The sequence below is a fragment of the Strongylocentrotus purpuratus genome, unplaced genomic scaffold (assembly GCF_000002235.5).
Source record: "Strongylocentrotus purpuratus isolate Spur 01 unplaced genomic scaffold, Spur_5.0 spur5_contig_861, whole genome shotgun sequence".
In the NCBI taxonomy this organism is placed as follows: Eukaryota; Metazoa; Echinodermata; class Echinoidea; order Camarodonta; family Strongylocentrotidae; genus Strongylocentrotus; species Strongylocentrotus purpuratus.
The window spans coordinates 2645929-2718017 of record NW_022145570.1 but is presented as its reverse complement, the minus strand read 5'-3'; the positions used below and the strand labels follow the sequence as shown (position 1 = coordinate 2718017).

At 36.6% G+C, this 72089-nt stretch overlaps 3 protein-coding genes across 3 annotated transcripts in view; all 3 read left to right on the top strand.

The window, feature by feature from the left end:
- LOC115929851 (adhesion G-protein coupled receptor G2-like) overlaps positions 1 to 1599 on the top strand; it is a 14384-nt gene extending 12785 nt beyond the window's left edge. The window contains exons 7-8 of the mRNA XM_030999927.1: positions 406 to 472; positions 1052 to 1599. Coding sequence (XP_030855787.1) covers positions 406 to 472; positions 1052 to 1568 — 584 coding nt within the window. The 3' untranslated portion in view covers positions 1569 to 1599. The remainder of the gene's footprint in view (positions 1 to 405; positions 473 to 1051) is intronic.
- Positions 1600 to 18810: 17211 nt separating this feature from the next.
- On the top strand, positions 18811 to 38512 carry LOC105439245 (deleted in malignant brain tumors 1 protein-like). The gene is made up of 6 exons (XM_030999917.1): positions 18811 to 18916; positions 21907 to 22215; positions 25868 to 26230; positions 36467 to 36580; positions 38133 to 38249; positions 38505 to 38512. Exons 1-6 carry the CDS (start codon positions 18811 to 18813, stop codon positions 38510 to 38512), a joined length of 1017 nt encoding a protein of 338 aa, XP_030855777.1.
- Positions 38513 to 40802: 2290 nt separating this feature from the next.
- Positions 40803 to 55258, top strand: LOC105439247 (adhesion G-protein coupled receptor G2-like). The gene is made up of 9 exons (XM_030999911.1): positions 40803 to 40856; positions 42017 to 42151; positions 42685 to 42867; positions 43250 to 43750; positions 45701 to 45859; positions 46283 to 46398; positions 48451 to 48734; positions 53129 to 53195; positions 53465 to 55258. Exons 1-9 carry the CDS (start codon positions 40803 to 40805, stop codon positions 53985 to 53987), a joined length of 2022 nt encoding a protein of 673 aa, XP_030855771.1. The 3' UTR covers positions 53988 to 55258.
- Positions 55259 to 72089: the final 16831 nt, after the last annotated feature.

The window sequence follows — 72089 nt, the reverse complement described above, 5'->3', positions numbered from 1 at the left end:
ATTTTCTAGGACGGTTCCAAATCGTATTGAGAACTAGTTTGGTGTGATGGGGGCTTAATTAATAGACGTAGAGGACTCTTAACCTTACACAGCTGTAAGCCATACCCGCACCCCCTCCCACCCAACTGCCACACCCATGAATAATCAGGACCACCTTGTGTGGATCGGAGAACGTTTTGGGTAACTTTAAGCCTTTGTTCATTATTTGTTTATTTAATTACTTTATTTGTTAAATCATTAATTCATTTTATATTTCTTTGTTTGATTATTCTTGTATTTGTTATTGTTGTTTTTTAATTACTCATTAATTTATTTATTATTTACAAAGTGAAAAGAGTAATAGAGTATAGCGGGGACATAATAGTTTTTCCCTAATATTTGTTTCCTTTTTCTTTAAAAACTCAGGCATCCCAGCTGTGATTGTTGTTGCAACTGGGGGGATCACTATGAAGTATTATGCCGTCGAAGATTAGTAAGTTGATCCACACTTGTACATGAGGAATCTTGCAAAAAATATTATAATTGTGTTTATCTACATGTATGTATCGAAGTTGTTGTTTTTGTTGATTTTTTATTTTGTGTTTTGGTATATGATGATACAGTATTGTTGGTACTTGTTATTTTTTTGCAATATATATTCATACATTATTTAAATTGTAGGGTCGTACACTCTTACAAGCCTACCCTTGGCTTTTTACGTACGCCTCCTTTTCCATTCATTTTTACAATATTATTATGAAACTTATGTATTTATTTTTTGTACCATTTTTACTAAATGTTGTATATAATGCTATTGTGTTTTATATTTGATGTTGTTGTATTTTTATGAATTGGAATAAAGATTGAAATGATTTAAGTTCAAACAGACCTACTGTTCGAGGATATCAGTGGAATGGCTCTTATACAGCTCTGGTATAAAGAAAACAACGAAAGCGCTTCAGCTTTACAATCGTGAATTGGGTACTGAATAAATGTATTAACGCGTGGTCAACCTTGTTTTCCGAAGTCTTCCCCTATAGCAGTGCTCTTTTTACTCTTTCTCCATCCACAGTTGTTACATCCGAAAGTGGCCCCTCATTGGTGGTCTCTTGGTCCCAATGGCTATCATCCTCATCATCAATATCGCTGTGTTCATCTTGGCAATGCGTCGTCTGCAAAATTCTGCACGATTGGTAGGACGTGTGAAGAAGGACTGCAAGACCGAACGACAAGAGACCCTAGAACGGATCCAGAATGGCATCGCCCTGTTGCTCCTGCTTGGCTTCACCTGGACTACTGGATACCTGACCCTGATCAATGTGGACTTCACTGAACTCCTCTTCATCATCTTCAACTCACTGCAAGGCTTCTTCATCTTCGTCCTCTATTGTCTTCGAAAGGAGACCATCAGGAAGCAGTGGCGCCGTTGTATTTGCTGTGCACTGTTGCGGGAAGGTGGCAGCGCTGAGTCCCAAGGAAGTTCCGGACAAACACCAAGATCTACGAGTGGGACTGGAGGCTCTCAGCCTATGTTTGAATCTTCGTCTCCCTTACCTCATACCAATTCATCTTTTGAATTCTCAAATTAGATATAAAACCTTCAGGCTGTGAAGATCCATGTGCGAGCGATGTATCTCTTGTCACTTAAGTTCATGAAAATGTATGATGAAAAAAAAAAAAGATGCAGAAACCAATAAATCAAATCAAATCAAATCAAACTAATAGCCAGAAAATGACAGTAGACATGAGAGACTTCGATTGAATTAAGGTAATTTCTAAACCCTTATGCATTTCCTATCGAAATCATATTCGGATTACGTAACATGGCTTATTCGTGTTCCTACATTTCAATGTGTAACGCCCAAGTTTATTGAAATTGCCTGAAGTTAATTTGTTCAAAGTCCTAGCGATCGTGCTGTACATAAATGAAACCCTCTGGAAATTTATAAAAACGCTTTGTAATTTTGTATTTGCTCTTGATGGTAGGGACTATCTGACTTGTTTGAATTATTATGTATTAATGATCATTATAGGTTGATACACAATCATGCATGATGTGAGGGTGGGGTATTTGTTTGAATAATAAATTGGGGCTTGGTGACACATTTTGTATAAACATAAATACATTAGCGCGAAAGGGTTGTAGAGGGGTAGTATGTTTGTGTGTTTGTTTGCTTTATTGTTACACATTTCACGTAACAAGGTTGTCTCATGCATAATATTTAACAAGAGAATGCATGCAACGTTGATAGACATGTATCATAGATAAATGATGACGTGAAATTATTAAGCAGCACAGCTCTTAAACTATAAGTTCCCGAATTAATTAAATACAAAATACTGATTTCTGATTTCGATAGCAAAAAATAAAGACGTAATTATCCCCTTGCCGACGAAGTCGGAGGGGATATAGTAACGCTTCCGTCCGTCCTTCCTTCCTTCCGTGCGTAACAGATTTGGTTTCCGATCGATAACTTCAGTAATGTTTGACGGAAATTAATGAAATTTGATATGAAGGTAAATGGTATAAAAATACAGGCTAAGTTCGATTTCGGAGTATGTAGGTCAAAGGTGAAAGGTCATATCTCATTAAATATGCGAAAAATACAATTCTGGTTTCCGATCGATAACTTTAGTAATGTTTGATGGATTTTAATGAAATTTGATATTGAGGTGCATGGTATCAAAACACAGCCTAAGTTTGATTTCGGAGTATGTAGGTCAAAGGCTCATTTAATATGCGAAAAATACACATCTGGTTACCGATCGATAACTTTAGTAATGTTTGACGGATTTTAATGAAATTAGATATGAAGGTACATGGAATCAAAACACAGCCTAAGTTCGATTTTGGAGTATGTAGGTCAAAGGTCATAGCTCATCTAATATGCAAATCTGGTTTCTGATCGATATTTGTAGTAATGTTTGACGGATTTTAATGAAATTTGATATGGAGGTGCATGGTATCAAAACACAGCCTAAGTTTGATTTCGGAGTATGTAGGTCAAAGGCTCATTTAATATGCGAAAAATACACATCTGGTTTCCGATCAATAACTTTAGTAATGTTTGACGGATTTTAATGAGTATGAAGGTCAAAGGTGAAAGGTCATAGCTGATTAAATATGCAAACACATCTAATTATATATGTGAAAATGTGGTTAACTTCCCTGCCTAGTAATATAATAGTATAGTCTAATGGAGGTAACTTGTTTTGACGTATATAGGCCATTTGTACCCTGCGAGGGGATGCTACGCTTTGCGTTGACTTGTTATAGTTCGAGTCACTGACATATTTGCATTATGAATAACATGTACACAAGTTTTGCCATCACAAATTGAATTACTTGACGCTGCAATAGGAATTTAGTTTAGATGAGAAGAAATGTCAAATATGACTTTTGTGCCTAACAAATTTATGTTGTTATTATGAATAAGAGATTTAAAAGTCGAACGGATATTTTTTTGTTGGTACATTCTTTCATTTTGAAGCAATTCAAAACTGCGCTGAAAACATGAAGAGATGGAAAAGGTTTATTTCGTCAAATTTTTGTTTCACATATCATTTTCCTCAGAAAACTTGTCATAGAGGCAATAGTCATGTTAATTTTCCTTTTCAATATGCATGAGCTAGTTTCCGCTGATGCACATCCCAACTCCCCTTGTACGCCCCAAATACTGTTTGTTTCGATTTTTTGTTGCTATCATTTTTGATAAATGTTTTCAGTTATCGTAAATTCTAAATTGTAAAGCACATTGAGAGAGCTTTCTGTCCTGAAATACGCCTTTTTTAAAAGTAGAAAACCGACATAATCATTTATTATAATTATTATTTTTACCCTTATTGTTATTGTTAAATTTGTTATTTATTATGTATTCATAATTTTTATCATTAATACTAATAATGGTATTTTCATTATCATCTTTATCACTATTATATGTTTTCTTCAAATATTACTTTTTTACTTAATGCTATTATTCTATTGGATATTTCGGCTTTCTAGACTAAGAATAGATTAAATACCCCCTAGCTATGTCGAGTAATTTGTTGAGTATAGAAGTTCCTGTACCAGCCTACAGGCACATTGCTGTAAATAAAATAAATATAATTATTTTGTCTTTTTACCATTAAATTTCGTATGATATACAGAGTCTATAATTTTTCCGTTTTTATAGCAGTTCAGTAAATCTATATACCTTGTAGTGCTTAATCATTATACCATAGATGATTAGACGTAGAGTACTAGTACAATAAGATAAAGATAGAGGTAATTTGTATAAAACTGTAAAACCCATCGAGACGATGGTGGATACGTGTTCATGAAAGTTATGTAATCATTTTTTATGTATGCACTGGCGTCAAATTTTATGATAAACAGGCGGCTAGTATTATTTTCAAAGGGGCACAACAAAAGTAAATATAATGTACATTTACGCTCTGGAACTTTCATGGGCCATCCTGTCAAATATTTAATGTGTTTTTTATGCTTTTTCACTTGTCTTTTGTACTAATGTATTTTGATATGTTTAGCTTGGCAAATAAAATAAAATCAACTCTTATCAACCTCAATCACCCCCCAGTTGGCAGGGATTATTCTAACATGCGCACAGTGTGACGTAAGCCTCCATGTATCAAAGATCTGATATTTGGGGGTAAATTTGTTCCAGTACTATATCCGAAATGGCTTAGCATAATTAAACCGTTTTCGTAACATAACTCAATCTAATGCATACATCTTTGTAATGTGTGTCGATACGAATTATTTCTTTAATCTGATACGAAAAAAATTATTTCAATAATCAGGATATAAACTTCATGTACATACATTAGTTGTTGCCATATAGAAACAAACATTTTGGCTTGCCCTATCCAACAACACGTAACATGCATTTTGCATTATGATTATTGAAGTACAATTATTCTTTACAGGTGAATGAAACATTTTTTTGTTTCACATATCATTTTCCTCAGAAAACTTGTCATAGAGGCAATAGTCATATTAATTTTCCTTTTCAATATGCATGAGCTAGTTTCCGCTGATGCACATCCCAACTCCCCTTGTACGCCCCAAATACTGTTTGTTTCAAGTTTTTGTTGCTATCATTTTTGATAAATGTTTTCAGTTATCGTAAATTCTAAATTGTAAAGCGCATTGAGAGAGCTTTCTGTCCTGAAATACGCCTTTTTTAAAAGTAGAAAACCGACATAATCATTTATTATAATTATTATTTTTACCCTTATTGTTATTGTTAAATTTGTTATTTATTATGTATTCATAATTTTTATCATTAATACTAATAATGGTATTTTCATTATCATCTTTATCACTATTATATGTTTTCTTCAAATATTACTTTTTTACTTAATGCTATTATTCTATTGGATATTTCGGCTTTCTAGACTAAGAATAGATTAAATACCCCCTAGCTATGTCGAGTAATTTGTTGAGTATAGAAGTTCCTGTACCAGCCTACAGGCACATTGCTGTAAATAAAATAAATATAATTATTTTGTCTTTTTACCATTAAATTTCGTATGATATACAGAGTCTATAATTTTTCCGTTTTTATAGCAGTTCAGTAAATCTATATACCTTGTAGTGCTTAATCATTATACCATGGATGATTAGACGTAGAGTACTAGTACAATAAGATAAAGATAGAGGTAATTTGTATAAAACTGTAAAACCCATCGAGACGATGGTGGATACGTGTTCATGAAAGTTATGTAATCATTTTTTATGTATGCACTGGCGTCAAATTTTATGATAAACAGGCGGCTAGTATTATTTTCAAAGGGGCACAACAAAAGTAAATATAATGTACATTTACGCTCTGGAACTTTCATGGGCCATCCTGTCAAATATTTAATGTGTTTTTTATGCTTTTTCACTTGTCTTTTGTACTAATGTATTTTGATATGTTTAGCTTGGCAAATAAAATAAAATCAACTCATATCAACCTCAATCACCCCCCAGTTGGCAGGGATTATTCTAACATGCGCACAGTGTGACGTAAGCCTCCATGTATCAAAGATCTGATATTTGGGGGTAAATTTGTTCCAGTACTATATCCGAAATGGCTTAGCATAATTAAACCGTTTTCGTAACATAACTCAATCTAATGCATACATCTTTGTAATGTGTGTCGATACGAATTATTTCTTTAATCTGATACGAAAAAAATTATTTCAATAATCAGGATATAAACTTCATGTACATACATTAGTTGTTGCCATATAGAAACAAACATTTTGGCTTGACCTATCCAACAACACGTAATATGCATTTTGCATTATGATTATTGAAGTACAATTATTCATTACAGGTGAATGAAATATTTGAGGCACTTCACAAAGACGTAAGCATTACATTTAATTATATTATGAACATGGTCTATTAGGGTAAGCTTATTCATTATATAAAGGTTGTTTATAATTAGTCGTCTGTATTAACTATCTTTCAGTTTCGCCTTGATCTTATCTCTTGCCTCTCCCATTGTCGCGGAATGTACCAATTAATAGTTTAAACATGGGTATGTTTAAACAAATTGTATTTAATGCAATTTATTCTCAATACAGAGTAATTATACCTATTTGACACTATTACGCGCTGAAATGTGAGAGCAAAAAACGTCTAGAATAACCCTTGTCTTTGGCTTTTAGTTTTATATTTCCCTTTTTTCCCCTAATGAAAATCCTTTTGCATACTATTATACAATTTCTTTTTCAAGCATGATTCCGGATTTACTCTCCTTTGGGGGGTGCAATGACCCATAAAGCGCACATGCCACATGAAGAAATCTCATTGTTGATGCCCAAAACTAACACTTTGATGAATGCTAACGCCTCAACACAAACTCACCCTCCCCTTACTAAATTAAGCACAACGTTCATTTCACGTTTCTTCCTTCTTCCTTTCGTTCCTTCGTGCTCTCCCTCTCCTTCTCTCCCCTCTATATCCCCCCTCTTTCTCACTGTATATATATATATATATATATATATCTTCCCTTCTATTATCCCTTCTTTCCCTCTCTGTTTCGACCTGCTTAGGTTCGAAGTTGAAATCAAATTAAAACGTTTAGATACACGGATGGGATTGGAAAGAAATAAAGACAATGAGAGAGAACGAGAGAGAAATAGGGGACGAGAGAGAGAGAGAGAGAGTGTGAAAAAGAGAGAGAGAAAGAGAGAAAAGAGGATCGAGGCCAAGGACAAAGCGTTTTATTCAAGATGATGAACGTGCACCTATGTCATGTATATTATGGTACCTCATTTTATACACTGTAATTTCTAAATGTACATTATATCTCCGTTTATTTCATAAAATTCAGCTTTGAACCGTTGCCTATTTATTTGTATAAGTTATCTTTTTTGCTAATTGTGAAATTACTAGCAAAATAGTCTATATCGGGAAGAGAGAAAGAAAGAGGGGGGGGGGGGTTGAGTGGGGGTAAGACTATGTTGATAATAGTTTCACAGTCAGTGTACTACAGTAGATCTGATTCTTAATTTCCACGATGCACTTGATTTGCTTAAGTCCATGCAAACTGTACTATAGTAACCGCAAAATCGCACTGCATGACTTCACCTTTTCAATGACAATCACTCTATTCATGCTGAACATCTTATATGCAACTTGTAATTGTAAAGCAGGGCTCTCACTTAGCCGAAGTGTTTTAGCGAATGGAGGTGGTGTATATTAATATCAGTAATGTGTATATTGTATTGATTTTCTTCTTTCCTCCTGATTTCATTTAAAAAAAAGTTTGTATTTGGGTAGGTCATCAAATGAGAAATATTTTTGCGCGCTTGAAATTTGACACCAGGTGTGGCTAATGAGCATATAAAGAAATACATTAACAATATTATTATCACTTCTTATTCATTAACTACTTGCTGGATCATGTTCAAACTTTTTGGAGTTGTTTAGTGTTGCTGTGTTTCTTTTAATGATAGTTTTCTGACCAATCATTTTAAAGATTACCTAATTATATATTCATAAGTTAATTATGAGGAAAGAATTGCTAATTTTTTTAAATTAAATAATTCATTGACAAGAACAGTCATTCAACAAGCAAAAGACCAAGTTTGGACTCAATCTACCATTGCATATTATCTCACAATCCATATTTCAATCACTAAATGCAACTAAAAATCTTACTTTTGATAAAACAAAGAAAATAAAAGATCTCAATTTTACATACATACACATGTTGCCGACAATCTGAAGAAAATCTTCAAAATGGCGTAATTTCTTAATTTTTTAATCATTTTTTTAGAGTAAGATATCAATCTAAAGATCTCTTTCTGCTCCACAAGAATCACTCAATGTAAAGGTGTTTGCTGCCATCTGTGGGTGAGGGCCTGTACAACATTCATTTCTCCACTGAGCTGAGTCAACATTTTCAGTATTTCTACACACAATTTTGTATTCGCTAAAATGGGTCGAAAAAGTCAAAAATACGTCCAAAAGAGAAATGGTAAGAGCCAGATACGGTGACTTGAAAAAAGCCAGGATTAATGAAGAACCAAGCCCTCCAGAGCAGACAGCCTCTGAAAGAAAGCTGAAAACTAAATAACTCTCCCAATTTCCACGACTGGTCCCACACGTCTAGATCCATGTCAGCCGCTTGAAGGTCATTCTTTTAGACAAATTTAATGTCTTTGAACAACTATTTAAGGTATTTCGAGTCCATTTTTTGTCCCAAACTCAGGATTCAGCTTGACTTAATATCTCTGAATCAAATGGAATACAAATGTAATAAATGATTTTGGACCAATTTTTTTGCATTATACAAGGGTATTTCCCTGTTGTGGTGAGTTGCCTCAAAGAGGCACTCGTAATAACTCGCGAAAGCTCTTCTTGTAACTTAGAATAACTCGCGACAACTCGATATGGCTTAGCGTAACTGTTTACAACATTCCACACTCTCCTCGAAGTTCCAAAATGTTAAAAATGTTCAAATTTTTCGTCGATTCGTTGTAATCATGGGTGTTGATCTGTAATTGATACCTACTGTTCAGGGGGGATGATCTATTCATTCACCCCCCCCCCCCCGATCAATAGGTATTACGTAAGGACAGGCGCGTACGCAGGATTTTTTCAAGGGGGGGGGGGGGGGTTTAACATTTATAAATCGAGGACACATTTTTTTTTTTTTTTTCGAAAGTTGAAAATTTGACATTTTGCTCCGTTGGGGGGGGGGGGGTAAGGTCAGCTTTTTTAGGTCAACCATGGGAATTTTTTTTATTTTTTTTAAATTTTTTTTTTTAATAAAAAAGAAAAAAAAAGAAAAAAAAAAATCCAAAACGGGGGGGGGGGGGGGGGGGGGGGTTTAGAGAAATTTAGGGGGGGTTTACACACAAATAAATACCAAAGGGGGGGGGGGGTTAACCCCCCCAAACACCCATCCCCCCCTGTGTACGCGCCTGCGTAAGGATTGACACCCATGGTTGTAATTCGAGGTGAACTCGCCTACACCCGTAATATACTCGCATTACTCGTAACAAGCTCGCGCTGCACTCTTCATAAGGTGGCGAGTTGCTACGAGTTATGAAAAGTGCAGCGCAAGCCTGTTACGAGTAATGCGAGTATATTGCGAGTGTTAAGCAAGTTCACCTCGAATAACAACGAATCGGCAAAATTTTTGAACATGTTCAAAATTTTCACTGATTCGTTGTTACTCGAGTTTAATTCATTGTTACTCGAGGTGAACTCGCTTACAGTCGTCATATACTCGCATTACTCGTAACACGCTCGCGACGCACTCTTTATAAAGTGGCGAGTTGCTTCAAATTATGAAGAGTAAAGCAGGAGCTTGTTACGAGTAATGCGAATATATTACGAGTGTAGGCGAGTTCACCTCGAATTACAACGAATCGGCACAAATTTTTAACATGTTCAAAATTTTGGAACTTCGAGGAGAGTCGTGGAATGTTGTAAAGAGTTACGCTAAGCCATACAAAATTGTTGCGAGTTATTCCAAGTTACAAGAAGAGCTTTCGCCAGTTATCGCGAGTGCCTCTTTCAGGCGACTCACCACAACTCGCCATTACTCGCTAATACAACTCGGCTAAGTGGGAGCCCAGCTTAAGGAAATGATTCCAACGAACAAAATTCAATTCGGGCTAGTATTGGCGTTAACAGGAAGCGATGTCATGGAATCAATAGCAGAATTATACAGGTATGTTAAAGATATAGTTGAGTTCCGGTCATGCGATTGCATTGCGAAAGAAACGGTGTGGAATCGATCAGAAAAGGTTGATCATCTAGCATATAATAATTGGTGTGTAGGGGCCTACTGCAAGGTTCTTGAATCATCAAAATGATAAGAAATTCGGCCCAGTCTTGGTAAAGTTACAAGCACTGTACACAGAAAGATGTATATGGGACTACACGAACATGTGGCATAACAATCCGTCCTGATTTGTATGCTGTTACATGCCATATTTTGAATATTAAGGCATTTGAAGAGAATTGCTTTTCAGGGAACATCTTTTATCTGATGTTCTTCCACACTTGCTTACTAACAATGACAACGCTCACAACTTACTTTTCACCTCTTCCCGGAACTCAACCTTCTTTTTAAAGGGGGGTGTTAAGATGACCTTTTGAGAATTTCTCCATTCCTGCAGGAGAGCGGTTATTAGTCGTTATAGCACGAAATGAACTTAAAGGTCAACCGAACAACGAGACGGACAAAACAAATTAATACATGTGGGCAGATCGAAAAAAATGGCGGTCTGGTTGGCTGTCAAGCTCGCGGGCCGTTAATAATGAACCCTTAAAACGTTATTTGAACTGTTTCATTAGAAACTTTCAAATGGTAGGTATACCTATGCAGGCCTACTAACCAGCACTGTAAGGGTCATGCCATTAGACTGACAGGTCACGAGACTTGCAACCCTTAGATCGACATTCACAAATTTTCACTAGACCGACTTGCCACGAGATCGTGGCAAGTCTGACAGCTCAAGAGAACGACTAAATAGAAAAGAGGAAATTCGCAATAAGGTCCAGTACGGCACTAGACCAACGATCCACAAGACCAGCAGCACTTGAGACCGATGCCTCCTGACAATGTTTCAAGGGATTGATTATCCATGGTACACGAGCCCGACAACGAACCAGACCGGTTTTAAACAAAATAATCTTCCCTTATATGTTTCTTTGTTTTGTCGGTTTCATTTGCTGTTGTTAATTAATTTTAAGAGATTTCTGATTCTGGTGAATGCAAGTTTTGCACGTTTGGGGGAAAGGTATCGATCCTAGTGATGTCAAACTGTTTGATAACCATCTCTCTGCTGCCCTTAAAGGTGCATTGTATTAGGAAACGTTGTCTCTGATTCTAAACAAAATCCTGGATTTAGCTAATTCTGCAATCATAACTAGAAACATTTTGGTCAGAAATGAATCACATGCCTTTCTACTCGCATGTTGGATTATTAAGATATTTAGGATTGGAATTCGGAATTTCAAAAGCCAATTTCCCAACGGAATTTGTATTACACTACAGCAATTGGGGTAAACAAGTATGGTAAAACCGGTCACTAAAATATTTTCCTTTTTTAAGCACTTTAAGATCATTTTGACACGCTATTTTTGTAGGGCTTCAACATAACACCATATCATAGACACTGATATGAGGTAGAGCCATGTATCTCAGATTTGTAAAAGCGGAAACATTATTAAACAATGCCTTCACTGAGCACATGCAAATGTTGGGGAAAAAATATGTCATCCCATTTACCATGATGTACAAATTAATCGTTGGTATGAACAACCTTAGGGCATTGGGAACCTTATTGTTGAAGCCCGTTCAAGCGGAAATCGTTATAACTCAAGAGAGAACAAAGAAACATAGTTCTATTATAGTTGCAGAGTAGAGCTTGTCAGCCTATAAGCCATGTTCAGACGGGGGCTTCATATTCGGCGTAAGTTAATTCCCGAAGCAGGTAAATGTCTCATTAATATTTGACTTTAGTTGTCCGCATCCTTTTACTCGGTCCAACTTGTCACGATTATAAGGAGAATGAAAGTCAAAAAATAATAATTGTGCATTTGAAAAATATATAATATCAGTCATTTGAAATCACTAAGAAAATGTCAAATCGTTTTCATCCATTTTTTGATAGATCATGAAAGGTAATTTCATCACGATCCTACCGATATCTTGCTGTCGCAATTGTTTGGCCTTGCCGGAGATCGCGGCGAAAATACGCTATGAATGTATGATCGGACAATTGTAGCAATCATACTATAAACATTTAAAATTCAACCTGTCACTTTGTTATGTCAACATGTAAACATGAATAATCCAGCTTTTGCTGCTTTTCATGTAAAATAACAATTATGATGCATGTATTTTGAAATTACATAATAAACCACTATTGAATTGAATTGAAAGTATAATTACATGTTTGATTAAATCTTTTTTTAATTGAAAAGATTAATAATATTATGAATATGAATAAATTATTTCACATTTTTAAAACCGTTATTACGGATCTTTGTGAGGGTTCGATGTGTTTGTAGATATCGTACTATCGCAGATCTATTATAATTATCAACAACAACAAAAAAAAGAAAATATAGTATCGAACCCGTGGTGTACCACTATTAATTATTATGGATGGTCAGCAGCTACTATATATGCATTCGAACCGGTGTATATGGTTCAGGAAATGAGAATAGCTCTCGGCTTGGTCCTCAAATGTAACCTTTACGAATCGCACGGATATCGTTCCGAAGTCAACTTCGGCAAATTGGTCACTGTAAAGGCCGTGGTACCGGTGGGCAGAAGGTTGATCATCTAGCATCTGCAAGGTTCTGGAATCATCAAAATGATAAGAAATTTGGCCCATTCTTCGTAAAGTTACAAGCACTATACACAGAAAGATGTATATGGGACTACCCTATATCTCTCACAGTCCATGAGAGAAACAAATTTACCAAATATATGAATTAGTAGGCGGTTTCCCGGCAATTTTTGTATCATCATGTATTAGTCAAAACGTATTGTTTCACATGATTGGTAATGAGAGCTTCCATTTCATTTTTTGAAATTGGGGCGTTTCCAATATTGGTCTTTACCTTTAAGGTTTTGCAACGCATAGTACATGCGAACGGTTTACTGTTTAAAAGGAATTTAGTCCAAAGAAAAGAATTTACATTTTGTAATGAACAAAGTGACACAGTTATACATGTGCTATGCGATTATACGCATATTCAACATATTTGGGATAGGTTGAAACGCTGTAATATATATACTGGAACCGGAAATAGAATAATATTTTCACTACAAGTTAAATTATTTGGTTTAAGAGGTTCAAATAATTATGCATTAAACTGTTTAATGATTGTGGTGCGACACGTGGTGTATGCTTGCAAAATAAAGAAAAGATTACCCGAGTTTAAACATATTAGAGTTTAAATTATTAATTTGTAAAAATAATAAATTCACAAGAAAACGTTTTAAATTCAGGAATTTTTTTATTTAAATGGAAAATGTTGTGCATTTTTTGCCTGCATACTTTTTAGACGCAGATTATTGTTATAAAACAAATTCAGTTTAGGGGAACCACGAATTATTCAATATCATCTAATTATAATTATGTCTACCTCTTTAAGGAAGGTGATCGTCATTATTTTGTTACATAGTGAATGGATAACACGGGAAGTAAAGTGAGTGAATCAATGGACCAGTTCGGAGTTAGCGTTTAACCTCAAATAACCAAACAAAGAAACGTCGCCTCGCACTCTGTACTGTGCATTTGACATTAACTACTGTCAAGGTGCGGTGATCCAGAGTTCATGAATAACGGTTTTTTTCCCTTTTGAAGAAAAAGAAACATCCAACTGTGTATTACAGAATGCACTGCTGTGGTAGTAGCTTCATGGTTGATGCATACATGCATGATAACATAAACTTTCATGAACACAATAGCGAGTTTTTAGGCTCCTTGTCATGGCTAGGGGCGCTCAGTCGCATGTTTCAGGACGGTGGTGCCATGCGGTCTTTCATCGGTGCAATGGTAGGGCTTGTCTGACGTAGCAGTAACTATTGTGCTGATGTGTGAGTGTGTGGCATTGTTTTCCCGGGGCGGCCGATTTGGGGTGCCATTTGTAGTGACGGGAGCCTGAACTCGGTTAACTTAATACCTAGGTATAGTCGATCTTGATCCGATTTTAGATACGATTAATGTCCAACTTTTGCCCTTTTTTACTCTTATTTCTCCAAAATTAGTACAAAGGATTGATTGCCCTTTAAGGGTCAGGAAAACACGTTAAACGCAAAGGAGATGAGACCCGGAAAGCACTGTGTGTTTTATATGATGAACAAATACAAAATACAAAATACGTTCATAAATTTCTAGCCTGTAACATAAAAAAAACTTCAATTATCTTTGATCTTTAACTTTAAAGATCAAAGATAATTGAAGTTTTTTTCTTTCCCATCAACGAATGTTTTTTGCCACCCACCAAGCTAGCTTCCAAAGGGCATTCATCAGGAAATGGTGGAACCGCCGATAGCGTGTACGGTGGCGTGAACATTCACAATAAATATGTGTTATGATATTATTTGACATTGTCAGTGCTAATTGATAGAAAATGTTTACACTTAGGATGGATTTATCATTTTCAAAACTCTTTTTTGTGAGTCGGTCGAAGAGTGGGTGCGTACAATTCAGAAGCGGTTAAGTTGCAGTTGCAGCAGGTGTACGTGTAAGTTGGTGTGAGCACGTTAGGAACTTGCTTAATTGGACGGTAAATGAGCTACCACTTTAAAAGATAGAGTCGAAGTCATACGTCTGTTCTCTTTTGATGGTATGTATCTTTACTCCTGGGGAAAGATAGGGGAGGTGTTGCCCATACTTTGTTCTACTCTATGATGGCCCGGTCACACATAGGGGACGCACGGGGGACGCACGGCCCGCGCATTGGCAATTTTGGCCAGTGCGTTGCGTTCGTTACCCGTACGTCGAGCACGCTTGACCAACGATATGCATTCGCCGTATGCGTCGTGATTTTTTGAGCATGCTCACAAATGTGCACGGAGCTCGACGCTTGAACGTAAATGCCGAAAGGACGCCAGCCACGCGCAGAGCGCTAGACCAATGCCAGAAAAACGCGGAGCACACGCTGTGTATTCGTGGTAAGTTCGGCGGCCGAAGTCTAGCGAACGCCTAGTGCACATCTATCGCATACCTAGCGCGCTTCAAACGCATGTCCAGCGAATATACAGCGAATATGAGCGTGCTGAATGATGCAGTAACCTCATTTTTCCGAATTTCAATGCGTAGGTCGTGCCTCGTCTATGTGTGACCGGGCCTTAAGATTAGGTTTGTACATATCAATTTCATTACAAGCAAGGAAATCCGAAAAGCAGTTGAGAGTTTTTTAAACGCCTAATGCAGCCATATAATGATGCATACTCATAAAAGTAGGCGAATGGAATTAAAAAAAAAAAAAAAAAATGAATAAGACGAAGAAGAAGAAGGAGAAGTAGGAGAAGAAAGAGAAGGAAAAGGGGAAGAAGAAGATGAAGAAGGAGAAGAATGAGAATAAGAAGGGGAAAAGAAGAAGAAGATGGAGAAGAAGAAGAAGAAGAAGAAGAAGGAGAAGACGGAGAAGAAGAAGACGGAGAAGGAGAAGAAGAAGAAGAAGAAGAAGAAGAAGAAGACGGAAAACAAGAAAAAGAAGAACGAGAAGAACACGAAGAACGAACGAACGAATACAAGGCATTGACGGAGGACGCCAATGCAAAGCAGAAGAAGACAAACAACAAACAAATGTGAAAAGGATAAATAAATTGTTGTTTGGATTTTAGCCTCCGCTTATTCAGGTTAGTAATTGAGTCTGGCAGGGCTACGGATTTCCTGAAATGACTTTGGACCCCCCCCCCCCCCCCCACCGAGGAACCTATATACACTCCTTCGACTGCTTACATGGTCTTTGGAGTGACTACGACCAATATCACGAAAACGGGAACATGACATAAGATGTGACACCCTTTTATTTTCTTTCTTTCCCTTTTTCTTTCTGTCTTCTTTTTTTCGCATTATTGTAATGCAGTTGTACTGAGGGGGATCATCTTACAAGGATCGCTAATTCTACAATGCCGAGCAAGATGAACTTCACTTTAGGTTGTGTAATTCTGTTCTTGTTGGCATCACTAGCTGTGGCACAAGGTAAGCATATGAAACATATCCTGTTTGTTTACAACATTTGTTATTGTTTACACCCTCATACGAAATGTATGTTTATATCGAGCAGGCGCGGTGGCTCAGCGGTAGAGCAGTGTCTCTGTCCCTGGTTGCTTACTTACAAGCACATGCATGCTTTCTCAGCAGTTAGGTGATCCTTTTATTCTTAATATGTCTGTAATTATGTTGACATTGTGTACTTCATTTAAACAAGCCGAACCACCGTTATATGGAGAACAATCGGTAAATCAATAAACATGTGTTAATTATGCAGAAAGGCAGACGGTAAGTTAAATCGGCAAAACACAATGTTATGGTGGGTATTAGTTGGTACTGCATTAGTAGACCACTGCTCACGAAACCGAAGCCCACTAGACAGCAAACCTCGAGACCGAAAGCCGTCGAGACCAACAAACAGAAAAAAAAGGGAAATAGTTTTAATGCCCATCTCTCGGGCATGTAGTGTTCCTAAGCATGTATATATATATATATATATATATATATATATATATATATATATGTGTGTGTAAATTATGTACGTGTAGATGACGATTTTTGTTGGAGATGTATATGTATACATTATTTATAGGTTTGTATATGTATAATGTATATAATATATGTTTATGTATATGTTTGTGTATATATATATATGTGTATATGTCTAGATATAAGTATATGCACCTTCATATTTAATGAGTATTTTCTTCATAAACTATTCAAAAAAAGATACAAATTACAAATTTATTCATCCTTCTATATCGTAATATAACGTTTTGACAAGTCCCAAAACCGAACGGTTTAGGAGCACAGTACATTTAATCATGGCCAACAGAATCTAATGCCTTCTGGAAGTATACCGATATAATAAAAACGATCTTTTGTTCATTATTTAAATAATGAAAAATATCATGTATATTACGTATAGCATTACTTATTGTCCTCCCTTTTATAAATGCATGTTGGTCAGGGTGGATTATTTCATTCAAAACATTTAGTGATCTTGCGGCTAAGGCTTTTATACATATTTTGGCTTCCATATTGAGCAGTTAAATGGGTCGATGATTGTGTAAATTTCTCTAATCTTTATTCAGTTGTAATATTTGTGTAACTATGCTTTGTTTTTTACTATTTTAAAGTTGCAGAGTTGCAGAGTGCGACCCTTTATAGAGGCCGCACTGTTTTCAGTTTTCAGATTTTCATCTGAAATTTGTTAATTTTGCAGAATTTGTAATTAAATTTGACTGGTTGATCTTAGTGACATTTATTCTTGATGTTCGGTGACAATTTTGACGTACTTTTTGTGATCACTCGTGTTTGCAATCATGCATTTTCACATTTCGATATTTTCACATCAAATTGTGAACATATTGTTTGCTGTTTGTACGTACCTATGCATAACAGTCTTGCTGTGGGAGCCCATCCGTCTACGCTGTCTCTTAAAGGGCCGCTCTAACCAAAAACGGGCTAAAAATGAAAACAAGACATGAACAAAAAAATTTGACGGAGATTCCGAACATGACTATGATTTTTTTTTTAAAAACGTCAATAATTCTGGAATCTAGCTTTAAAAATGACGACTGAGGAAAAAAAGACTTTTATCCGAAAAATAATATGCAATTGATAATCCCAGTACGTTTCTGGCAATTTCGTCATTCTTAATTGTGAAATTATGAAATTATCACATCGAACATGCCCGCAGTGACGTCAAATGCGTCATCAAGCCACGTGATCGTCTTACCTTTTTGCGAGGGGCGTAGCCCAGCATGAGTGAGAACTGTGAAAAATGAATGGTTATGAAAATATTTGGGATCAATTCAGAGATTTTCTGAAAAATCTGAGGCTGGAATATTAATAAGTAGAGGTGTATACATGTTTTGAAAGGCTATGTTTGTTGGGTTAGAGTGGCCCTTTAACATGGTTCCCTGCACTTACATGTACTACCGTGAGGAGCTCTTGTGTCTAGGGCAGAACCTTGACAATGAAATGCAGCCTAATAGTGCACATGAATGGAGTTTATTCAAAGAGTTGGGAATCGCTCGGAGAACTAAGCGTGGCTGCCGAGGAGGGGTAATGAGGCGTAGGTTCAACATTCCTGTACTCATTCAGACTAAACATGTACCAATGTTCTGGTGGAATATCAATGCGGGATACTGGTGGACTCATACAACTCACTAGACTCCTCCTTCTGTCACTAAATGTCTTCCTGCAGGAGAAGAGTTTGAATAGGTCATTGGAATTCCAGATCTATGAATAATAGACCAATATTATTTATGACCTTATCTTTGACACTGGCCTTGACGTACTTATCGTCACTAAGTCGTGGCTTAGGGGCAACCATCGCGACAACCGTACCCTTGCCGACATCAGGGCAACGCTATACGAGATAGTGCACAAACCTCGTACGACAAGTACGAGTACCAGTACCAGTTTTCATGACATTTAAGCTTGGCCCAGCAAAATGTCCATACCTTCTGACTTCTTCAGGTGAAGTGTAAGCAGATTCAATGGAATTAAGAAAAGGACAAATTGTGATATTAAAAAAAACTTTTGACATACCGTGGGGTTATACTATTGAGTTGTATATAATAACACTAGAGCGCTTTCGCAAAGACGACGGAAGCAAACATGACGGGAGAATTAAGGCGATACAGCTCTTACGTCATGTTTGGGGGAACGACCGCTGTCATGGCCGCGTACGGTCGTGGAAATCAACAAGACGAAGACAACTCTGGTTCGCGCAGGCGCGGATTGTTTTTTTTTCGATCGCGTCAACATTGGTCGTCTTTGCCTTCCGTCGTGTTTGCGAAAGGGCCCTATTAGCACATCTTGCGGAATGGTAAATTTTATTTTGATAATACCCCAATGCTTTTAGATACTTTCAAAGTTACATTTTTAATGTGGCTCTTCCAGTCCAGAAATTCGTCTACAGTAACACCAAGAAAGTAAAGTAAATGTACACGTTGAAGGACTCTAAATGAAATTAATGTCTCTGTGAGCTCTCCTGTTCTTCGAACGAAATATGATGTAGTTTGTTTTTTCATGATTGAGAAATAAATTATTATTCTGAAAACATAAAAGCAATTTACTTAATTCTTCATTGACCAGCGAAATCAGTCTTTGTGCTTTTGTATGGGATATGACAACCAGGGTGTCGTCGGCGAATAATGAAACCGAAAGATAATAGAACTGTTAACAACATCATTAACATACAACAAGATCAGGAGAGGTCCCAGAATAGACCCTTGCGGTTCCCCACATCATGATGATAGTTCTTTGAAGTTGGACTCGGACACCTTTGACCACCACATATTGCTTTTTACCTATCAAATATGATCTGAACCAGTTTAAGGCTACTCCTCTTACGACATAATAAAACAATTGATCAAAAGAATGCCGTAGACGATGGTGTCAAATGCTTTCTAAAGATCCATAAATAACCGTTAACAAAAAATACCATTATCTTATGTATTTATAACATAATCTGACATATTCAAGACACCATGAGCGGTCGAATGACCTTTCCTAAATCGAAATTTGTCATTGATTAATATATCATATTTGACTATACAATCAATTAAACATTATTCTTTCCAACAATTCAGAAAATATAGGTTAAATTGCAGCAGGTCAATAATTATTTATATTTTGTTTACATTTTTTCTTATTTAACGGCACTAATTCTGCTATTTTAAAAGCATCTGGAAACACACCAGTGTTGAGTTCTGTTGCAGAGGGCGCTACACAAAAGAGTTTTTCTAGAGATAATGAAAAACTGAGGGTCAAATTTGAAAGAACATCCAATTTAAATAACAAAATAATCTTTGATTGATCAAAACCGTTTCAAAGACGGCTGAAATATCCATAAATATAACATTTTGTAACACTTGTGTACCACCACAAATATTAGATAATTTGAAGAAGAAAAAAAATCGTTGTTGGCATTTTCGTGTTGGTTATATTACGCACAACCAGCCGGCCCATGTATTGTTATTTTTAATTAAATGGTTAATTAACGGTCAACGTATTTTTGTTAAAGTGAATCTGAATTGGTATCATCGTATTGGCTAAATTTTACACAGTTAAGGGTCTAAAATTACCAACAAAGCAATTTTAGGTTCCAAAAGGGCATTATAAATGTCATAGATAAGAATAAGAGCAATAACCATGCACTTTGAAGGCATTTGCGGTCTGAAAACAGAACTCAACTATCCCTTTATTGAATTATTGAATATGTCACACAATGGTTCCACACAACAAAAGATTGCTTCTTTCACTACCCGAGGGGATATGTCATCACAACCACTTGCTTTAGATGGATTAAACGAAGGACAAATCTTCGTTAATTCATAAACGAAAGTAGGCTTTAAAAACATGGAGGCAATATGTTGTGAACTGAGATATTTGTAATAATTCTTATGTACTCATGGAATGGAAAATTGATTATTTTCTTTTACCTATACAGGCAAATATGAATGAAATTCCTCAACAATCTGTTCACGCGAAGAAAAAAAAATTCAAACCAGAGAACATTTCACATTGATTAACATTTTGCTTCTTATAACCAAATATACTAATAACTTCATTCCAGGTCTTTTTCATATTTCCTTCATATTTGTGAAATATATCATAGCAATATTGTTTTGTAATACTACTTATAATAGATGTTAAGTTTATTTTTAAACAAAGTATTATTTCATTGAGGAATTCTGATTTGGTAAAATGTATCCATACACGTGACAACAGGTCTGCCAAGCTTGTCAAAATTAGATGACGTTACCGTAAAGTTATTACCCCCACAAATTAATTAACTATGCATTACGTAACAGCCCGTTCATTATTTGCAGTACATTGCACGCAAGTCAAAATGGCGTCAAACTGACCACGATGAAGTGGCCTTTCGAATGAATCCAAATACGGTATTTGTCATTAACATGAACGACCGTATCATTAGCTCCACTAAGGTCCAATGAGATTAAGAAAACCGACCTTCGTTGAACAGAGAATGGTAGAACTTTGCAGGAGTTAAAATTAACCGACCTTAGTTTCTATTCTCACTTCGCCTCCCTTTTCTTACTTATCCATCACCATTTTTTATGTAGGCCTATCCTTTTTTCTCTCACTTATATTAAAGATTCCACAACTAGCCTGATTCCAACTGAAGCACCTAGTTCTGGTAAGTCTCTGTAAAATGACTCGGACCATGACATCCTTTTTTTAGAATTGTCTAGGTTGTGGCGTCATGTTATTTATCTTATTCATATGAAATCCAAGTGTTCCGAGCAACACAACCATATTTCCCCTCCAATTGTCATCCATAAATAATTAATCTCTTAACTTGACAATGACTAATATTTGTGATACCAGGAGGACCATTATTCAATCCGTACAAAAGAGATTTTCGGATGAGATAAATTAATATAAAAGTTATGTTGTGCGAGAGGCATATCAGGGAATTGCCCTTTGACGTAGTCAGGTGGTAATGTCGAAAGTGGCTTCTGAATGCGAATAAGACTTTAAATTAGGACCGTATTTGCCCAAAGATAATATGACACTAGAATTGCACCAATTATTTAACAATGAACGTCGTCTTCTTCTCCGTATTCTTCTACTTTTTATGGTAATAATATATATTTTTGGAATACTGTCCCCGCCCCCGTCTTTTTGTAAAATTCCATCGCCTATGCGTTGAAATAAATTCCCTGATTTTATTTTCCTTAACAGTTCGTCTCGTGAATGGTACCGGAGCACACGAAGGAAGGGTAGAGGTATTCTACAACGGATCTTGGGGGACCGTCTGTGATGACTCTTGGAGCATTTATGACGCACGTGTGGTCTGTAGAAGTCTAGGCTATCAGGATTCCCTCAGTGCCCCGCATTCCGCTCGCTTCGGCCAGGGCAGTGGTCCTATTTGGATGGATGACGTCGATTGCAGGGGCAATGAGACACATATTTTCGACTGTCCGCATAACGGCTTCGAAAGCCACAACTGCTACCATGAGGAAGATGCCAGTGTCGTCTGCTTACATGATCGTAAATCTATCAGATTTTTTGTTTGATTTTCGATCTGTTGTCCTTCAATACTGGCACTGCCCCCCTGAAGTCCGTTTTACACTATAGGCGCTATGCCAATATGCCAGAAAGACGCCCGTTTATCAACAGTCCTTCTCAATACAAATACTACTCTGCATTACTTGCTACCGATATTTTCTGTCGCATTGATTTGTTTTTTTGTAGACTAATACGCCAGTTTTTTTCCATTGAAAGTCGAATTTTGGACATGCCGAGAATTGTAAAACAATGCATGCACCACATTCTACTACGATTTGTTTCCGTTCGCGTTCTGCAAACTTATTCTTTGTCGTCTTCTTGATCTTATGCCAGAAATCTAATTCGTTTTGCATGTAGTGCTTGTTATTCCTATCTAGGTCCTTTTCTCTTGCCCGATTTCGTTCAAATTTAGTAGGCGTAATTTCTGATTTCCAATCTAGGTCACTTGAATCTTTTTTTCCCGGGGGTAATGATCTCATTTTCTTTTTTTTTTGCTCCCGAAAATTTGAAAATCGCGCCGGCCGAAAAGTCGCTCAGTGGGGGGGGGGGGGGGGGGGGAGGGGGGGGGGAGGGAGAGAGGGGGGGGGGGGAGGTAAGTGAGCAATTTTGTTTGTTTGGTCCTCGAAAATTAAAAAAATTTCACCCCCCCCCCCCCCTGGATCCGCCACTGGGAGAGGTAGCGTAGGTGTGGTTGAGGATCAAAATTAAATCGGCCAGATTCTGGACTAGGCAAATATCAGCAACAGGTTTTTTAAAGTTCTTTTGGGTTGTAGCGGTAAATCGATATTTAACTGACCATTAATACAGGCTAATGCTCAAGCAAAGTCCACTGTATTACTTCGATGTATACAGACGCATGATTAACCACGGATTCTGTAATCTACAGTGATGTATCTGCATGCTATACAGGTAAAGCTATCCTAATTTGTTATTTGCAGACTGCTCTTCCAATCCTTGTGAACAGTCAGCATCGTGTGTCCAAGATGATTATGGTTATTTCTGCTATTGTCCTGAGTCCTACACTGGTCAGAACTGTGAATTACAGAATAATGGTAAGAAATCCGATTGTTTTTTTCTCGAGGGAATGTGATGTACCAAAGGATCTTGGATCATGATAACCCGCAATCCTTCGAAGGGCAAACAAAAACAGTTGAAACCAGTTGGATTTTCAACTGGTATCGACTGGAATCAACTGGTACCAGTTGATTCCAGTTGACGGAACTGGGATATGTGCCGGTTTATTCTACTGGTTTCAACTGGATTTATCTGGTACCAGTTGAAACCAGTTGATACAACTGGTAAACTTCACATGCACCAGTATATCCCAGTTTAAACCCATTCACTCTACTGGCATGTTGAAAACAACCATACTGGTATTAAATTGTTACACCAGCTGATACCAGTTAAAAACAGTATGCCTTACTGGTACTTCTGCCAGTTGATTCCAGTTTAAAACCCATCAAACCAGAGTGGACCATTTGAGACCAGTTCTTTCCAGTATAGATACCAGTTGAAAAACCAGTAGATGATTACCAGTTGAAAACCAATAGATGATTACCAGTTGAATTACCAGTTGAAACCAGTAGATGATTACCACGGCAGTTGATTTACCAGTTGAAAACCAGTAGATGATTACCAGTTGAATTACCAGTTGAAACCAGTAGATGACTGCTTGATGATTTGCCAGTTGAAAACCAATAGATGATTACCAGTTGAAGTACCAGTTGAAACCAGTAGATGATTACCAGTTGAATTACCAGTTGAAACCAATAGATGATTGCCAGTTGATTAACCAGTTGAAACCAGTTAAATACCAGTTGAAAACCAGTTAGTTGTATCTTGTGCATATTCATGCTTAATTTGCATATTTCACAGAAAATATAATTATCATGATCTGTCTAGCAAATGTGACAATGCACATCAATTATGTGATTTATATTTTCTTAATCAATTATTGACAAATATATATTATATATGTCTGATCATGTTTTACATCTAATTTAAGACGTACTGATAGATATAAAGATGTATGTAATTAATAACCAGCAAAAACATGTATAATTTTGTATATATGTATGTACAATCTCTAAATTCTTTAATCAACATTAGACTCAACTGTAATTCACTTCAAATGATCTTTGTAATGGGGCAATTGCTAGAGTCTAAAGAAAAATGGTTTAATTGGTGGCCAGATGCCATACAACATTGATTATTGATTATCAGTTGCTTGATAGTCGCTACTGAATAATTAACTGGCAATCAACAGGTTTTCCAACTGGTACCAGTACCAGTTGATTCCAGTTGATTTCACTATACCAATTTCCATATTGAAACCAGATCACTTTATTAACTGGAATCAACTGGTCACTAACTGTTTAATTTTTACCTGGGAATTGGCAACAGCATATAATCCACACCCTGGAGAAATCATACTGGCTTCTTATTGACAAGCGTATTGATAAGCGTATGTTATTCAAACTGTTAATAGTAACACTACTATTACTTCTACTACTAATAATAAAAATAATAATAGCAATACTACTATCAATAATAATCTTTATGTTCTCTTTGTTTACTAGGGATATACCTAGTACCCACCTCTCTTTTTCATGAAAGTCTACTGTCAATATCTTTGTTAGTTAACGTCATGACTTTCCTTCTTGCATTTAGTGAATCTTTGAGGTTAGTTAACCTCCAAGTTTTCATGTGGTATTCTTTTAAAAAAAGAGTGAATTTTTTTACTCTATTTTCACTTTCTTGGGAGTGACATCCGTGATCACTTGTTTAGAAGTGACAATCGATTGATTTTAGAGTGCTCTCTAAGAAGAAAAGAGTGAATGTTCACTCTATTTTCACTACATTTTCACTCTCCAGAGGAGTGACGTCCGTGATCACTCGATTTTTTTTAGAGAGTATTCGAGACAAGTACCTAATGCACCTTACACACCTTAAACATGTGGAACGGTGCAATGGACAAGTGAGAATCAAGTTTTGTGATATGATGAGACGAGAAATATAGGCTGTTTAATGTAATTATATTATATAATTAAGGTTATCCTCAATAGTGAATTAATGTCCTGTACACGTTGAGCTTAATTTGATCACTTTAAACACTGAAGCATGAAGCAGGATTTACTATTTGGATTTCATGATTTTCATGATTTCAGGATCCTAGAACAAAATAAAGGCATATGTCCTGAAACACAGTCGGTTCATCAACCCGAACTCGACAAAATTGCATTTTGACGACACTTTTTTAACAACCCTGGTGCAAATTGGCCTGTGGTAGAAAAACAAATTATGAATAAGGTAACATTTGTCAGAAAAGGAGCCAGTCTTTACCATGAAAAAGATTTCGATGGCTCATAAATTATGACTACTTAGTTATGAGATAAGCTAGGTATAAATTCTTTGTAGGCATATATCTCTAAAGGGATTAAACAAAAATGAAATTCTTTAACATTTATTGTCTATGTATATAATATGCCAAAACCATCATAACTGTAACTCTTATTTCTCGAAACCCCACATTTTTATTCAGGTTTCCGAATCTTGATAACATATACTGAGTGACAAATCTCCCTTTGTAATATATATTTGTATATTTCCGCTTTGTCTTGATTTTGTATTCCAGGAAACACTTCGTGCAGTAGGAACTATTACGACAGTACAGGGAATATTACGAGTCCATTTTACCCTGAGGGTTACGGAGCTAGGTTAGAGTGCAACTATCAATTGAAGATCTGGACTGCGAAGAAAATCACACTGATAATGCAGGACTTTGTTACCGAACCAGATCAAGACTTCCTCATCTTCGGCGAGGGTCCAGAAGTCATTTACGAGGGCCCAAACGTTATCTCAATTACCGGGAACCTCACGAGCTTGCCCTTGATCGAAAGGACTTATACATTGGCGAACAACCAAGTCTTCCTCACTTTCATCTCAGATAGCATTATCACACCACCACGAGGATATTTTCACATCACCTATACTGCAGGTAAACAATAAAATATACTTACTTCCATTTTATAGTAACGAAACATTTTTCGTGTCGCGTTACAAAGAAGATTTAGTGTTAAGACATTAGAAATTAAGATTAATAACCTTTCAGATTATAATAATCTGTTATTATTTTTTTGTTAAATTTGTAATATTCAGTTATCTTTTTATTTATTTATTTATAGATTTCTGAATTCGTATTAAAATTCAGACATTAAAAAAAAACCTTATGGTGTGAGGCACCTCCTGTAAGCGATGTGTTTTTTTGTGATCTTGGCAGGATAACAATTTATTGAATCTTCACTCTAGGCCAGGTCAAAATACCCAAAGTAGGCATTTTCATTAATCTGTTGATAAGTACTAAAGTAAAATAATGCGAAATATAAGATTAGTGATGATGATGGTGATAAAGAAAACGATGATTGTAATATACGAAAAACAGTCAAACCTGCATTAGTGACCACTTGTCTACAAAGACCACCTGTCTACAAAGACCTCATTTCATGTTTCCCTTGGGCGGTCGCCGTAGACAGGTTTGACTGTATAGACGGGATGAAACAAGTATTATGACAAATAATTTGACTTAGACAGGAATATAGGATAGAGTAAGAGTTAATGGTCTTATTTATAGTAAACTCTGTAGTGAATTTATGTCGAAAAATGTACGGGTTTTTAATATGATATACATTTGTGAGAAATTTATGTTTTTATGACGACTAATTAACAACTGTATGATGATACATATATATTCGTGCGTAATATAACAACGAGTGTGCATCCAATCCCGTTTCAATCTTAATTACTTAACAACTTAAACTCTCTGATGAAGCTATGAATACACTCTAGAAAATAAAGAATAAAGAAATGTACGATCCTGAATTCGGCGTACACTCCCACTTCCTCTCTCTCTCTCTATATATATTTATGTGATACTTCAGAGGTTGATGGATTGATATAGACGAAATTATATATTGTAGCCTATCATATATTTAAAGTCTATACTCAAATATTTGATTGTTTGCATTTTTGAAAGATATCAACGAATGTAGTTTTGACCCGTGTCAAAATGATGCCTCTTGTATCGACGGGGTCAACGACTTTACGTGCACTTGCATTGCTGGATTTACGGGCACACGATGTGAAACAAGTAGGTTTTGCATTTTAAATCAAATATTGTAGTTAGCTAAAAATAAGTATAGAAAATCTATAATGTAATATTGAACACTTTCATAAATGAGAGAAGTGATCTGTAGCATCATTTTCAATTTGTATTGTTTTAAAAGTTGCTTTTTCGTTTTAATTTGGTTCATGGATTGTAATGTCACCCAATCCCGTTTCAAGTTAAAGGAATATTAATATATGTAGCTTAATTTCTTAACAGCTTAATAACTCTGATAAAGCTATGAATACACTCTTCAAAATAAAGAGTACAAATATGTAGTTCCTGAACAGTGCAGATACTTCCACCCTCCCTCTCTATCTCTAATAATATATATATTTTGTTATACTTCAGAGTTCACGTTTTAGATTGATGATTTAATAGATGAAATTAAATATTGTAGCCGATCATATATTCAATGTGTTTGCTCAAATATTAATTTTTTTGTCTTTTTTAAAGATATCAACGAGTGTAGTTCTAACCCGTGTCGAAATGATGCCTCTTGCATCGACGGGGTTAACGGTTTTACGTGCTCTTGCAGCCCTGGATACACGAGCACAAGATGTGTAACAAGTACGTTTTGCATTTACATTGTAATCAAATACTGTAATTGGCTTACAAAGGTCAAGGAAATCTATAATTTAATACTGACAAAATTTAACGAATGAGGGAAGTGATCTGTGGCGTTATGTTATATTAATATGGTTCTAAAATTGTTTAAATTGTTTTTTTTTATAAATTGATTCATGGATGTGTAATTTCATCCAATCCCGTTTAAAGTTGATGAATATTTTTTTTCCTGCAGCTTAAATACTTAACAGCATAAAAAACTGTGATGAAGCTACGGATACAATCTTCAAAATAAAGAATAAAGATATGCACGCGTTTTTACATTTTGCTGGCACTCCCGCTCCCCTATCTTTCTATAAATATATCTGTGTATACTTCAGAGTTCATGTTTTTGATTGATGTATTTATAGACGAAATTGAATATCGTAGCCGATCATATATTGAATGTCTTCGTTCTAAATTTCGTTTGTTTTCCTTTTAAAAGATATCAACGAGTGTAGTTCTAGCCCGTGTCTACAAGGCTCTTGCGTCGACGGGGCTAACGAGTATATGTGCATTTGCATTGCTGGATTTACGGGCACAATATGTGAAACAAGTATGTTTTGCATTTTAATTGTAATCAAATATTGTAATTGGCTAAAAATAAGTAAAGGAAATCTATAATGTAATATTGAAAACTTTCATAAATGAGAGAAGTGATCTGTAGCATCATGTTCAATTTGTATTGTTTTAAAAGTTGCTTATTCGTTTATCATTCGGTTAATGGATTCGTTATTTCCCTCAATTCCGTTTCAAGTTAAATAAATATTTCTATCTGTAGCTTAATTACTTAACAGCTTAAAAACTCTGATAAAGCTATTATACACTCTTCGAAAAAAATAATAAAGATATGTACGTTCCTGAATTGTACAGATACTTCCACCCTCCCTATCTATCTCTATTAATATACATATTTTTTTATACTTCAGAGTTCACATTTCGGATTGATGTATTTATAGAGGAAATTATATATTGTAGCCGATCATATATTCAATGTGTTTGCTCAAATATTCGTTTGTTTGCTTATTTTAAAGATATCAACGAGTGTAGTTCTAACCCGTGTCTAAATGATGGCTCTTGCAACAATCGGGTTAACGGCTTTACGTGCTCTTGCAGCGATGGATTCACGGGCACACGATGTGAAACAAGTAGGTTTGCAATTCATTGTAATCAAATATTGTAATTGGCTTACAAAGATCAAGGAAATCTATAATGTAATATTGATAAAATTTTACGAATGAGGGAAGTGATCTGTAGCGTTATATTATATTAATATTGTTCGAAAAAAATAATTATATATTTTTTAATTTGATTTATGGATGTGTAATGTCATGGACTAAATTAAATATTGTAGCCGATCATAATTATATTCATAATCTTTGCTTTGAATTTCGATTGTTTGCCTTTTTTAAAGATATCAACGAGTGTAGTTCTAACCCGTGTCTAAATGATGGCACTTGCAACGATCGGGTTAACGGCTTTACGTGCTTTTGCAGCGATGGATTCACGGGCACAGACTGTGAAACAAGTAGGTTTGCAATTCATTGTAACCAAATATTGTAATGAGCTAAAGAAAAGAGGTTAAGTAATCTATTATGTAATATAATTTTTTTAAATTAATGAGGGAAGTGGCCAGTAGCAATTTTTTTTTTAAAGTTGCCTATGCATTTTTATTTGATTCATGGATTTGTAATGGCATCCAATCCCGTTTCAAATTGAAGAAATATTTACAAATTACAAAGTTTTGGGAAATTTTGACAAAATTGGCTGGATAGTGATTCTTTACAATTTTGATGTATTTGGATGCCCCTGTGGATATATTATAAGAATGAAAATATTCAGCCCCTAAAACACTTCTGCTTTCGAAAAAAAACATTATAATAACGGTGCTTCCGGTAAATTTTGATACATTTTAAATAGCGCCTACGTCCATACAATGGTAGTTGCGACCATGCAAATCTAAGAATATGCAGTTGAAATATCTAATTCCCAAACGGGAATGGCCAATTGGTAGATTTTAGTCAAGAAACATTGTTTTATAGCTAAATCAATTTCTGAACTTGAGAGGGAGCTATAAAACATAAAGGGTTTATTATTTACATTTTCGATTTCAACCGCGACAACAATCACTGAATATTGTAGGGTCGCATATGCTTCCAATATGTTTATTTGAACCAAATTCATGACCCATACCAAAACTCTGTATTACCTTAAACAGCTTTAAAACTCTAATAAAGCTATGAATACACTTTTCGAATAAAACATAAAGATATGTACGTTCCTGAATTCGGCGTACACTCCCACTCCCCCTCTCTCTCTATTGATATACATTTTTGTAACGTTTTGGATTGATGTATTTATAGACGAAACTGAGTATTGTAGATAGGAGTATGATAGGAGAATAGAGTGTTACGTATACAGATTTTGTCCAGAAAGTATCTAAATAATAGTGGAAAGAAAGTAAAGAAAGTAAACAAATTGCAATTATGGGCAAGTAAGTGTGTGCAGGTGAAGTAATTGTTCGATTTGAATTGTTCATAAACTGGTCATCTAAAATTGATTTATATAAACAAACAATTAAAATCACCAAGACCCTTATAATGTTTGTGAATATGTAGATATTAAATGTTTTTTTATGGAGGCTTTGAATGGATAAAGAGATGAAGAGTGTTTAATATTGTCAGGTAAAGCATTCCAAATATCTGGACCATGGTGTCTTTAATCGATTTAAAGACCATAATATTGTTTAGGTAAGTTAACTGGAAATCGGATGAGTGTCGTGTAAGATAATTTTTCGATTGTTTGCCTTTTTAAAGATATCAACGAATGTAGTTCTAACCCGTGTCTAAATGGCTCTTGCAACGATCGGGTTAACGACTTTACGTGCTTTTGCAGCGATGGATTCACGGGTGAATTATGTGAAATAAGTAGGTTTCGCAATTTCCTTCTTATCAAATATTGTAACGAGCTAAAAGTAAAAAAGAAAAGGTCAAGAAAATCTATTATGTAATATTGTAAAACTTGTGTTAATAAGGGAATTGATCTGTAGTATCATGTTACACTTTCATTGTTATAAAAGTTGCTTATTCCTTTTTGATTTGATTCATAGATTAGTAATGTCACCCAATCCCGTTTCGAGTTAAAAAAATATTCATATGGATTTCTGTATTTATAGATGAAATTAAATATTGTAGTCGATCATATATTTAATGTCTTTGCTCAATTTTCGATTGTTTGCCTTTTTTGAAGATATCAACGAGTGTCTTCATTACCCGTGTCTAAATGATGGCTCTTGCATCGATCGGGTTAACGGCTATACGTGCTTTTGCACCGAGGAATTCATGGGCCCAAACTGTGAATCAAGTAGGTTTCGCAATTTCCTTCTCATCAAATATTGTAACGAGCTAAAAAAGAAATACTAAAGAAATCTATTAATATTGAAGAAACTTGCATAAAGAAGATAAGTAATCATAAGCATCATGTTCAAAATACATTGTTTTTTAAATGTTCTTATTAGGTGATACGTACGTAGACGTATCACCTTTTGATTTCGTCAAGATTTTTATTATTTATTTATTTATTATTATTCTTCCTCGAATTTGTTCGCAGGATATCTCAAGACTGAACGAAGCCATTGTTATGAATCTTTCAATGATGATAGATCTTAGTCTAACTTAGAACTGCGTGACTTTTCAAAGACTCAAAATCATCGTGACGTCATCCAGACGCCATTTTGTGAAAATCAACTAATGATCATATCTTTATAACGAATAATAATTTTTCATTCATATTTATCATGATTAAGATCAATATCCGTCCGGTCAAGTTGAGGTCAATAAACGTGCGTAAATGCGCGCGTGCGCGCTCGTCCGCGCGTTTACGCGCGCGCAAAAATTAAAAATGCTCTCAATCATCCCAAATTTTTTTTGCATACGTTTCAGGCCAAATGGAGCATTTGATAAAAAAATTACGCACACGCGCATGCGCGCGCGTTTTCGCGCGTACTGGCATTTTGCAACATAGAATCGCCGATTTTTTTTCTGTCATCATATTCGGTACATTTTTCCAAGCATTTTGATAATTTGTTCACCTTTTATTAACGCAATGAGCGTCCGTCAAAGTTGACAGCACGCGCGGATTTGCGTTTTCTTTATCCACAATACATGAGCAAAAACATGCCTATACAAAATTCTTTGTAACTCTTCAGAATAAATAGAAACTCCCAATATTTGTTCATATTTAGATAGATTATGAGTCGGAAATATGATTTCACGTCTCATTTGACCCTCAATTAACTAATGACGTCATCATAATAGCCTCCGAACTCAAAATTTCAATTTGCATATTATGACGTCAGCATATTTTTGGAAAATTGATTGTATCTCTGTAAATATTTATTGATTTTCTTCCAAATTTTGATATGTTCTAGCTGAGACAATTTTCTACAAATGCAGTGTACATAATTGTCCAGTTTGACTAAGGTATCATGGCGTATTTTTGCGATTAAAGGAGGCATGTCAATTTTTCACATTTTGCGTGTATTGTCTATGGGACATGACTATTTCTCAAAACTGCATTCTACATTTCCGTCTTTCGCGAGCAACATCTCCGTTTTTTTAACTTTGTTTTCCGTGAGCTTCGGATATGTTGTAGCTGAGACAATGAGCTATCACAAGTGTGCCCTTTATTTTTCGATTAGATGCCGGGATCATGCTCATATTTCACTTGCAAAGTAGGATTTCAGAATTCCATTTCCCGTTTACGTGTAATCGCTATGGGAGATGTTTTGGTATATCGGTAACGCACTTGACTTCCAACCTCGAGATCCCTGGTTCGAGTCCGGGGGTCTCCAACAATTTTTTTCCACTTTTTTTTCCTTTTGACCTTCACTGTACCATCTCCTTTGATTATTTAAACACGTAGATTCGCAAATAATGTCATAAATAACCCTTTTTACTTTATTATTACCCTATTTTCACTTAATCCACTACTTTTTGCGTATAATCCCTATGGGAGATGACTTTTTCTAAAATCTGGAGTCTACATTCCTGTCTTTTGCGAGCAATATCGCCGTTATTTCGGCTTGGATTTTGTTGATTTTTGAGTATGTTGTAGCTGAGACTATATGCTATCTAAATAAACCCTCATTTTTTCAATAAGATGTCATGATCGCGCTCATGATCATGATCATGATCATCATGATCATCATTATCATAATGATGATAATCATTTATCAATTACATTTTCATTTCTTTGAATGAGATAACAATCGTCAAAAGGTGTTCTTCATGATGTAAATTAGAGTCAAATGTGTAACTGGTTACTGCACAGGGTCAAAGGTCATATATTGTTTCAATCTATCTTCCCTAGATCCATGATGATCAAGGAGACACAATTTAATCTTGACATATGAATAGATCATAATGGGAGAAGCATTTTACAAAATAATATATCGTGTTATGCATTATTCGTTATGTAAACCATTATCATACGTATCACCTAATTCGTCTAAGTGACGAATTAAAGTCTAGTTCGTTTTATATTTGATTAATGGATTTGTAATGTTATCCATTCCCGTTTCAAGTTGAATAAATATTTCTATCTGTAGCTTAATTATATACTTAAACATTCTGATAAAGCTATGAACACACTCTGCAAAATAAACAATAGAGATATGTATGTTCCTGAACTTTGCAAACAATCCCACCCCCTCCCCCAATTGATATTTTTCTTACATTTCACGTTTTGGATTGATGGATTAATAGACTGAAATTAAGCAATGTAACCAATCATATACGTAATATTTTTGCTCAACTTTTTGATTCCTTGCCTTTTAAACAGATAGCGTCGCTTGTATTTCTGACCCGTGTCTAAATGATGGATTTTGCATCAATCTGATTGACGGCCCTACTTGCTTCTGCTTTTATGGATACAAGGGAGAGTTCTGTGAGATATGTAGGTTTTGTTAGTTTTAATTTTAAACAAACAGCAAAAAGAATAACACAATGTACTATGAGCCACTCAGATTCTTTACAAAATGGTATAACGAGAAATGGTAAGTAGACACACGCTGAATTGAGTTAATTTGGGTGTTGGTGCTTCTACTAGAATATTGTATATTAAATGCGTATGACTTAATATCTAATCCTACTTAACATTATAGGGACAGAGAAATGTAAAAAAAAAAAAAAAGGGGTGAAATGAGAATAGGAGGAGTTGACCAAACCATACAAACAAATGCTTTTGTGTTTGTCTTTAAGGGACAAATGAAACAAAAAGAAAGAAAAGAGAAAAGCGATGAAGATTAGAGAGATGGAAATGTAAAAGATGCCAGTCTGATGGGCTAAAGCTAAAGTAAACAAAAGGCTTAGTACGGTCCTTCGGGTTCGCACCACATGTCGGGTTGTTGGGTTACACGAACTGTTTTGAAAACTTGCCCCTATACCTATTTACGAAAAGTCGGTTAAACTGAATCCAAATTATCGCAATTTTATTCAAAGAAATTCCTCGGGATAAAGCTAACGTTCTTACATGTACATTTGTGAAACCATGCCCGAATCTTGGACAGTGAAGAAGTGTTCCTCTTTTTACGAAGTTGAGAATTCTTGTAGTTATTTATCTAAAGGTATCCGGTCGAAACGCGGGTTTTTGTAGATTTCCTGTCGGTCTTTTTTTTCCAGGAAATATCGGGGAATCTAGACATGAAACATTGGCGGTCACAAACGTTACACGTGACCCTTTGGGAATGAATTAGGAATTGATTTTTGACAGAAGTTCATGTATCACTCGAAAAAAAGATTGAAACGAAGTAAGCCTGAAGAAAATGGCTATATGCCCCATGGTAAAAACAAATGTCGGTACTTGCTGCCATTCTCTTGGTTTCAAGAACTCTCTGAAAAGGAAAAAGAAAGATCACGAGACTGAACTCAACTTCACCTGAGAATTAGGCCAAAGATTTAGATCAGAGAGCCCCAGAGCATGAGCATGCTCATAATTTAAAGACAGATCTTTTACATCATCTCTGTGAATACAAACTTACAATGAATGTGTAAAAGAGTTGTTTTAAATCAGGAAGTACAACGTGTTTAAACACATTTACCTAACTAAGTACCTACTCCCATAGAATATTTGTGAATAGTTCCGATTAGTTGATTTTTGATTGACATATTGTGAACAACTCTTTGCCCGGTTAATGTTTTCTGAAACTATGGGTACTTAATAATCGGTCAAATTACGCACAACCTTTTAATCATGGTGAAAGGCATGGATAATACATGTAGTGTTGGGTAATAGTTTTCCAATATCTGTAGCAATTTCGTTCTTCTTAATATCGGTCCCATTACTTTAATCTGCATTGTTTATGGTAGTGTTTAGTGTACATGTGATATTTGTTACTAACAGTTTGAATAATAGACGACAAGCTGAACCTGCATAGGGTGAAAAATCGGAAAGCTAATATAGGTTTATGTTGGAAATAGTGCAAAGGTAAGTACTAGATAGAACGAATGATTGTAAAATTTAATTGGGGAAAATATAACGACTGTTGATGTTGAGCCTCTTGCCATCTTGATGTCAGTAAAGAGTACAGTAAAGTACGGTTCATGAACTGTAATGAACGGTGCTCATAAAACAATATTCCAAACTTTAGTAGATTCCCATCTTAAAGTTATAACCTATTTTAAAGAGTCAATAGCATTCTGTCGAATGATACCTAATTCATGACTTTGCCTCCACGGATGAGTAAGCAGCAGCCTTTAAACAAATATCTTGTTAAAATTCTACCAAGTTTCGGCTAAAGTAATGAATAAGGGGCAATATTCCTTACGCGTTATTATTTAAGTCCGAAAACAATCGCTGACTCATCTTCATGGATTTTGTGAAGTTGAATAAAAAAAGCGACAATGTCAACTCAGACTCAAGAAACAACTCATTTACAAGCAAAATGAATGATATTCTGTTAAAACGATGTAATCCTGGCTTCTCTCGCAGTCCTTGTTTAAGGTCAGCTTTGCCATTAAGTCATTCAAAATGATAATAATTTATTTAAAATTTTCATAAAATCCAATTGTCAATATCTTTGGTATTTCTGAAATTCTGTTCATTGTGGCATTTACTAAATCTTTTAAGTTAGTAAACCTCTGGTTTTCATATTCATATTCGAGAAAATCTCCTTATTCACCGTAAGAAATTAAGCAGAGAAAGGGTTAATTATGTCGCACATAATAATTGGTGTATCCTGTGAGGTTTTAAAACTATCAACATGATGAGAAATTTCCTTTGTCCTGCTGACAGTCACACGCCCCGTACATTTTTTTGTAGGAAATTCTTTCACAGTAATCTGCCTACCGTAAAAGAATGAGAAAGCTCACAAATTAGTTCTCCCCTTTTCACAGCACTTAACCTGCTCCTTTAGGAACACATACATGATTTCTTTTTCTTTTTTTAATGTTTTCTTTTTGAGTATAGATATTGATGAGTGTGAGAGTGACCTTTGTCAGAACGGTGGAATGTGCAGGAACTTGGAGAATTCCTTCGAATGCGTTTGTGTCATTGGTTTTATTGGTGTCTACTGTGAGATTGGTAAGAACAATAAACTAAACTATACTAAATCACCCGTTTTTATGTTGAAGAACAAAGAAGAAGAAAGAATTAAAGTACGTCGATTGTCGAATAGACTTGTTTTGGAAAGTTTATATACATATTGTATACAATTCGGTCCATACATATCGGTTTATTTCCACTTATTGTCATAAAATGAAATAGGACCGGGGGGGGGGGGGATTCAATGAATTTTAAAGAATGTATTGCATTTTATTTTATTTTATTTTTATTTGTGGGAACTGCCCCCTACCCTAGCCCCCGATGCGTACAGTCATGGTTTAGTGACAAAGCAATGGCCTCGTAACTGTGAGGCCCCGGGATCAAAACCGTGTCGATGTGCTATATTAGTGCTCTTTTGTGGGGCATTAATCCTCATTACTGTCATTTATGACTTAATGACGTAGGTCCCCTAGTTGATAAGCATATTAGCATACACATGCTTTAGCAGTCACACAAAACAAACACTGGCAAATTATTATTCAATAAAATCTGAGAATGTATACTATTATCTAGATCTATTAGGAGTAAATCATTGTCAAAATAATTCCATAAATTGGGGTTAAAAAAAAATATTCCCACGTTATAAGTGACTGTCACAGTGTATATGTTTAATCTTGTCATTAGCTATTGGAGATTGCGAAGGTTACCCCTGTGTTCACGGTTTTTGTAGAGGCGACGGCTTCTGTCAATGTGATCCTGAGTATATGGGAGATTTCTGTTTAATCAGTAAGCATATTTGTCATTTAATTTTATTTTATTTAAATTTATTGCATTTGTAAATTGGATGCTTTATGCTTTTAATATGGGAGATTTGGTCTTTTACAAAATTCCACTTTCCAAGCCTATGAACAAGCTCATCTCGTAATCAATATTTGGAAACAGTAAAAATTATTGTGGTGACTGTTGTTCTGTTCAACCCTGTTACCATTTAATTAATGTCAGGATTAGGCGAACAAACAAAATTACACGGCGTTTATAAAGTTAAAGCACTGATTATTGGTTATACGATTATGTATAATAAGAATAACGAGTAGAAGGAGCGGTAATTGGTCGATCACCTAATAAAACAGAGTCAATGAGAAATTCAGACTTTGAAGAAGAAGAAAAAACAGCCTCCATCCATAACACGCACAAGAAGAAACCATAATGGCAGATTTGGCACTATTCACCTTAAATCATAATTCTGACAACGATCCCGTCTTCTGATCAAAAATTAAATCGTGGTACATGTGTAGAGTAAAGTCTCAGCTAAATCATGATAAATATGGGAGACATCACAGACGAGATAGACGAGATATATTTAAAACAACAACCGCAAATATTACCTAATCGAATGAAATTCAATTGCTTTTTTGAGTAGCACTTTGTTGACGTCAAAGACGTCTGACAGTAATTTGAGCTTCTGTTATTTACCGAATTACGATCATACGGAGTTATGAGTAACGCATCCTTCGAAATTACTTCCGATCCTTTGGATATATGAACCTTTGAAAGGCAACAAGTAACCAGATTTCACTATTCCATTAATTAGAACGCACATGTTCGAACGTCACGATGGAAACTGAATTCGGACAGGCCAGACTTCCGATGACTGAAGTTGGAATCGTAATCGACTCGGAAGAACTGTGCCCAGAGGAAGTTTCTAAAGGTAGGGTAATGTGTAGTTGCAGGTTTTCAAAATTTCCAGGGGGAGGGCGGGGTAGGGCGGCTATTTTAATGGACTTTTCGTATATTATTTGTTTTCTTCAAAAACGTATGGTAATAGAATACTGAAAACTATTCCTAGACTTGTTTAATCTGACAATAATAGGTACACTGTTCCAAAATTCACTGACCACAAAATACAATAAAAGTTCTGGAAGACTTAACTGTGTACCTTCTTTTCTTTTTTCTTGTGGAGTAGTGAAGTAGCTATGCACTATAATGTCACAGTAGTCTTTAATAGATATGAGGAAATTGTTATTAAACAGATCAAATGTGAACGTATACATAAATAGTCATGTCAATTATACACATTTAGGATTCGCGATCTTTTAAATAGTTCTCGAGTAACTAAATGTTATGCACAAACTTCCATTTTCGGTGAATACAATACACTTCTGATATGCTAGCCTTATAGGTGCTTCCTCACACCTCTATTATGTAAGTGATATGTGGTTGTATAACAAAATTTCGCAATCTGAATAACACGTGAACTTTCTTTGTAGTACACTGTTTTACATAACCAATTTGCTTACTCCCAGACAGATGGGATGATAGGCAACGAACCATTTATTGAAGTACGAGCTGTACAAGTACATGACCATTTTTCCTGTACATTTCTATTATAGGAATATGATGCATACGCCCTTAAACATAAACGTATTTCATTCCCCTTAATTGCTGTACAAATTAAAATTAGTTTACTCCTGTCAAATAAAAAAATGTACACACATGTATTATTGATATTGACTTTAATCTGCAATCGACTTTAGGCTGTTTTAGGTTACAGAGAAATAAAATTAACCAATAGCCAGGGGCGGATCCAGTAATTTATTCCCGGGGGGGGGGGGGCACATGGTGTGGGGGGGGGGGAACACGGGGGGTAAGAGGACATATATATATGTATGTTTTTGGTCCCCAAAAAAATCGTAACGACTAAGCCAGCCGCTGAACAACCAAGGGGGGGGGGGGGGTGTGAGCACTTTTTTTTTTTTTTTTTTGGCTCCCAAAAATTTGAAAATCGCGCAATAGGGGGGGGGGGTGTGGTGCGCACTAATTTTGTTTGTTTTTTGTTTTGGGCCGGGGGGCACGTGCCCCCTGTGCCCCCTTGGATCTGTCCCTGATAGCAGTTCAGAGGTGCAAATGAATCAGCTTTCACTCTTCCAATTGGCACTGACCATTCGTGCTTTCCACTGTTTCACTTTTAAAATAAACATAGAATAAAGCAGTGTGAATGAAAACCTTTACCAAAGAAAAAAAATCATAAGGAAAATGAACACTTAACTTGTACACAAGAATAGAATTTCACTGCGCGTTCCAAAATTGGAAACGCCAATGCGTTTCTTTTTCGTTTAAATCACTTTTATGTATGAACTACACAGTGTACTGCGCAAAAGTGGACTCAAAATTTCAGCGACATTTGTACTTTTTCTATCGAGCCTAAACTGCGTTGGGTTCAAGAATCAGTCGATAGTACCGAAACAGAGAAACAGTATATTACTAAATGGATTTTAGGTTAATTTTTAGGTTGGACGGCGGGGGATTTCATTTGATGATAAAAAATATAAACAAAATAGGGGCATTTAAAATTACCTTTTTAGTGTTAATTTCCCGACACATTTCCTACACAACGCATCATTTGCTGGTCTGATTTTGGTATCTAATTTATTATGTTACCATTTTTCAACGAGGAAAAACACGAATTTCATGCTGTATCAGCATGATCATTAGCAAAGATAGCAAAACGTATTCAAATGATGTTTGATACTTTCTTTTTCCTTTTTGTTGTTGTTATATAACGTTCTCTTCTTTTAGGCCCTGCGGCATCAATTATTAGAGCTGTTTGCCATGTTTCTAGTAACGGCACAACTTATTGGAACACCAGTATAAGATGTCAAGATGATATCACTCGACAATTAATGGAAATATTGATGGCAAGTTTCACCATGTTTACTTAAGTTGCTCTTTCAGATATGAAGAGGTATTTAGACCGCGGCGGTTTGTATTAACATGTGAATGAACGGCAACTACGCGCAACATAGGTTCTATGGCTTTCTCAGTTCTTCGCGACTTAGGGTAACACGAATTTTCGTGACTAATCTAGCCCTAACTTTAGAATGGTCTGGTTTGTGAAGAAAACAACACGTGTCCTTGTCTAGTTTAACCGTAACTTTTTGAAAAGCCTATACAGCAAATCCACGTGAACTAACGTATCGACCCGACATTTGTTTAAATACGAGATAAATAATCGAAAGAGAGTTCGTAAGAAGGCCAGCGACGAAATTATCATTGTATTGGCATGTTTTTTCACCAAAAAAATGTACATGTATGAAGATTAGCCTTATCTCTAGAACAATCTTTGAAAACATTATGGTTATTTTTATTCCTGAATCTACCCGACCTTTTGTGAATCAGTAAAGGGGCATGTTTTGTTTACACAATAGTGCTGCACGATTGAAGCTCCAGACCTTTCGTGAATATAGCGGTACGTTTATACAAAATGGCGTGTAACCCGACAAGCCAACACGCCAAGATCCGATGGAACAAAATACGCGTATTTAACTTTACGTCATTCTTAAAAGAAAGAAACAAACGCCGCTGGTTACCGCCTCATATACATGTACATGTATAAATGAAGTTTAAGAAGTATACAGGTGTAGTTTAAGGGGGCAAATAATAATCATGATACAAAAATGATGATGTGATCGTCTTTCATCCGCTATTATGTTGTCAATATCTTGAATGTAAAATGAATAGTACAATTGGTATACAAATCTATTAATTCCGTTACAAAATATTCAATCCAATTAAAGCTTACTAGATGTTTTTTCTTCCTTATTAGCTCTGTATTTCTTAGTCGCAACTCATCAATTACTCAGTTGTTCTTCATACCCATCCCCTGCTTAACAAATCGTATGTCCCTATTTTTCATGAAAGAATGTTGGAATTTCTAATCTCAAAATGTTTATGGTCGGATGGCGAACCTTCGCAACTACTCCCGTCCTGGGTGAATATTAACCACCATTTTGCAGTATTTAATTCATCTTTTTTGTTTCCAGGGAACAACAGATTTGTTCGTAAGAACATGCCTCCTATATGGGCTACCCAAAACTAAGAAAAAATAATCGTGGTTTGGGAGTAAGAATCCAACCTCCTCTAACACTCAGCCCTCCTGTACTTTAGTGTTATATCCACTGTTTTCTTTAAAATTAAACACTTGTTTTATGGTTTTATATATACATGATATAGGCAAGAGGAACTTCTACGTGCAACTAGTCCAACTTGTTTTTATCATTCAAACTTTAATTTGCGGATTCACAGGGTTGTAGGAAACTTCGATTATGTCACCAACTATGCCCCCCTCCCCCAGGAAGTGACTTACGCATTCTATCCTTTGATTCTATTTCAATCGTGGGAGCATTTATATATCATAAGTAAAAAAATAAACTAGTGGGATATCATCCATGCTCATTCGTCAGCCCTACCCAGCCAGCGGTCTAGAATGACAAGACTTAGCATGAATGGCAACATTTGGTCTAGACCCCGCCCCGCCCTTCCCTCTAAAAATCTTCTTGCAACGCCACTGCAAGTCAATTTCGAGGCCTTCAAAAGTAAAAGTTCATCTTTACCTAATTGTATTATGCAATCTAAGAATTTATGTGTTTTTAGTAAAGATTACAAACGAATAATATGTGTGTCTCTTTGCACATAAAGATCGGGATATATGATGTTAGTGTTGCTGAAGAAGTTTTCACAATAACCCAGAACTATGATGACATTACCGCGATCGACATCGGCTTGCTGTATGAGATCCTGCAGTTCTTAGCTGACCTGAACTCTGATGCAAATGTGAGTTAATGAGTCATTTCCCTTTCTTTCACGTACCTTATCTTTTAGAACAAAATCATTTTAAGTAGAGACAAAACGAGAAAAAAAGGAGAAAATTAGCATGTTCAAGCACATTTGTATTGCTAAGTAGGGGAGAGAAAATTATGTAATGTAAGATGAATGATAAATTGGTAGAGTCGAAATGGCACAGTGGTATAAACAGTGGTTTCTTAATCGGGAGGTCCGGGGTTAAAAACCAAGACGATGTGCTGGAGCCAATTGATTGATAAGGCATTATTAAATCATCATTACCAAGTCCCTGGTTGGTTACTTACAAGCATACAGATCCTTAGTATCAGTCAGGTTGAACAAATTCTATCAAACCTAACTTATAGTTAAGGGTCTAAAATAAGAAGCTTAATGTATTTTCAAAACCCTGCACATTTGTGTGTCCTATTACGGCTTGCGATTTTTTGGCGTGTCTCGTTTGTAATGAACGTCTACTCTCTTTGGTTGTGCAATGATTTTTACGATATTGACCTTGTCTTTCATAGGTAACCGGTCTCATAGTGGGAATAGTAAATAACGTGATGTTTGTCGAAGAGGAGGTACTAGCATCTGCCCAAAAGAATGATAATTATACGGCCCTCATCATCCAGGTCTTGGAATTTCAGTTGAATACCGTCGATGTTGGCAACGGCACGCTTGACAGAGCTTATCCTAACATAGCAGTTCAGGTAAACTAGACTTTAACTCTCACAAATATGTACATTCTTGCTGCCCACGTATACTGTTGTGTGAAAGTTTTTAGATGCTTGCATTTTTAAATATGAGTTGTGCAATTATCTTCCTTCTCTAATCAGACGTGCTCAGTTGTAACCTGTTTAGTTGACTGTTTTGCAGAAAGCGTGCCAGCCGAATCGAAAACAGGAATTTGTTTGTTTAAAAAAAGGCAAGAATAACCCCAAAAGGGGTCATATTTCCAAACGCGTGAATGTGGGTTTATTTAGATTTTGTGAAAATATGGTGTATCGTTGTGAATGTGCACTCGATGTTTAAAGCAAAAATATCGCATATTTAGATAATTCCATATTTATAACTGCATACACTTACCTGTAGGTGCTTGACATACCTTCGGACACTGCTAGAGACGGCATAGTGATCACCATGTTAAGTATGGACACCGGTTCTTTGAGCAACAGTGACATCATGGTAGAAACACACCAAGACACACCTACTGACTCTGTCCCAAGAGACACCTTTGCCAGGGTTGTTGTACCCATCGAGGTGGCCCAAGTTTTCACTAATCCAGAGGTCATGGAAGGTCCATCAAGTTCTAATAACACTACCAATGGAGACAGCCTCGGCACAACCACCGCTTCAGTAGTGTCCAGTGATCCTGGGGAAACGATGGGTGTGAGCGCTATCGACTCTCTCAGGGTTGCTTTCGTTGTGTATATCAATGATGCCATCTTTCCTTCACCAAGTCTTGCTCTACTCAACCGGGAGACACAGGAGTTCAAACGTGAGATTAATACTCCAGTGGTGTCCATAACAATCGGCGGACAGAAGATAGAGAATCTCATGGAGCGTGTCAATATCACTTTCTATAGATTCGAGGTAAGCATGGTTATGCCTAGGTCACATATAAACCGGGCCCGTACGATTTTCGCTACCCGGCGGCTCGCCGTGGATTTAGAGACCTTACGGGAACCTTCCGATTTTCATTTCTACGGCATGTGTGGTCACATATTTTTCGGTGCCCGGTGAAAATTGGTCGAGTGAAATGCAAGGCGCCCGTAAGGGTGCCGGCATGGTGCCGGCCGATAAGCTTACAGGCTCCGTCCGATGAGCAGTGTGTACCTATGGCTCCCGGAAGGTGCCCTGTCGGGGCCCGGTTGGGGTCATCAAGGCACCCGGACGGGTGCCGTACGGTGCACTAAACTATGTGTCCACTCATCCGCACCTCCTGTATTTAAATAAGCGTTGTACATTTTGAGATGCCGCCGTGAGGGGCCCGCACGGGCAATATTCATTTCAAAAGGCCGCCGGACGGCACATATTGCTCCGGTTGTCCCATTTTCGCCAGCACAAACGTAGCTAGTTCGCCGTCTATAGAACGTATATAGCAGACGGCAATCGGCGGATCAGATGACACTTGATAGTGATTTTTTAATGTGAGATCGCTTTGCTAAATATAACATACAAGAACGTTTTCCATATCTTTAAACTATCATTGATATCTGATAATAAAACAGTTAATAAAATAAACCTACCAAACTACAATAAAATACTTGACTAAAAGTAGGGGAGTTTGATGTGGTGCACAATTTACCCCTCTGTTAATAATCGAATAGTCCATGGTGTGTCATGAATATTCATGTTTTTGCTTACCTCGGCAAAATGTTTGCCTATACTAAATGGACAATTACGGTGGGGGGGGGGGGGGGGGGAGGGCTGGCTGAAGTGGACATGATGAACCAAGCAGAACTGATCTATGAAAATTCATGCTTCTTATCATTCTTGTGCTTGACCTTTAATCTTACAATCGCGTGTTAAATTGCGTTCAAAGTTCGACTTGTTACATATGCGTTATATATGCAATGGCGAGCTTGCGACCTATTTTGATTACGGTTGGTGAACTTTCAAAAGTCAATGGGACACGAAGGTACCAATGAAAGAGCTAGTGTCAACGTACGTCGGGGTTGATGTGCTTTTCGTTTAAACAAAAATTGAATTTTTAACGATTTGGGGGGTAAAAGTCCATAGCCTAACATGTTTATAGGCTGCTGGACTCTGACGATAGGGGGCGTTTTCAGATGAGACTAAACGGAGCTACATGGACGCCCGGTGTTGTACATATCACCGGGGCTCTTGAGGGGCCGTGAGGGAGCCGTAGGGTACACGTACGGCACCCTTGAGCACCGCAATGCGCCCGTAAAGATTTGTCATGAGAATTTACCCAACAAAATTGTGAGGGGCCCGTCCAGAGCCCGCACGGTATCCGTAAGGAGCCCTTTACGGTCAGATAAAATCGCCGGAAGAATCGGGAGTAGCCAACTCCACTGCGCCCGTACGGCTTACAAAAATGTCCCGGCGCCCGTAGGAACTTTTCGGCAGCAGGCCGAAAATTCCCAAAATGTCTGTTTTTACTCGCCGTAGGGGCCCCGGAGTGTATACGAAAGCTCCATAATGAGCTAATTAATTAGGCGAAAAGAAATATTTGAATACTAACCTTGCTTACTAAAATACTCAAGTCATTTATTAAAACATAATCTTACCTTAATACTAAGTGAATACTTAGCCAATGAATTGAATATCAATTTAGGCTAAGCAATTTACTAAAGCCAAATTCTAAGTAAAAGGCTTACATTTTGTAATTAAGTATGGAATTGAATACGGGACCAGATGCTAAACATTTAAAAGGTCTATATACAGTATAATTATTGATTATACTTGTACTATACATGTCGTAAACAGGCATGTGCTAAGTTCTGTTGCCAGTGGTTGTGGGCCGCATGTCTCTAACATCTTACATATATATTTTGTCAAATAATTTACTGATTTCAGCCCGACTCACTTGATCCTACTTGTAACTTCTGGGAGTTTAATCTCGGTAAATGGTCTATGGAGGGATGTCAGCTGTTACCTGATAACGCCATCAATAGCTTTAGTAATGAATACTACACATGCGCCTGCGACCACCTGACCAACTTTGCCGTGTTAGTGGTACGTGATTCCTTCCACATGTTTGAAATGTCGCCTTTTCTTCTTCTCAAACTGAATGAGTAGTGTGTAAATGTAGTCATATTCAACTAAACAACTAAGTAAACATGAGACTGATGTGGAATTCAATGAAGAGACATACATGGGTAGTGAACGAATTGAATATTTTAGTGACAGGTATACATTGCTTGCCCGAAGTTCTAAAGTTAATCACATAATAAGAAAGAAGGGATTGTCTCCATCACAATGTTCACAATTAGAATAGATACAATTGAATGGCGTTCCGCGCTTTAAAACAATACAAGGTTTCACCCGTTACTTGTAAACCTGTTATCAATGAGTAATATTCATAATGTATACAGATTTATTAATTTTTTACTGTACTAAATCTTATTTCATTTCTCCTACACACGTGTTACACTGAAGGACATATATGCAGAGGACAAATCTCCGAAACCTGCACTCCGTATATTGAGTATTATTGGGTGTGCTATATCATGTGTGTGTCTGGTCATCGCTATCATGTCCTATCTTAGTGTCAAGTAAGTCAAATTGTTTGTGGTTGTTGTTTTCTACCAGCCCTCCCCCTTCCCCCAATACAATTATATAAAAGATATATTCAGTCTAAATCAATGAATTTATACAGAAACAACTCAATATGATCAAGATAATGTACAAAAGCAATTGAAAAAGATAGAGTTTATAGTGAATCTCAGAACAGAATGAGTGCTGTCTATCAGTAAAACGATCGCAAAGACATTCGAAAAATTATGTCAATGGTATTTTAACCCTAAAAAGGCCGGGCTATTTGAGGCCTTAGTACGGTCGGGGGGGGGGGGCATTATGCCCCCCGTAAGATCTCGGCCGTGAATTGGCCGATCTCAGCGAAAATTTGCACGCATGTCAAGTGAAGTGTATAGAATAATATGATATTTCAATTTTTTTGAAAATGCACTTATTTGCATATTTATGGTGATTAATGCAAATAAGGTCATAAAATCACATTTTTACCCATAAATCATATACTATTCCTATTTAACCATTCCTTTTTACTACATATATTCATTAGACTATCTTGAATAAAAATACGACAACAAAATTTGGAAGAGCCAGCTTATTCCTTATGTTAACTCATGTTTTTATAATTTCTTATGTATTTCATTGTTTTTTAAACTTATGTATTTTATTGTTTTTATTGTTTTATTTCATTTTTTACTACAATTCAACTATTTTGACTCCCAAAACAACCACCTAAACTTTAAACAAGACCCGAGAACCAATTTTGAGGAAAAATGATATTTCCATATGTTGTGTAAATAATTCACAAAAATTAGCGATTTTCGGGCAGACAAGCAAAGAAAAAAGGTCACGTGACCTTGTAACTGTAGGTCCGATTTCATTTTTTTTTTAAAGATGCGCAAGACTCGAAAGAAAATAAGTCAGCGAGCGGCGGGGCGCCATCCATATGCGTTCCCGAGCAATCGGAAAAATCATGGAGGGGGGGGGCATAATGGCCCCCCGGCCTTATTAGGGTTAAGGCCTATATGCTGGCTTATATTCCACATAATTAATAATTGTTCTGATTATTTTATACGTCATTGTGATGTTCGCATATCACAATATATGATGGTACAGGCAATTAAAGGGCAATCCAGTTTTGATACGTACGAAAGCAGACAAAATAAAATAATAAAAATGGAGAAAGTTTGAATAAACATGACCAATAATAAAGAAGTTATGAATGTAGTGAAATATCATGTCACAAAATATAGGCGAATCTCAGATTGTCAATTGGGTAAGTAGAATTTGTCGTGTACACATACATTATTAATTTCTGTTTTGCTCTTACATGTAGCAAGGGCCTTCTCCCTCGAGGCACTACTCAAAATATACTATGGATAGCATAACATCATAGGTCCTCTAAGAGGAAAGGACCCTCCTGAGTCATGCATTTTGAAGAAAAAAAAGTGATAATTTTGTTATTATGTGTATATAAATTTTTTTTTTAAAATTTAAAAAAAAAAAAAAAAAAAAAAAATCGAATTTGTCGTCACCGTGACATTACAGATTAAGCCAATATAAACCAATTTTACATCATGTACATTGAGTGATTAGAAATTACAAACATTCATATTTGTATTTATTTCTTTTCTTTATTTCTTTTGTTTTTTTTCAAATTATTGTTGTAATGAGGTCTGCTTCTGGTGTGTCTCTCAAAAGCTTTGGAATAACTCACCACTAGACATGAAAAAAAAGCCCCGTCTGTGGCCGTTTTCAAAGTTTTGTTTGAGACACTCCTGTTCTAAGAAGCCTTTCGAATAAGTTTTGGCTGTTTTTTTGTTAACCACACTGCAAGTCAGTATTACATTAACTGCGCTATATCGTATTATTGATGTTATCACTAATGGTTGTTTTTAATATCATGAACATTTTCTAGAGACTTTTCGTTTTGCGATAAAATAGACAGGGCTACATTATGTTGTATACAGGTCACATTGCACGGAACTGCCCTTGTTAGTACAATCCATTTCTTGGTAGGAAAAACAACAACTAGCCAGACAAAACTTACATACGATAATATCTTTCATCAACAGGAAGATACGAAGATCTCAGACTCACAAGATTTTCATCTGTCTTTGCACCACCCTGCTCTGTTTGTACACCGTCTCCCTCGCCATCATCGCTCTCGACACGGAGTTCCAGCATGCCGAGGTCGGGTTGATACCGTGTTCCGTCCTGGCGGCACTCGTCCACTACTTCGTGCTCTCTTCGATTATGTGGATGGGCATCGAGGGGTTTAACACTTATCTGGTCATCGTACAAGTGTTTAATACTTACATCCCGAATTTCATGATCAGAGCTTCGATTGTAGGATGGGGTGAGAACTATTGATTTTTCTTGATAATACAACAAATACACTTCTACTGCGTGCTATTAAACAAAACAGTGACAAGAGACGTGACATCTATTAGTGCCTAGTTGACACTGAGGGTCACCACAGACTTTTCAAGAACAGACATAGGTTGTTTTAACACTTGATTCCTGTATTCGTCGGGTCGTCGGGTCTACGGATCTACTGTTGAGTTGTGGTTAAATCCACTACCACACCGGACTAGTTCTCAATACGTCTTGGGAAATGTTGCCAACGTGGCTCAAACTGTGTGCGAACGGAGTTGAACGTAGTAGCAACTGTTTACGATCTGTTTAAGAACTTCATGGATGAGCTCAGGCTATACGGGAGAGTGCTCTAGAACTTTGAGCCTGTTTAAAATTGTCCCCGTCCTGCAATTAGACGGAGTGACAACGTAGTTAAAACGAGGAGGACGTACTACAAACTGACTGATTGCCGTACTTTGAACGGAATTGCCGTACTTCAATTCGACTTGGAACGTTTTAAAACGTGCTGTGGTCGAGCATTAATTAGCAGCAGCTAAGCCCCATCACACCAAACTAGTTCTCACTACGTTCCGGAACGTCCTAGAAAATCGTTAAAAAAATGGGTAATGGTCGGGGTAAAATGTGTAAATAATGTTTATAATTCGATCATAGATCGTTTATGAACAGTCCTCAATATGTCCATCTCGTCTGTACCCCGTTTACAGTCAGTTCACATCAGGTTTAAATCGGGTAAGTTTGCCATTTCCAAGCAGTCAAAGCCGTAATCAATTTAAACCAGTTCTTAACTCGTTCTACCTCGTTCCCAATACGTCCAAACCATTCTAACTAGTTCGTAACACGTTCATAGTAGGACCGGAGTGCGGCAATTCCGTTCATAGTATGTCCATCTCGTTTTAAGTTCGTTGCCAGTCCGTCTTATTGCAGGACGGGGACAATTTCGACAGGCTCAAAATTTTTGGGGCACCCTTCCCGTCCAAGCCAGTCAGAGCCTGTCAATAGAGTTCTTAAACAGATCGTAAACAGTTGCTTCTACGTTCACTCTGTTCGCGCACAGTTTGAGCACGTTTGGCAACATTTTACAGAACGTAGTGATAACTAGTTTGGTGTGATGGGGGCTTCACTTGACAGTCTTGATTTGCAAAGCTTGAATCGTTAAAGTTGAACGGGAATAAGGAATGGCAACAACGCACTGGGGTTTTATAACCCTTGAGCCAGGACGTGCTTCCACACGCTTTAGAAGCGCGTTCGAACGCACTAAGGACTAAGGACGAGCTGAACTGCTTCCGAACTTGTTAGAATGGATTCGGTCGTATTCGGAACGAGTTAGAACTAGTTAATAACGGGTATAAACTGACTACGAAATGGCTTGAACTGCCTGAAAATGGCATATTTACCTGATCTGACTGTACAGACGAGATGGACGTATTGAGGACTGTTTATGATCGAAACAGGGTCGTAATATAGACATAATTAAAAAATTCCACTCCGATTAAAACCCGTTTACGATTTTCTAGGACGGTTCCAAAACGTAGTTTGGTGTGATGGGGGCTTAATTAATAGACGTCGAGGACTCTTAACCCTACACAGCTGTAAACCATACCCGCACCCCCTCCCACCCAACTGCCACACCCATGAATAATCAGGACCACCTTGTGTGGACCGGAGAACGCTTTGGGCAACTTTCAGTCTTTGTTCATTTTTTGTTTATTTATTTATTTTATTTGTTAAATTATTAATTCATTTTATATTTCATTGTTTCATTATTCTTGTATTCTTTTATTGTGTTGGTTTATTAATTACTCATGTATTTATTTATTATTTACTCCAAAGTGAAAAGAGTCGGGGTAAAATGTGTAAATAATGTTTATAATTCGATCATAGATCGTTAATATGAACAGTCCTCAATACGTCCATCTCGTCTGTACCCCGTTTACAGTCAGTTCACATCAGGTTCAAATCGGGTAAATTTGCCATTTCCAAGCAGTCAAAGCCGTAATCAATTTAAACCAGTTCTTAACTCGTTCTACCTCGTTCCCAATACCTCCAAACCATTCTAACTAGTTCGTAACACGTTCATAGTAGGACCGGAGTGCGGCAATTCCGTTCATAGTATGTCCATCTCGTTTTAAGTTCGTTGCCAGTCCGTCTTATTGCAGGACGGGGACAATTTCGACAGGCTCAAAATTTTTGGGGCACCCTTCCCGTCCAAGCCAGTCAGAGCCTGTCAATAGAGTTCTTAAACAGATCGTAAACAGTTGCTTCTACGTTCACTCTGTTCGCGCACAGTTTGAGCACGTTTGGCAACATTTTACAGAACGTAGTGATAACTAGTTTGGTGTGATGGGGGCTTCACTTGACAGTCTTGATTTGCAAAGCTTGAATCGTTAAAGTTGAACGGGAATAAGGAATGGCAACAACGCACTGGGGTTTTATAACCCTTGAGCCAGGACGTGCTTCCACACGCTTTAGAAGCGCGTTCGAACGCACTAAGGACTAAGGACGAGCTGAACTGCTTCCGAACTTGTTAGAATGGATTCGGTCGTATTCGGAACGAGTTAGAACTAGTTAATAACGGGTATAAACTGACTACGAAATGGCTTGAACTGCCTGAAAATGGCATATTTACCTGATCTGACTGTACAGACGAGATGGACGTATTGAGGACTGTTTATGATCGAAACAGGGTCGTAATATAGACATAATTAAAAAATTCCACTCCGATTAAAACCCGTTTACGATTTTCTAGGACGGTTCCAAAACGTAGTTTGGTGTGATGGGGGCTTAATTAATAGACGTCGAGGACTCTTAACCCTACACAGCTGTAAACCATACCCGCACCCCCTCCCACCCAACTGCCACACCCATGAATAATCAGGACCACCTTGTGTGGACCGGAGAACGCTTTGGGCAACTTTCAGTCTTTGTTCATTTTTTGTTTATTTATTTATTTTATTTGTTAAATTATTAATTCATTTTATATTTCATTGTTTCATTATTCTTGTATTCTTTTATTGTGTTGGTTTATTAATTACTCATGTATTTATTTATTATTTACTCCAAAGTGAAAAGAGTCGGGGTAAAATGTGTAAATAATGTTTATAATTCGATCATAGATCGTTAATATGAACAGTCCTCAATACGTCCATCTCGTCTGTACCCCGTTTACAGTCAGTTCACATCAGGTTCAAATCGGGTAAATTTGCCATTTCCAAGCAGTCAAAGCCGTAATCAATTTAAACCAGTTCTTAACTCGTTCTACCTCGTTCCCAATACGTCCAAACCATTCTAACTAGTTCGTAACACGTTCATAGTAGGACCGGAGTGCGGCAATTCCGTTCATAGTATGTCCATCTCGTTTTAAGTTCGTTGCCAGTCCGTCTTATTGCAGGACGGGGACAATTTCGACAGGCTCAAAATTTTTGGGGCACCCTTCCCGTCCAAGCCAGTCAGAGCCTGTCAATAGAGTTCTTAAACAGATCGTAAACAGTTGCTTCTACGTTCACTCTGTTCGCGCACAGTTTGAGCACGTTTGGCAACATTTTACAGAACGTAGTGATAACTAGTTTGGTGTGATGGGGGCTTCACTTGACAGTCTTGATTTGCAAAGCTTGAATCGTTAAAGTTGAACGGGAATAAGGAATGGCAACAACGCACTGGGGTTTTATAACCCTTGAGCCAGGACGTGCTTCCACACGCTTTAGAAGCGCGTTCGAACGCACTAAGGACTAAGGACGAGCTGAACTGCTTCCGAACTTGTTAGAATGGATTCGGTCGTATTCGGAACGAGTTAGAACTAGTTAATAACGGGTATAAACTGACTACGAAATGGCTTGAACTGCCTGAAAATGGCATATATACCTGATCTGACTGTACAGACGAGATGGACGTATTGAGGACTGTTTATGATCGAAACAGGGTCGTAATATAGACATAATTAAAAAATTCCACTCCGATTAAAACCCGTTTTACGATTTTCTAGGACGGTTCCAAAACGTAGTTTGGTGTGATGGGGGCTTAATTAATAGACGTCGAGGACTCTTAACCCTACACAGCTGTAAACCATACCCGCACCCCCTCCCACCCAACTGCCACACCCATGAATAATCAGGACCACCTTGTGTGGACCGGAGAACGCTTTGGGCAACTTTCAGTCTTTGTTCACTTTTTGTTTATTTATTTATTTTATTTGTTAAATTATTAATTCATTTTATATTTCATCGTTTCATTATTCTTGTATTCTTTTATTGTGTTGGTTTATTAATTACTCATGTATTTATTTATTATTTACTCCAAAGTGAAAAGAGTAATAGAGTATAACGGGGACATAATAATTTTTTACTAATAATTTTGTTTTCATTTTCTTTTCAAACTCAGGTATCCCAGCTGTGATTGTTGTTGCAACTGGGGGGATCACTATAAAGTATTATGCCGTCGAAGATTAGTAAGTTGATCCACACTTGTACATGAGGAATCTTGCAAAAAATATTATAATTGTGTTTATCTATGTATCGAAGTTCGAACAGACCTACTGTTCGAGAATATCAGTGGAATGGCTCTTATACAGCTCTGGTATAGAGGAAACAACGAAAGCGCTTCAGCTTTACAATCATGAATTGGGTACTGATTAAATGTATTAACGCGTGGTCAACCTTGTTTTCCGAAGTCTTCCCCTATAGCAGTGTTCTTTTAACTCTTTATCTCCATCCACAGTTGTTACATCCGGAAGTGGCCCCTCATTGGTGGTCTCTTGGTCCCAATGGCTATCATCCTCATCATCAATATCGCTGTGTTCATCTTGGCAATGCGTCGTCTGCAAAATTCTGCACGATTTGAAGGACGTGTGAAGAAGGACTGCAAGACCGAACGACAAGAGACCCTAGAACGGATCCAGAATGGCATCGCCATGTTGCTTCTGCTTGGCTTCACCTGGACAACCGGATACCTGACCCTGATCAACGTGGACTTCACTGGACTCCTTTTCATCATCTTCAACTCCTTGCAAGGCTTCTTCATCTTCGTCCTCTATTGTCTTCGTAAGGCAACCATCAGAAAGCAGTGGCGACGTTGTATTTGCTGTGCATTGTTGCGGGAAGGTGGCAGCGCTGAGTCCACAGGAAATTCTGGACGAACACCACGATCTACGAGTGGAACTGGAGGCTCCCAACCCATGTTTGAATCTTCGTCTGCCATATCTCATACCAATCCATCTTTTGACAACTCAAATAAGATATAAAAACCATCAGGCTCTGAAGATTCATGTGCGAGCGATGTATCTCTTGTCACTTATGTTCATGAAAATGTATGATGAAAAAAAAAGAAAAAAGATGCAGAAACCAATAAATCGAATCAAATCGAATCAAACTAATAGCCAACAAATAATAGTAGACATGAGAGACTTTGATTTAATTAAGGTAATTTCCAAACCCTAATGCATTTCCTATCGAAATTATATACGGATTATGTAATATGGCATATTCGTGTTCCTACATTTCAATGTGTAACGCCCATGTGTATTGAAATTGCCCGAAGTTGATTTGTTTAAAGTCCTAGCGATCGTGCTGTACATAAATGAAACCCTCTGGAAATTTATAAAAACGCTTTGTAATTTTATATTTGCTCTTGATGGTAGGGACTATCTGACTTGTTTGAATTATTATGTATTAATGAGCATTATAGGTTGATACACAATCATGCATGATGTGAGTGTGGGGGTATTTGTTTGAAAGATTAATTGACAGACTTTTATATAAAAATAATCATAATTATGCAATAACGCGAAAGGGTTGTAGAGGGGTAGTCTGTTTTTTATTTTTTATTTTGCTTTATTTGTAAACATTCCACATAACAAGATTGTCTCAATATGCATAAGACTGAAAAAGAGAATACATAAAACAATGTTAGACATCTAACATAGGGAATCGATGATGTGAAATTGTAAGGAACATATTAAATAGCACAGTTTGTAAATTATAGGCTCCCGAAATAAATACAAAATATCGATTTCTGATTTCGATAGCAAAAAATAACGAGGTAATAACAGTTTGAGTCACGGACACATTCGCATTTAGAATAACATGTAGACAAGGTTTGCGGCCACAATTGGTGCTGCAATATGAATATTGTAGATGAGAAGCAATATTAAATATGACTTCTGTGCCCATTACATTTGTGTTATTATTCTGAATTAGAGGTTTCGTTATGGGGTAGACATTCATTTTGAGGCAAATTCAAAACTTGGCTTAATACACGAAAAGATAGGAAACGGTACATTTCATCAAATATCTGTTTCACATAGGCCTATCTTTTTCTTCAGAAAATTTGTCATATGGGCAAAAGTCATGCTCATTTTCTATTTCAATATGCATGAGCTAGTTTCTGCTGATGCACATTCCGACTCCACTTTAACGCCCCAAATACTGTTTCGTTGCTATCTTTTTGACAATTGTTTTCAGTTATTGTAAATTCTAAATTGTAATGTGTATTGCAAGACCTATCTGTCCTGAAATACGCCATAGAAGAACTTTTTTTTTTTTTTTAAGTATTTGTTATTTTTTTATCATTATCATTATTGATACTATTAATATCATTATTATTATCATTATCATTATTATTGTTTTTCTCAATTATTACTTTTTAAAAATACTTAATGCTCCATAGTTGTATTGGCCATGCCAGCTTGTTAGACTTAGAATAGATTGAATATTCCCTTGTTATGTCTAGTGATTTGTTGAGTATAGGAGTTTCCGTACAAACCGATATCAACGTGCACATTGCTGTAAATAAAATAAATACAATGATTTTGTCTTTTGACCATCAATGTTCATATCATACACAGAATCTATAATATTTCCGCTGAGCAGCTCAGTAAATCTATATACATTGTAGACTTTGGATGATTAGACGTTGAGTACTAGTAAAATAAAATAAAGATAAAGATAATTTGTATAAAATAATAAAACCCATCGCGACGATGGTTGATACGTTTTCGTGAAGGTTATGTAATCATTTTTCATTTATGCACTGGCGGTACATTTTATGATAAACAGGTGGAAGTATTATTTTTCAAGAAGGAAAATAAAGAAGGTGTTCAAGAAGCACCTAAATGTAAATACAATGCACGTCTACGCTCTGGAAATTTCTAGGGCCATCCTGTCAAATAGTTTTTGTGTTTTATATTGTTGTTGTTGTTAGATAATGTTTTAATGAAATTTAGTCAATTTATGCCTATCCCATATGCTTTTCCCCTGTCTTTTGTATTACTGTATTTTGATATGTTTAGCTTGGCAAATAAAAACAATACCAAAATCAACTTATATCAACCTCTATCACTTTAGCAATGATTATTCTCACATGCACACAGTGGGACGTAGGTAAGTCTCCATGTATCAAAGATCTGTTTAATATTTTGGGGTCATCTTGTTCAAGTGCTATCCCCAAAATAATATCATCATAATATACCATTTTCATAGTGTAACCAAATTTAATGCATGCACCTCTGTGATGTGCCTCGATAAGAATAATGTCATTAATCTATTGTAATTTTTGTATGAATTGTTACTTTTTATATTCCTTCTACTCTACCCTCTAACATGCAAAAAATCATTAACAAATTCTCAAACCACAAAGATATTTATGGTTTTCTTTGAAGGTGCCACTATGCGACACTTTCTAACAGTAAATTTTCCCAACCATTTTTGAATTTTCCCAACCGTTTTTCTATGAAAATAAGACAGGCTTTAACAAATCTGTCAAGGCTTAAATGTCTTGAATGGTATATACAGTGCGTCCCAGAAAAAAACGAAACCGAGAAGTATCGATGTTCTATCATAACTTAATCACAACTATAATTAATAAATGATACATATTTGGAAAGCTTAGAGGCTCCTCTTTCATGTGATGCTACTCAGATAATGCATATTTCACGCATGAGTGATTAAATGCAATTTGAAGGAAGGAAACCAAAAAGACATTTGGCGGGCGGTATCTGAATTTCGAAGAAAAAAAAATCACATTTCTAGAAAGTTGAGTTTCTGCCCTTTCATATGACACCTCAATCAGGAAAAATGAGGGAGGAATGACAAAGTTCTGTTTGTTTAAAGTAGTGCTTGCATTTCCATAATTGTATTAAACGAATTCGTTTTCACTGGCTGCCTGCCGTATCAATAAACGAAATTAACAAAAGACTTAACTCCGTTTCGTTGACAATCAGCCGTAGACGAGAGTCTTCATGCATGGCTGATTGTCAACGAAACGGAGTTAAGTCTTTTGTCAAATCTGCTTTTTGCTACGGCAGGCACCCAGTGAAAACGAATTCGTTTGTTAAAATTATGAAAGTGTAAGGGCTACTTTAAAGGTATTACAAAGTTTTGGGAATATTTCATCAGGATTGGATCATGAAATTTAAAATTTGCATTACTATTGTGAAACATAGTGTTAGAACACCCAACTCTAAAAAAATTGGGCTCTAAAAAGCTTTTGATTTGGAGTAATTAAAATTTTAAAAAATAAAAAAATTTACCGGTACTCCCGGTAAATTTGGTATAGCTCCCTCTCAGTTCGAAAATTTACATGTCATCTGAACAGCATAACACATATATAGCACTATTGTCAAAGTGTAGTAATTAACATGTTTTGACACCAAATCATATTACCAGACTTAAACAATATATATAATCATAAAGATAATTATTTTAAAGTCGAGTTGCCTTAGTGTAAGATTTTTATACTGTCTCCCAAATTTGAAGAAAAAAAACACTTGTCTGTACACTGTAATCGCTATATAAATTTTTATAATCGATCGGACCGCCGCCATCTTATTGTACTTACGTACGTTAGTCTATGTATTTCCTGTGCGGGCCGGAATATTCTGTGTTGTTCTCTTCAACTCATTTTTCCATTTCCCTCTCTTAATCGTTTCTGTGTTTTCAACTTTGAAATGCATTTGTTATGGCTCGACTTTGATAATATTGTTGTTCGTCAGCTCTGTGAACGAACGCACACATTGCCTGTATTTTGGTCAAGTCAGTCAAGTGGTCGTGGTGACATGATCTGGCATCCCTGTGCATGTATTAGGCCTACGTATAGTACATGTTACGTGTGTACGTGTATTAGTCTATGTGCCGGATTGGCCCGAAGAATTTCCTAGCACATTTTTTTTTAGGGATGATCTCAAAATACTCCCCAAAGTCGTTGTACAGGGACAGTTTGGGTAATCATTTATAGAGAGAACGTAACATTATTTATTTTGCATTTCTTTATTAAAAATAAGGAAGATACGTTTAATCTTACAAACGAAGATTAATCAATAATAAGGTTGACTTGACGTTTTCCCGAACAGTCGATCATGTGTATACTGCACATTCTTATTTTTAGATCATCCCTTAGTTTACGAGTACGTTTTGTTTATCCTGCTAAATGACCTCTGGTAGAGGTCAGTAATTGCTACACGTGTTTGGGCTATGGTTTGGGCTAATCTCTCTCTTTCCGTATAATTGAATTATATCCTTCGCCCCCCAACCAGGTCCATGTTATAATAACCAAGGAGTTACTACATGTAGTAACTCCTTGTTATAACACTCTCCCTTGAAATTCTCTCTCTCACTCTCTCTGTCGCTTCTATATCACTCTCATCTCCCCCTCTCTCTTTTGTATCTCTCTTTTGTATCCCTCTCTATCCCTTCTCTCCTTTCTCTCTCTCTCTCTCTTCTCTCTCTCGCTATCTTTATTTCTCCCATTTTCTTTCCCTCTCTCTTTATTTCTCTACCCCATACCATTCTCTTTTGATGTATATTGTATATATCTGTCTGAGTGTCTCTCTCTCTCCCTCTCATCGCATCACCTCGTTCATCCCCTTCTGTATCATATTTCTATATCCATATCACTTGTTAGTCTCTCTCTCTGTCGGTCTGTGTCCGTCTGTCTGATGACTGTCTCTCTCTCACTTACTATCACCATAGTAGGTCAATGATATCAACCCTTCATCTTTCTTTCGCCCCAACTTTCTCTCTCTCTCTCTAGAAGTTCTCATTCGCGTGATATAGGACCATATTATTTTTGTTTAGGGTTATAGATGAGGATGATATAGATATATGACAAAGATAATAATAATCACAATAACGAGAGAAGTTCTCATTCACGTGATAGGACAGTAATTTTTGGTTGGAGTTTATGACAACAATAATAATAATCACAAAGACGATATAAGAGTTCTCATTTGCGTGATAGGACCATATTTCTTTTGACGGGGTTATGTAAATGAGGCTGATGTAAATATATGACAAGAATAATAATAATCACAAAGACGATAGAAGTCCTCATTCGCGTGATAGGACCATATTTCTTTTGTCGGGGTTATGTAAATGAGGGTGATATAAATATATGACAAAGATAATAATTATCACAAATGCGAGAGAACTTCTTATTCACGTGATAGGACAGTAGTTTTTGGTTGGATTTTATGACAAGGATAATACTAATCATAAAGACGATAGAAGTTCTCATTCGCGTGATAGGACAGTATAGTTTTTGGTTGGAGTTTATGACAAGGATAATAATAATCACAAAGACGATAGAAGTTCTCATTCGATCGATAGGATCATATTTCTTTTGTCGGGGTTATGTAAATGAGGGTGATATAAATATATTACAAATATAATAATTATCACAAATGCGAGAGAACTTATTATTCACGTGATAGGACAGTAGTTTTTGGTTGGATTTTATGACAAAGATAATACTTATCATAAAGACGATAGAAGTTCTCATTCATGTGATAGGACCATATTTCTTTTGTCGGGGTTATGTAAATGAGGGTGATATAAATATTTGACAAGAATAATAATAATCACAAAGAAGATAGAAGTTCTCATTCACGTGATAGGACTGTAGTTTTTGGTTGGATTTTATGACAAGGATAATACTAATCATAAAGACGATAGAAGTTCTAATTCGCGTGATAGGACAGTATAGTTTTTGGTTGGAGTTTATGACAAGGATAGTAATAATCACAAAGACGATAGAAGTTCTCATTCGATCGATAGGACCATATTTCTTTTGTCGGGGTTATGTAAATGAGGGTGATATAAATCTATGACAAAGATAATAATTATCACGAATGCGAGGGAACTTATTATTCACGTGATAGGACAGTATAGTTTTTGGTTGGAGTTTATGACAAGGATAATAATAATCACAAAGACGATATAGTTCTCATTCGCGTGATAGGACCATATTTCTTTTGTCGGGGTTATGTAAATGAGGGTGATATAAAAATATTACAAAGATAATAATTATCACGAATGCGAGAGAACTTATCATTCACGTGATAGGACACTAGTTTTTGGTTGGAGTTTATGACAAGGATACTAATAATCACAAAGACGATAGAAGTTCTCATTCGATCGATAGGACCATATTTCTTTTGTCGGGGTTCTGTAAATGAGGGTGATATAAATATATTACAAGAATAATAATAATCACAAAGACGATAGAAGTTCTCATTCACGTGATAGGACAGTAGTTTTTGGTTGGATTTTATGACAAGGATAATAATAATCATAAAGACGATAGAAGTTCTCATTCGCGTGATATGACCATATTTTTTTGTCGGGGTTATGTAAATGAGGGTGATATAAATATATATGACAAAGATAATAATTATCACAAAAACGATAGAAGTTCTCATTCATGTGATAGGACCATATTTCTTTTGTCGGGGTTATGTAAATGAGGGTGATATGACAAGAATAATAATAATCACAAAGAAGATAGAAGTTCTCATTCACGTGATAGGACTGTAGTTTTTGGTTGGATTTTATGACAAGGATAATACTAATCATAAAGACGATAGAAGTTCTCATTCGCGTTATAGGACCATATTTTTTTTGTCGGGGTTATGTAAATGAGGGTGAAATAGTTATATGACAAAGATAATAATTATCACAAAAACGATAGAAGTTCTCATTCGCGTAATAGGACCATAATTGGTTGTGGTTCATGTAAATGAATATGATAATACAGTACGTTTGGCAAGGATAATAATAATCGTAAAAACGATAGAAGTTCTCATTCACGCGATAGGACCATTGTTGGGGTGTATGTAAATGAGGATCATATATGACAAAGATAATAATAATCACAAAGACGATAGAAGTTTTCATTCACGTGATTGGACCATAGTTTTTTGATGGGGTTATAATGTAGATGAGGATGAAAGAAAACAAGTCAAACATGCAGTGCAGAGGAGCACAGGCGAAGAGAGGGAGATCGAGAGGGTGCGAGAGGAAGGGAAAGAGGGAACAAGAGAGAGAGAGAGAGTGACAGAGAGAGCCTGGGTCTATATTTCGGAGAGAGAGAGAGAGGGTCCATGTGGTGAAAATGATTTTTTTTCGAAACTTCCAAGGGTATATGATGAACATTACATCGAACTTCTGTAGGAAAGAGAGAGGGGGTGGGGGGGGGGGCAGAGAGAGAGAGAGAGAGAGAGCGGTATCTGGATAGACATATTTATTGTATTTCTTTCATGTTTATCTGAACGATTATGTGGTCATTCATTTTCAAATTGCTTTCTTTCTGATATTCTTTTCTGAATGCATTTCACGGACATAACAATTGGAAAAAATGATAAGACTTCATGTATCCCGTAGGCCTACTTGAAATTGTCTGTTATAAATGTATATCAAAAAGACTGATCAGTCGAAGCTGAGACTAGATTGAGACGGTTGCGGAGGAGGGTTTACGGGTACGTCAAACCATAGGTTTATGGTCAAACTCACTCTGCAAGGAGATTATAACTCCCTTGATTTGTGCGATACAATCCTGAACGGTACTTGCTCTCACACAAACGCACACACATGCTGGTACCATGGAGCTATAAAAAAGAACATGGACCGAAGCCATTCGAATACAGTCGCTTCCCCGCCGTGGAGCGGGGTCAGCGCGGTGTCAAAATTGCTGTTTGTCTTCTGTCCATGTGGCTTGCGCCGGGCGGGGCGAACGTAACACAATGTTTCAATATCGATTATACCATGAACCATTTACAACAGTAGATGGCGCTAGTATACAACATCATGAGCCGGTTTAAATACAGGCAGCTTGGAACTAATAATTGATTTATTAATTACTGTTTAATTCACTAAAAAAAAAAAAAGTATTTCAGCGGTGGAGATTGGTTAAAGATATTCCTATTGCATCTTGTTATAACATCAAAGAGTTTCAGATGAATTAAATATTTTTACCAAAACTTTGTAATACCTTTAAACAAACAGAACTGTGTTATTCCTGGCTCATTTTTCTTGATTGAGGTATCATATGAAAGAACAGAAAATGAACCTTCTAGAAACATGAATTTTTCTTTTAAATTCAGATACCGCCCGCCAAATTACTTTTTTGTTTCCTTCCTTTAAATTGCTTTTAATCACTCATGCGTGAAATATGCATCACGTGAGTAGCATCAACTGAAAGAGGAGACTCTAAGCTTTCCAAATATGTATCATTCATTATTCACAGCTAACAAAAATAACAAACAACCAAATTTGCGTTTATGTCGTGGCTTTATTAACATTTTGAGATGGACGCTTATTTTGCACATTTTGATTTTCTGGGTGTCATAACAAAATAACACAGATATATTGAATCATAAAAAATGCTTACAAATGCAATGCTAGGCCCCCCGCCTATGAAATCGAGTGATGCCTAGTCTAAACTTATATACATTAAGTCATTATGCCTAAAGTTATGCTAGGCCCCCCGCCTATGAAATCGAGTGATGCCTAGGCTAAGCTTATATACATTAAGTCATTATATCAGCCCCCCGCCTATAAAATCGAGTGATGCCTAAAGTTATAGAATATAGATGTATATATATACCAGCCTCTCCGCCTGTAAGATCGGATGATGCCTAAGATTAAAGCGTGACACCCTGAGTTTGAAAATGTGTAGGTACAACTAGGTCCCCCCGCATTCAAATCGAATGGGGGCCGGAAAACTAAGAATTGACATGCGAACAAATTCGACTGAATATACATTGGCAACCCCCTCGCATGTAAAAATTGAGTGGGGTCGAAAATTATCGGATGACAATTATTGATCAATAAACTTATCAGTACCATGTGATTAGTGATTTACCCATACAAAACCGGGTAGGGGCGAAACCCAATGGGAAAAATTCCCCTACGGCCCACTTTCTTTGTGCACGACGCAAGTTGATGTGCGACCAGGCCAAATGCCCCCGGCTCTGCATTAACTTCATAAATCACTGACCAATTTATTACATAAACCCTATCCGTACCTTTCATACCTGAAACCCTAAATCCTTTCCGTACTAATACGTATACTTTGGCTACTTCGAACCACCAAGCAATACTTAATTTATGCCACTAATATACTAAAAATAATTTTATTGGTGGAGATAATGGGGAGGTGGTGGGAATGTTTTAGACTCCGTAAATTTGTATTCTTGTCCATTCAAAATGAAAGCCATAACTAGAATGAAAGCCCCTTCGTGCTATTTTCAATTTGCTGGCGGTATTTTCCGCGCTTGCTTGATAAGCGTACATACGCTTGTACATTTCCTTCCAATGTAATACTTTGTATTACATTTCCTAGCGCGTGAATTTCCCTCAAAATGTAAACAACCTCTTGACCTACATTTTGTCAGCCTGTCAATAAACCATTTTAAATCGTTGTCTACTCTTTAAATTTTATTAATTATAGTTGTGATTAAGTTATGATAAAACATCGATACTTCTCGGTTTCGTTTTTTCTGGGACGCACCTGCAGACCAAATTCACTGATTTGTGAAGATTTAAATTCACCTAAAATGTAATTAAATTGTTATAATATAATTGGGAGAATTAAGGACTTTATCAGATCAGTTATCCTAATTTTTATCATTAATAATGGTCTGTTTTCACTCAAACTTTCAGATTATCTTTATTTGTACATCTAGCATTGAAATCACTACCTTAGCACCATTAACTCTCATCTGAACAATGTTACCAAGTCCCTTTAATGAACCATCGTTTTTAAATAGATGGAATACAAACTGCATACATTAGTTGTTGCCACGTAGAAAGAAACATTGTGGCATATGCCCTACCCAGCAACACGACATAATAGCTTTTTGCATTATGAGTATTGAAATAAAATCATTCAAAACAGCTAGTGAATGAGATATTTTTATTGAGGCACTTCACAACGACGTATGCATTAAAATTTGGTTGAAATTAGAAAATGGTTTATTATGATAAGCTCGTTTATTATACCAAGGTTGTTTATAATAAGTCGTCTGTATTTACAATCTTACATTTTCGCCTTGATCTTACCTTTTGCCTTTTGCACTGCCATCGAATCCCCTTAATAATGAATTATTCATGTATTGTATTGTATTGTATTTATTAAACTTCATTGATGTACATCAATATTCTGTTTATAAACAAATAAATCAATTTACAATGTAATGAAACAAATCAACATTCTGTTTGTAACCATATATATCGTACAAATTGATTTACAATGCAGTGTTTATAGCAAAACAGAAGGAAAATAATATCCAGCAGAAACACTCTTTTTTTTCTTTTAGTAATAACATGACATAATGCATAGAGTAATATAATGTACCATAATACATCCGAAGATTTAGATATATAAAACATAATACAGCACTTTTCTAAATAAATTATAACTCATGCCATACAAAATAGGTAAATGAGGTACATGGAATGCCTAAAATAAATGACGTAATAGTACTTATACATAACTGCGACCTACTGCAGATTTAAACCAAAAGCATAAGATTGTACATTTCTACTACTACCCCTCACTGCTACTTTTTTTTTAGTGAACGAAGAAAAAATATCTATTACATCTTTAGTGTCTAATTTCATTATAAATATGAATTTTTCTTGACTTTCCAAATTATTAAAATTTTCTTCCAGATTATTATTTTTTTTCTATAAAATCTACTCGTAAATCTTTATACTTGTCACATTTCATAATAATATGGAATTCATCTCCTACAAGATTCATATTACCGTCTTCACAGAATCGTAAATTCGGGAGCGTTTGTTCTGGTCTTTTATATCTTCCCGTTTATACGGGTAAGTTGTGTGCGCTCAGACGTAGTTTGGTGATATTTTTTCTTAAATTTATATTTGGTATGGGAGATAAATACTTTTCTTGCTTGTCTGAAGGTTCTGAGTTTATTTCATTTACGCGTATCCCTATCATCAAAATTAATCCAGTTTTAATTGTTCATCAAATCTTCTTTCCAAACAAAGTTTACATAGCTCGACACAATCTTTTTGATAAATTTGTATATTTTCAGGGTCCAATACAGTCTCATTTCTAATATTATAAATATTTAGTGAACTAAAGATATCCCGAATTGACATTAATCAAGTTTGTAAGTTTTTGTTTTCTTCAAAAGATTTATAGACCAGGCCATTTTCATCCAAACTTCGTATTCGTATCCAATATTTGAGCATGTTTATTGCAATTTGAATAAGTTGAGGATGCCTTCCAATTTCAGCTGAGAGTGTTAATTGCTGCATTTGCGGTTTACCCCTAAGATATTTTTACAACACTGAATGTGTACTTTCTCAAAATCGTTTTTATAACAAAGTCCTGTTTTCCCTGTTTCTATTTGAAGAATTTTCCTTATGTCTATTGCACTAGCACCCTAATGCGTTGTCATCAGCCCGCAGTTGCAATTAGCGGGATATTTGGTAGAGAAAATATCCAGAGAAATCTTGGTCTTGTTTTCAAAATATTCAGCTATTTGGGAAGTAGCAGGCTAGTTTGCGCCCGTCCGTGCTAGTTTGTGATGAGCGTCTGGTAAATTCGGGATAAGGCCCCCCCCCCCCCCCCCCATTTTTTTTATTTTTTTAAATTAATATTTTTCCATAAAAAAAACAAAAAAAATCATTGGGATGTCAAGCATTTAAACAAACGAAGTCAATAAAACACTCATTAGTATTTTTATTTATATTATGAGTATTTTTGGCTTTGAAATGCAGCACCTTTTAAATAGCTGTACTGTACTACTTATAGCTACTTGCGCCCTCTATATAGCAAACAATAATAATAATAATACTAATACAAACGTTACTTATAAAGCGCTTACCACCGAAGTCTAAAGCGCTATACACACAAAAGTAGACTGATATACAATTACATCTTATACAAAACTAAAAGTGCAAATAAACCTACAAATTACATTACATATGGAATACACATCAAAGTGAACAGAGTTAATTAATTATCGAACGCAATTTTGAATAAGTGTATCTTGAGACTAGTTTTGAATAGGTTAACGGTTTGACAGTTTTTTACATTTAAAGGTAATCTGTTCAAAAGTTCAGCAGAAGCTTTGCGAAAGGAGCGATTACCATAAGAGAGAGTTGATACAGAAGTAGATACGAGGTTTAATGCCTAATCGGTGACCATTTGTCCCCCATGATCCTCCTTATCATAATATGTTAACTGAGGGCTGATTTGATGAGATAACCACCTGTCCAGTGACCTTGCAGGGGGTCTAATCCCTCCTGTAAACTAGTACAAATGGTCTTTACAATGAGTTAAAGAATGCTCAGCACCTGATTAGAATGAATGGCATTTTGACATAGAAAAATTAAAATGGCAAGTTTAATAACAGAATTGCGTACTAAAAAGACCAAACTGGCTACGGGACGGATTTTGATCATTGCAAAATGCTTAAAATGGTATGTTTGGCGTTTAAGATTGCTCCCCGAAAAAAAAGAAAAAAAAAGAAAATAATAATAATAATAAATGAATACAAAATAAAAAAAATAATAAAAAATGAGCGGCCCGAAAATGACGAGCGGGCGGTCGAGGACAACCGAATGATTTTTGTTGGCCTAATATCCCGAGTCTGAAAAAATAGCGGGTGATTGGCAAACTCGAGCTGATGAAAACAAGCCTGTTTAATTATCCGTCACTATTACCGCTGTAATATGAGAGTAAGAATGTTTGTCATACAAGTCTAGAATTACCTTTTCTCTGGCTTCCAGTTTTGTCTTTCCTTTTTTTCTTCCCCGAATGGAAATAATTGTGCTTGTTAATAACCCATTTCCTTTTCAAGCATGAACCCGCATTTATTCTATGTTGGAGGGGGGGGGTATAATGTGTTATACAGCGCACTTACTATATAAACAGGTGATGAATATATAAACAAAACGAAGAAACGTTTATATTAGTGCCCCCTTTATAATGAAGTAACCCCTATCCTTTGAAAAATGTCCCGTCACCCCTATATAGACATTATGCTGACTAATGAATTATCTCATTGCCTTAGTCCTTATACTGAGGATATATGGCTCCAGTAAGCAATATCTTAAAGGATGTAGTTCATATACTAAAGACTGGGATGAAACAACTTTCCGGCTATATATTACAGGCAACATTTAACCCCTCTCCCCACTTCCCTAAGTCATGTGCACACCACCATCCGTCCCCAACCCATCGAACGGAATAGAAAGAAGGAAGGGGGCCAAAGGGACAGACAACGTAATAGCAGATGTCAACACCTGACTCCAGCAGTGGCGGATCCAGGGGGGGGGGGCCTGGCAAAAAAAAAAGGAAAAAAAAAGGGAACAAAAGAAGGGGGAAAAAAGAAATAAAAGGGGAAAGATATCAAAGGTATCAAAATATGCTCATCTGACCGTAATTAAATGCCTAAAACCCCTTGACTTCCTGTGGCTCTGCATCCTGGACCCCACCTAGGGCCCTAAGGCAGACGGCTGGATGCTAATCTGACGATAATTTATTGCCTAAAACCCCTGAGCTTCTGGGGTCTCGGACCCCTGGACCTCACGCCAATTAGTGTCATGCCAGTGTCACAAATAAGATATCAAAATGTGCTCTACTGGCCGTAATTAAATGCCTAAAACCCCTAATTTTCCGGGGCTCCACCCCCTCGACCCAACCAGGAGCCCTAAGGCGGGCCCCTGCATGCTTGTCTGACCGTTATAAAATTCCTAAAACCCCTGAGCTTCTGGGGGCTCCGCCCCCTGGGCCCCACGCCAATTAGTGTCCTGCCAGTGTCACAAATAAGGTATCAAAATATGCTTATCTGACCGTAATTAAATGCCTAAAACCCTTTGACTTTCGGTGGCTTTGTCCACTGGACCCCACCTATGGCCCTAAGGCGGACGGCTGGATGCTAATCTGACGGTAATTTAATGCTTAAAACCCCTGAGCTTCTGGGTTCTCGGCCCCCTGGACCTCACGCCAATTAGTGTCCTGCCAGTGTCATAAATAAGGTATAAAAATATGCTCATCTGGCCGTAATTAAATGCCTAAAACCCCTAAGTTTCCGAGGCTCCACCCCCTCGACCCCACCAGGGACCCTAAGGCGGACGGCTGGATGCTAATCTGACGGTAATTTAATGCTTAAAACCCCTGAGCTTCTGGGTTCTCGGCCCCCTGGACCTCACGCCAATTAGTGTCCTGCCAGTGTCACAAATAAGGTATAAAAATATGCTCATCTGGCCGTAATTAAATGCCTAAAACCCCTAAGTTTCCGGGGTTCCACTCCTTCGACCCCACCAGGGGCCCTAAGGCGGGCCCCTGCATGCTTGTCTGACCGTTATAAAATTCCTAAAACCCCTGAGCTTCTGGGGGCTCGGCCCCCTGGACCCAACACCAATTAGTGTCCTGCCAGTGTCACAAATAAGGTATAAAAATATGCTCATCTGACCGTAATTTAAGTAAATGAATCACACGTGACCGCGCATGACCAATCATTTGATTAGGATCTAGGAGTGAGTTGTATACAATTTCGTATACACTCGGAATATACATTATTTCAAGTAAGATTTCAAAAAAATATTTAATATATACTTATGTTTCCTACATGAAAATAAATATGAATTAATCCTCTTTAAGATGATATGTAATTGTAATCGACCCATTAATGAATATGAGTGAGTATAGCCATTTAATAATAAACGAGTCTGAGAGAAAATTGCAAAAATGGGGCATCTGGCCTTTCAAATGTTGATGAGCATTGGAGGTTTTCCAAGGCTCGTCCGCTATCTTGGGTGGAGATGAGAGGCATATTGGCCTTGCTTGTCAAAACCGTGCAGTCCTGATACTGCAGGTGACATCCAGAGCACATTTCTCCTAAATGTTTCTCATTTATATTGCTGACCGAGAATGTCTTGCATATATACACAAGTTCATCAACACTTACATGGCTATTTGCTCTATTTTATATTTTTTTTTTTTGATCAGACCTTCTAACCTTTAAATAATAGAGCCCATTCAAGCATGACAATTCTTTTAATGTATATGTTCTTATATTTCATTGACGGTTTATAAAAACAAATTTAAAGTATTGGGGGTCACCCCCCCCCCTCATTTTTTCTTTTTTTGCTCAAGGGGGGGGGGGGGGGGGGGTGCTGAGTAGAAAAAAAAAGATTGCTCACTAACACCCCCCCCCCCCCCCCCCCCCCCCCCCACTGAGCGAAATATCGGTCGGCGCGATTTTCAATGTCCAATTTCCATGAATTTCATCTCAACATGTATACATCACTAGCTCTCAGTTACTTAGGATTCAAAAGCACTCCTATAGTTAATGATTACCTCGACAAAAGATTGACATGCTTATATTGTCAAAATCTGATTTCCCTACTAATAATGAATTACCAGAGTGGAAAAGAGAGAACAAGGGTGAGAGAGACACACGCACACACGAGCACATTTTAATGCACACGCGCCGGAACATTGCACAAAAAAGTTGCACCTGCTAGGCCACCACCCCAGCCTGTCTAATAGACAGATAATTAGAGAGAGAGAGAGAGGAAGGTGGGGGGGGGGTGTACGTGTAAACTACGTAGGAAAGTTTTCATGCTGCCGCTTTTGTAATTCCCAATAATTTATCATCGTCTGAACCCCGTGACGTCATGGGACTTTAAGTTCATTTGCCGTGAGGCCCGTTGAAGATGAAGAGAGAGAGAGAGAGAGAGAGAGAGAGAGACGCGCGACCGCACACACAATTATACACACACATGAATCATTTGCAAATTCTAAAGCACACCCGTTAAAACATTGCACAAAACGTTGTACCCCTGCCAAAGAGACGGATAATGACAAGAGAGATAGAGATAGAGAAAGATGGGATGGGGAGGGGTGTACGTCAACAATACTAGGAAAGTTGTCATGCTGCCCTTTTAATTCCCAATAACTTATAATCGTCTACACTCCGTGAGGTCATTTTGCCGTGTTAACCGGTGGAAATGAAGGAAGATGGAGAAAGAGAGAGAGAGAGAGAGAGAGAGAGAGGCGCACGCACACTCACGCACACACACATACTTGTAAGGACCTGGAATTGGGGGTATGGTTTTGTCACCGGAAAACGGGGACATTTTACTTAATCAATTAGTTGAATTCTAATTATCAGAATGTTATCATAAACAATTCATTTATACCAAAAACAGTTTGCTTTCACAATAACTTTGATTATTTTCATTCTATATAAACGAGTGGGAGCACTGGAGGCTCTGTTTAAAAAAAAAACTGTTACAGTTCTCCTTGGATCAGATATAGACCTAATCAATTTGTGTAGAACTTTGCAGGAATTATTAATATGTGACGTATGTCCTATCTGTGAAATTGAAACGTTAGCAGTGTCCTAGTATTCACACTCACAATCTCTATCTTTTCCCCTCTCCCCCTCCCATCCCTCTCTTTCTCTCCTCGATCCGTCCCCCCCCCCCCCCCTCTCCCTCAATCTCGCTCAATATCTCTCGATCTCTTTGTAAAAATATTTGTATGTATACCTTTTTAATACTTTTGTGGGACTTCTGTAGATTCCGTTGATCCGTAATGATCTGAGGTAAGCTCTGCTCCAGGATAAGGAAAGAAAGATCAAGAGAGTTCCAAAAAAAAGGAAGTAGCACCCACCTTTTATCCAGCCTAGGCCCATTTTGTCATAAGATAAAACCAAAATATGCGATTTCCAGATGATTTTCTTCGAAAGCAACAAGGATTTGGTTCTTCTATGATTATAAACACGACGATATAGTTTTTCATATATATCATATGTATTTTTACAATGTGTGACCAAGACAATTTTTCATGTGTTCTTGTGAATGTGGATGAATACAAAGAATTTAATTTAACACAAAAAATGAAACCAATAAACAATAAATATCAATAACAATGTAATATAAAGGAGGGCTTTCTTTCCAAATCACAGTTCAGTTGCACAACTACAAAAAGCATGCAAACATTTTGAATGTACATACATCTTCTGCACTTGAATCACAGGTTTTCCTCTTCCGCCTGCTACATCGGGTGGCCACAGTGGCGGATCCAGGGGCGGGGGGGCCGCCCCCCCCCCTGGGAAAAAACGTTTACTTTTGTTTGGAGATGCCCCCCCCCCCCCCCTACTGAGCGAAATATTGACCGGCAGGATTTTCAAATTTCAGCACACTAAATTTCAAATTGATTTCAAATTTGGGCCCCCACCCCTAAGAAATCCTGAATCCGCGCCTGGACTCCAGACCCGCATAGATGTGGGGGGGGGGGGTTGCGAGGATGCGACTGCCCCTTTCTTGTTTTTCTTTCTTTCTCTTTCCGAGTTGGAGAATTTGGATGTGTCCCTCTTACACGGAGGAGATGTAACCCTTTCCCCTCACATCGATGAGTACAAGGAACTAATGACAAGGGCGTTGATACGTCTCGGAAATCTGATATTCTCTTCACATAATGGAATGTCCACTCTTATATATCATTAGAAAATCATTAGAAAACTATGGACGTAACAAACAAAAAGAATATAAAATGACAACTTTCTTCCCTTTAAAAAAAACAATACTTCAAACATAAATTGAATACTGATTTCGTATTTATGGTCATGTTGAAGTCATGCTAGAATATGCTGTTGTATATTTCCTCGACAACAATATCCGTTATATATTTATGAAGGAGTACGCTTACTGGTAGTATCAAATCACACAACGTGCACATATCCTGAAATCGATATTTAAGGTCCGGGTATTTGGAATGACGCACTTGATAATATTATTCATTTATAGTCTCGATGAAAAAATATATAAAATTCAAATATTCATAAACATTATATGGTTCTATTTTTTTTTATTTGATTGTTTGTTTTCTTAAATTAATTTTAGTTGACGTCAGGAAGAAAAAAATACACTCGAATCAAACACTTAAATCACTTTGTTATAAATCCATGGGACACCATGGTCTAGATATTTGGAATGCTTTACCTTGCAATATTTAACACTCTGCATTTCTTTATTCAATCAAAGCCTCGATTAAAAATATTTAATATCCAATTATTTATAAA

Excerpts from the sequence above, each read along its gene's own strand:
- LOC105439245 (XM_030999917.1), top strand. The coding sequence starts at position 18,811 with ATGACGGGAGAATTAAGGCGATACAGCTCTTACGTCATGTTTGGGGGA. Across the intron at positions 26,231-36,466 it reads TCACATCACCTATACTGCAG|ATATTGATGAGTGTGAGAGT; the intron begins GTAAACAATAAA and ends TTTTGAGTATAG. Across the intron at positions 36,581-38,132 it reads TGGTGTCTACTGTGAGATTG|AACGCACATGTTCGAACGTC; the intron begins GTAAGAACAATA and ends TCCATTAATTAG.
- LOC105439247 (XM_030999911.1), top strand. The coding sequence starts at position 40,803 with ATGGCGTGTAACCCGACAAGCCAACACGCCAAGATCCGATGGAACAAA. Across the intron at positions 40,857-42,016 it reads TCCGATGGAACAAAATACGC|ATCGGGATATATGATGTTAG; the intron begins GTATTTAACTTT and ends TTGCACATAAAG. Across the intron at positions 53,196-53,464 it reads TATTATGCCGTCGAAGATTA|TTGTTACATCCGGAAGTGGC; the intron begins GTAAGTTGATCC and ends CTCCATCCACAG.